Source organism: Lynx rufus, unplaced genomic scaffold (assembly GCF_022079265.1).
Source record: "Lynx rufus isolate CCGP_SWC_20201006 ecotype Redwood Valley unplaced genomic scaffold, mLynRuf1.p SCAF_12, whole genome shotgun sequence".
NCBI lineage: Eukaryota > Metazoa > Chordata > Mammalia > Carnivora > Felidae > Lynx > Lynx rufus.
The window spans coordinates 67,597,297-67,653,886 of NW_025814826.1; the positions used below are offsets into that span (position 1 = coordinate 67,597,297).

Consider the following 56,590-nt stretch of genomic DNA (forward strand, 5'->3'; position numbering starts at 1 on the left):
AGCTCCTTCCTCTTGGCCCCGCAGACCCACTGCACCCTCCCGACCCCCGCCTCTGCCCTGCCTCCGTCCCTTTCAAGACACTGGCGGGGGGACCCTCCCCCTCTGAGGTAGCGGGGCCACCTCTCCCATCCCTGCGGGAGCCCTGTGCTCAGACAGCCAGGAGTTAGCAGTCCTGCCCTGCCTGGGGGATGGTGGGCGTGTCCCAGCTCGGGGTAGCCGCTCCCTGTGTAAGGTTTCGTGGCCCGAACACGCTGTCCAGGGCCTTGCAGGGACAAGAAGGGCCTGGCCAAGGCCAGAGGGCGGCTGCGGCCCTGATTCTGGCTCTGATGTGGCCAGACCCCCCCCCGGCCCCGCCCCCTCCATCCGTAAGTGCTGTGGGTACCCACCCGGGGGCGTTGAGACCACCACCACCACTGCTTCTGGAGACAGTGAACTCACTGCCTGACCGCTCGGCGCTCCTGTGTCTCCAGCCACCTCCACCTGCCGTGCCCGGACCACGTCCCTCCAGCCCACCTCTCTACAGACCCCCGTGGCTGTGCACCGTCTGGACAAAACCATCCAGCCGGGCCGACCGAGCATGGGGACGGCCCCCGGGTCCCGGGCCCAGCACTGGGTGGCAACCCACTGGGTTGCTTACTGGAGTCATGGGCTCCGGAGGGCCGGCAGGCCGCTGCGTGGACGTGGGGGAGAGACCGGAGGGTCGGTCAGGGTCTGGGGCGTGTGGGTGGTGCTCATGTAAGGAACTCGGACGCAGAGACGCCAGGAGGGGACGGCTGGGGAGTGGGGTGGATGAAACCCACGTTTGGGGGGCAGCTGGGTTGGAGAGAGTGAGGGCTGGTGGAAGGGACAGCCCCTGCCTGGCCTGCGGGAGGAGGGTTGCCCAGGCGAGGGCACAGGCGAGGAGGAGGTTGGGACAGGTGGAACCGGTGACAAGCTCAGGGCTGTCCAGGCCGAGCTGGGGCACCCACGGGACACCTGGGGGCACATCCTGGAGGACGGGGCCGGGAGTGGGGGCCCTGGGTGGGAGGGGGAGCAGGAGAGTCTGTGGGTGGGGCTAGCATCAACAGGTGGCAACATCCTGGGCGCCCCCCACCCCCCAGTGCTCCTCCAACCAGCCACCCCCGGTCCTCACACCCCCCCCAGCAGGGTCTGCACACCAGCCTGCCTTCCGTGGCGCACCTGCCCCCAGTCCCCAACTACTTGTCATTTTCCCCATGGACTCAGGTGGACTCGTGCCCACGGCCTTTGCAGGGTGGGGACAGCCCTGGGTCGTGGCTCACTGCTGTGCCAGGAGGCCACTGGGGGTAAGACGAGATCTCAGGTGAGATCTGGGACAGGGACAGGGCCCAGGGCAGGACCTTCCCTGCACTATGCTTGTGAGTTTTCGTGCTGAATTTAACCTCACCGGTCCCCGAGGCTGTCCGGTCAGGCCTGTCACCACCTTCGTCCCAGTCTCCCCACGCAGGGCTCGTTGGGGCACCAGGAGTCTCTGGTTCCCTGAGCTTGGGGCCGGAAAGCCAGGGCAGAGGGGACTCAACCGCTGGTGCAGGGGTCAAGGTCTTCCTTCGAGCGGCGTTTACCTAGGAAATACGTGTGTGTGAACTGGGGCAGGAGCCACTGTGCCCTGTCCACACGCCCACCGTCCCAGCCCCTCTGCTTCCCTCGCCACAAAGATAAGACCTTCGGAACTAGGGGCCCTGGTCCCTCCTCTGGACAGAGGACCAAGGATTGCAGCCCCTCAGCTGGAAATGAGAAGCTTTGCTGAATAAATGGGAAAATGCGCCCATGAAGAGAGAGTGACCAGTGGGGAAACCCCACGAGTGCCGTCAGAGGCTCAGCGAGGCCAGTGAGATGGGGCCAGGGCCCGCAGTGGGGCCTCTGTGTTGGACCCAGCCACTTAGCTTCTCAAGTCCCCAGCGCCGTGTGACTGTCCCCAGCCCTCCTGGACACCAAGCCACCCGGGACCCCTGTTGCGCAGTAGGAAGGCCGTACTGTCCGTGGGCGTTGCTATACTCACTTATTAGTCCCAGGAGTTTTATTGCTGATTCTTTGGGGATTGGGTTCTCTTTTATACTCAGTGCTGGAAAACTCAGGTCCTGATACAAGCCTCTCCAGCCTCCTGGTGGCGCATCTGTGCCCACTGGGGGCTCATCTCCAGTCTGGGTCACGCCCTGCCTTCCCTTTCTTCTACCCGCCTCCTTCATAAACACTTGAGTTTCTGATTCTCCTATCTGGCACTACCTTAGCTCTTTAGCTATAAAACCGATATGGTGATTCAATGTTCTTGGTCTCTCTCTTTGATGCGGGTCATTGGTTCTGTGTGCTGGGCTCGACCAGGGGAATCCCTGTCCCATGGTGGGACTTGACCGCCCCGATGGAGCTCAGGTGTCTCTGCCCAGACGCCCTGAGTAAAGAAGGGCTCTCAGGAGGCACTTGGAGAGCAGGCGAGGGCGGTGCGTGGGCTGCAGACCTTGAATGGAAGAGCCGGCCTTGGGGGGTCCCAGGGTCACTGTCACCCCCTTGGCCCTGGAAAGTAGACCCAAACATCTGTACTGCGAGGCCACCATGCCTGCTGGACGGATCTGTGCATTCGGTCACATGCTAACTTCATGCGCGAGAGAAACCACACTCCCAGCATCTCCCGCGGGCTCTGGTCCCTGGTACACCACTGACCCCGGGGCACAGCCACCGGGGCCCTCACTTTGTCTTCAATGCCCGGATTTTGCCATTTAACAATAAATTATCCCCTGGGCCATGTTCTCTGACCACGTCTCCCTGTAAATTAAATGGCCACAACAAGATGAACTTGAACATCCCAAATATTTGGCGATGAAATTATTGTACCTCCGTTAGCTCATCTGCTAAAGGAAGAAATTATAGCGGTTCTTTCATTCCCTGAACTCAGCAGTAATAAAATCCGTACAGACTTTTTGTCTTAATATTTTCGTTAATGTTTATTTACTTTTAAGGGGGGGGGAGGGGCAGAGAGAGAGGGAGGCACAGAATCCGAAGCAGGTTCCAGGCTCCGAGCTGTCAGCACAGAGTCCGACGTGGGGCTCAAACCCACACACTGTGAGATCATGACCCGAGCCGAAGTCAGATGCCCAACCGACTGAGCCCCCCGGGCGCCCCCAGACTTTTTGTTTTAAAATGGAATCGGCAGTTTGAGGAACGCGGGTGGACGGAAAGCTCGCGGGAGGGATGGGGCTGAGACCCACAAGCCGTGTGTGTGATCCAGTGCCCGGGGAAAGAGCGACAAGTCACACACAAGAGTGACTTTGCCACATGGGACACCAAAATGACAGAGAAGATCCACGAAAGCCACAGAGTGACAACGTGGTGACGAGCAGGCTTGGAAGGGAGAAAGAAGGAGGAAATGGGGAGAGGGGCCACGGAGCACGGGGAGCTGGGGGGGCTCTGTACTGGGGGGGCGCCACCGACTGGCGGGGCAAGCGCCCTGATCTTGAGCGTGACGGTGGTCATGTGGCACAGAACCTCGTGGGAACTCACCCAACTGTCCACTTGGAAAGGGTGACTCTAGCATATGTAAATCACACTTCAGCGAAGTTGGCTGAATGGGAGAGGTTGATTGCACACCTCCGTGGAATAAGGCTGAACATTTAGGGGAAACGGAGTGTTTCCTGGTGAAAGCACAGTTTACTGACGTTTCAAAGTTTCCTTCACACACAAGCACAGCACTGACAGCTGCTGGCACAGAAGAGGAAATGGCATTTTTGCGTCGGTGCTGTGGTGAGATCTTTGCAAACGTATCATGCAAGGACGTGCCATGTGTGTGTGCGTGTGTGTGTGTGTGTGTGTGTCAATAAAATCGTTCAAGGGGCGCCTGGGTGGCTCAGTCGGTTCAGCGTCCGACTTCAGCTCAGGTCATGGTCTCACAGTCTGTGGGTTCGAGCCCCGCGTCAGGCTCTGTGCTGACAGCTTAGAGCCTGGAGCCTACTTCCGATCCTGTGCCTCCCTCTCTCTCTGCCCCTCCCCCACTCTCACTTTGTCTCACTCTGTCTCTCAAAAGTAAATAAATGTAAAATAAATAAATAAATAAATAAATCGTTCAATAAGGCAGCAGAATGTAAAATTAAAATGAGGTCCACTGCCTGCTAAAACATTAAAACGAAAACCAAGAGCCTTTTTATATACAAGCAAGACCCAGCTAGAGGGCGTAGCTGGAGAGAAAACCTCCTTTACGGTGGGGGCAAGAAAGCTTATACTTGAAAATAAACCTGACGCTAAATGTACAAAATCTACAAGAAATCTAAATTTCACACCCTTCCAAGAGGCAGCCCAGTGACCCCGAACAACTGTGAAGAGGCTCCTTGCTCCTGCATATGAGGACTCGGAATAGCATGAAAATGTCAGCTCTCTGGAACCTATAGATTTTTAAATTTAATGTGATTTCCATAAAAAGTACTGGTTTTCTTCTTGAATGAGATGAGTTGAAACGCACATAAACAACATTCTTAAGATCGGCTAGAAATACTCTGGGAAAAAGCAGAGTTGTGGGGGAATTAGTGCTACCAGACATTAAACCACACTAAAAACAAACAAACAAACAAAAACCTCAAGCCTCTAAACAGCGTGTTATTGTCATATGAACGGATAATCAAGTGAAAAAGATTGTAGGGACCAAAAACAGACCCAAAACGTATGGAAATTTTGTGGACGATAAAGGAGGAATCTGAAATGACTGGATCAAAGACGAGGTTCAAAAATTATTGGTATGTAAACAAATGCAAGCGCATGGCTATGTGGAAAAGCCAAAACTCGATCCGGATACGAGTGTCCACACAGCACGTGAGAGCAAGCAAAATGCTAATTAAACAATGAAAACTACGCAGATACCAAAATAAATGGGATGTGAATATCTTGAAAACCTGGGTGCAGAGAAAGTCTTCTTTAGTATAAATGAGGATCCAGGGGCCCCTGGGTGGCGCAGTCGGTTGGGCGTCCGACTTCGGCTCAGGTCACGATCTCGCGGTCCGTGAGTTCGAGCCCCGCGTCGGGCTCTGTGCTGACTGCTGAGAGCCTGGAGCCTGCTTCCGATTCTGTGTCTCCCTCTCTCTCTGCCCCTCCCCCGTTCGTGCTCTGTCTCTCTCTGTCCCAAAAATAAATAAAACGTTGAAAAAAAAAATCAAGATCCAAATATAAGAAATAAAAAGATATGTGAGACGACCCTGGGGGGGCTCGGTCGGTTAAGCGGCCAATTCTCAATCTTGGCTCGGGTCATGACCTCACAGTTTGTGGGATCGAACCCCAAGTCGGGCTCCGAGCTGACTGCTTGGGGCCTGCTTGGGATTCTTTCTCCCTCTCTCTCTGCCCCTCCCCCTGCTCGTGCTCTCTCTGTCCCTCTGTCTCTCTCTCTCTCTCAAAATAAATAAATAAACATTAAAAATAAAGATAGATTGGGGCGCCTTGGTGGCTTAGTCGGTTAAGCATCTGAATTCGGCTCAGGTCATGATCTCACAGTTCATGAGTTCAAGCCCCGCATCAGGCTCTGTGCTGACAGCTCAGAGCCTGGAGGCTGCTTCGGATTCTGTGTCTCCCTCCCTCTCTTCCCGTCCCCCACTCATGCTCTGTCTCTCACTCTCTCAAAAATAAAAAAACATTAAAAAAAAATTTTTCACCCGAGGGGCTATGTTGAGGAAAGGGGAAAAGCCTGATAGCAAATATGAGAAAAATATGAAAAAATGTAACAAAAATGATATGAAATACCACTTAAACTTAAGAAAAGATGTCTGCCCTCACCTGCGACCGAAATTCCGATGAGACGGTACCAGGGAGGGGGTGCCGCACGAGGTCGTGTGCAGGGCGTCCAGGGCGGCCTTGCCGGGGCTGGGTCAGGTTGGGGGAGGGTGGGCTGGGCAGGGTCCCCTGCATGGAGAGAAATTCCGTAAAGATGCTTATGGAAACCCAGGCTCGCTCCTGAGCTGTGCGCACAGGCTGGGCCCTGAGCAGCGGAGACCATGAGGACCGGACCATGGGCACCAGACGGGCCACTGGGTGTCCAGAGACAGCAGCCTTTGAAACCTGGGCCAGCACAGAAGCCAGAACGCACGAACCCGGGTCTGCACTCGTAGCATAAACCGAACCGGGTGGACTGCTTCTGCCAAAACGAGAATATCAACACTTTCCATCAGATGGAAGTAAGATTCGGCGTCTCCTAGCCTCACGTTCAAAGTTACTCTTTATACGGAAGATCGGGCAAAACCCAACTAGGAATCATCACACAAAGCTTTCAAAGCAGTTAGTGTCAAAATGCCCCAAGAACTGAGGGCAAACACGCTTGAGATGAATGGAGACAGAAGTGTCAGCAAGAAGGGAAACACATGGAGAATGACAAAACGGGACTTGTGGCACCGAAAAACACAATCGCCAGATTAAAACCCTCACCTGCTGGGCTCGGTAGCATGATGAGGATGAGAAAAGAAAGACTCAGACAACCTGGGGATAAATCGCAGCGATTATCCAGTCTGAACACGACACGAAGAAAAGGCGCCGAAGAAATGAACAGAGCCTCGGGGACAACACCAGAAAGTCTAACACGTGTGCAAATGACACCCTAGAAGAAGATGACAAAAATGGGGGACAGGAAAAATATTCAAAAAACAGTGACTGGTAGTTTTCTGAATTTGGGAAAAGACATAAAACTATGGATTCAAGATGCCCAGTGAATCCCAAACATGGAGACTCCAAGAAATACACACACAGACCTTTCCTAATCAAGCCACTTAAATACACTGATGTCAAAAAATAAAATAAAATAAAATAAAATAAAATAAAATAAAATAAATAAGTAAATAAATACACTGATGTCACATGACAGGATTCTCACTGCGGGAGAACAGAGACAAAACGTGTGGAAGGGGAAGGAAAGACGGAATGTGATGGAATGTGATGGAAGGGGGTATGTGTGCGAAGGTATATCCTGTGACACACCCCAATAGCGACAAGCATGGATTGGCCCAGATGTTGGTTTTCAAATACTATCAAGTATCATTTCTTTTTCAAAGGAATCTGAATTTAAAAAAAAAATAGATAAATAAATAAAAAGCTAATCCCAGGGCAGGGAGAGGAGAAATACAGCAAAATGCAGTCAAATTCCAATCCGTGTAGAGAGAATGATGGAAATACTTAATGACCATTTGGCAAAAAAATCACAATAACAATTGTTTTAGGCAAGCATCATCAAAAGAGACTAAGCAGGGGGTGCTCGGGGTAGGGGGGGCGCTCAGTCGGTTAAGCTTCTGATTTCGGCTCAGGTCATGATCTCGCAGTTTGTGGGTTCAAGCCCCGCGTCGGGCTCTGTGCTGACAGCTCGGAGCCTGGAGCCTGCTTCGGATTCTGTGCCTCCCTCTCTCTCTGCCCCTCCCCTGCTCACGCTCTGTCCCTCTCTTTCAAACATAAATAAACATGAAAAAATTAAAAAAAAAAAAAAAGACTGACCACGTGGGCAAAAGAGTGATGAGAAAGAAAACATTATGTAATTTCGAAAACTTTCTCACAAGACGCGCCTTAAACACTACAGGACAAGGGGTAACTTTGCAGCGGAAGAAACTGGCAGGTGCCACCTTAACCCAGTGATCAGAGTGTACACTGCCAGCGACGGGACACATCAGCTTCCCGGCCTCCTGATGTGATGCACCGAGAAGAACACAGCCACGTTCCCGTGATATTTTTGTCAAAAGCCTTGAACTAAATGTAATCATCAGTAAACAACTAGCCGGAATGAAAAGACTTTCTCCATTGTTCCTGTTCAAACAGTGTGAGGTCCTGAAAGAACTCAAGACTGGGGGCCCGTCCCAGATGGAAGGACGTGGGGACACGACGGGTAAGATCAGAACGGGACCCGGGGATTAGGTGATCATGCGGGATCCGTGCTACCTTTGTGATTTTGATCATCGTACAATAGTTGTATACGATGTTACCTTCTGAGAAATCTGGGTAAAGGGTTATATAGAATAATTCTTGTACTTGTTTGCAACTTTGTTATAAATCTGAAGTTATTTCCAATGGACGAGAGTGTAAGCTATGAGCCTCCCAGCCGAATATCCCTGTTTATTCTTCCTCCACGCACGTGCAGGGACAGACCCCACTTCACGGCGGCCCAGACGTTTTGAGAAGGCGCATGTCCCTCATTCGTGTGTCCTAGGTATTTACAAAGATACTAAGATGCTCGCTTTGTAAAGACTGTGTCGATTTGAATGTGCTCTCACACTGTCGCTCTCACACGGAGAAGTGTTCCTCTGGTCTGTTGCTGATTTGTAGCTTTCTCGTATCTGCGTCAGAGAAGATGGTCCTGAGCCGGGAGATAAAGGAGACTTTTGAGAACGGATCAAATCTGGACCCTTGAACAAAAGCCAAGTCCCGGAAGGTCCTGTTCAAGTCCCAGCTGAGCAGCCGGGTGCCCGGGGCATGGCTGTCTGGTTCCTTTCTCAGAGTGAGAGCCCGAGGGAGCCGATGGGCCGAGTGCTTTATGGACCGAGACCGCCATGCCTGAGCGGTCCCCTCCGGTCTCGGTGAACAAGCCCCGCACACTCTCTGACCTTACACCCCACACCCCAGCAGCTCTAAGGTTCGGTCAGCTTCTCAGGGCACCCACGGTGGATGGGAAACAGCAAAGCGTGGTCTGTCCCTGCACGTGCGTGGAGGAAGAATAAACACGGATATTCGGCTGGGAGGCTCGTAGCTTACACTCGTCATTTCTCCTAGCACAGCTGTGCTGGCTGTGAACTCCCATAGCTTCATTCTCTCAAATAAAAGTATTTTACCTTCTTTTTTTTTTTAATGTTTGCTTATTTTTCAGAGAGAGACACAGAGCATGAGCGGGGGAGGGGCAAGACAGAGGGAGACACAGAATCTGAAGCAGGTTCCAAGCTGTCAGCAGAGCCGGACGCAGGGCTTGAACTCACGGACCACGGGATCATGACCTGAGCCTGAGCCGAAGTCGGACGCTTAACCGACTGAGCCACCCAGGCGCCCCTCTTTTGCCTTCTTTCTTGAAGAATATTTTCACCGGATATAGAATTCTTGGCAAATAATTTTTTCTTCCAGTACTTTCAAGATATTGTTCCACTGTCTTCTGGCCTCTACTTTTTCTGAGGAGAAGTCAGCTGTTTTTTAGTTACTCCTCGGCTTAGTAATGGGTGTTTCCCTCTGGCTGCTTTCACAACGTTCTTATCTTTGGTTGTCGGCAGTTTGACCGCATTGCGTCCAACTGTAGTTTTCCTCATGTTTACAACCTTGGGGGCTGCTGGCCTTCTTGAATTTGCAATTTTATACCTTTCATCAAATATGAAAGGTTTTGGCCATTATTTATTCAAACAATTCTCTCTTCTCCTCCCCCTCCTCCTGCTCCTCCTCCCCTCCTCCCCCTTCCCCTCGCCCTCCCCCCTTCCCCCTCCCCCTCTCCCCCTCCCCCTCCTCCCTCCCCTCCTACTTCTCTTCAGTCTCTTTCTCCTTCTTCTGGAACTCCTATAACATTTATGATAGACCCTTCAATATTGTTCCCCAGTCCCTTGAGGCCATGTACATTTTTTACTATATTTTTCTGTGTCTTCTTCAAATTGGTTAATGTCTACCTATTTATCTTCAGGTTACTAACTCTTGTGTCACTTCCAATCTTCTCTTCGGCCCAAACGGTGAATTTTCAAATGTTTGATTTTTTTAGTTCTAGAATTTTCATTTGAATCCTCTCAGAGTAGCCATTTCTCTGTCGCGATTTCCTATCTTTTTATTCATTTCATTCATCGCAAGCATATTTTCCTTGACATCCTTGAACGTACGATATGGCTGCTTTAAAGCCTTTACGTTGTGATTACAGAATCTGGATTCTGGATCGTCTCAGTGTAGATCTCTGGTCATCATCTTTTCTCTAGAGTGTGCATCATAGTCTCCTGTCTCTTCAGGTAAGTTTCCTCACGTAGTTTTAGGCTGCTTCCTGGACACTGAGAATGATGGGCGTAGAAACTCTGAATTTGCTGGGTTCCTCTGAAGGGCACCAGGCCACCAGCCTGGGTGAACTCCACCTGCAAACGGTCTCCTCTTCAGTGGGCGGCAAGGAAACCTGCAGTTCGATCTAGCAAGCTTAGTTGGACTGTTCGGAAACTTCCGTACACACGCAAGGTTCAGAGGTCAGCCAGAGATTTGAGGAGACCTTATACATGAGATTCGGGGCTGCCCTGCTCTATCTTTTTTGGTTTGTTCCCTCGTTTTCCAGCTGCTGTGCTGGTCCTGAACTCTGCCCTCGGGTTCTTAAAGTCATTAAGACTAGGGGTTCTGTCCCTCGTGTTAGCCTGCCACATGGCACAGATTGTCCCCAGACTCAAAGCCACAACAATAGGAAATTTACCAGTGGTTCTCTTACCCCCGGTGTTGATGACCCCTCAGTATCTGCCTGCTTTGGGTCACCAGGGATGGTACAGTCAGAGACAAACAGGTGAAGCCAGACTTGACCCGCAGTGGGTCAGATTTTTGCCTGGCAGCTGTAGTTTGCCAACCTCTTCTATAAGCTATAAATAATGAAATTTTATTTTTTAAAATTTTTAATGTTTATTTTTAAAAGAAAGAGACCGAGAGAGAGACCGGGGGGGGGAGGGGCAGAGAGAGAGGGAAACACAGAATGTGAAGCAGGCTCCAGGCTCTGAGCTGTCAGCACAGAGCCCGATGTGGGGCTCGAACTCACGACCTGTGAGATCATGACCTGAGCCCAAGTCGGACGCTTAACCGACTGAGCCACTCAGGTGCCCCTAAATAATGACCGTTTAATGTCTTCTTTTCCAATCTTTATGCCTTATTTTCATTTTCTTATTTCAGGTCACTTATTCTATCATCGAGTAAAAATGGTGAAAGTAAATATCTCTGGATCATTTCTGATGTTACAGGGAATGCTATTAATGTTTCCCTGTTTATAATTGGCGGTAGGTTTTTTATAGATAGCCTTTACTGAGTTAATACTCCTCTACTCCTACTTACAAGGAGTTTTTCATGAATTTGTGTTAAATTTTCTTCAAAAGCTTTTTAATTGAAATGACCAGGTGACTTTTCTCATTTTTTCTGTTCCTGAGATGACACTCTTTCACAGATTTTCTAATTTCACGCCTTCCTTGCACTCCTGGATTAAACCTACCTCGGTCATCTTGAATTATGTTTTTATACATACACATTTTTATACGCCTGGATGAACCACGAAGGAGCCACGAGCCACGAGCCAACCGGGGCTGAAAGGCACTGGGCAGGGGTGGCAGTGGGGGGTGGGGTGAGGGAGGCTGGAATCCGGTGTGGAAAAACAGGCCAGTGCCCCTTTCTCCGGCCCATAAGCCAAAGCAGAGCAAGGTCCCTAGGTGTCCGAGTTCTAATGCGGCGTCCTGGCAGAGGGGACCGTGACAAGCAGCAGGGTCTCCCTCACGACCCCAACCAGGACGGGCCTATCGACATCACGCCGAGCGCACGACGGTGACAGTTTTACATCTTCGGTGCACATTCATGCCGCGGGCTGGCAGCTGACAACGGTGGGGGCTTGGTGTGCCCGTCTCGGTGATCTGGATTGATCCAGAAGTAACTTCAGGAAAGTGGGTTGAGTTCGGTCCTTTAAGCCAGTGGACGTTTCGCTTCTCTGACCATGACCCATATCAAGAAACACAACATGTGAGGCATCCCTGGGTGGCTCAGTGGGTTAAGCCTCTGACTTCGGGTCAGGTCACGATCTCGTGGTTCGTGAGTTCGAGCCCCCCGTCGGGCTCTGTGCTGTCAGCTCGGAGCCTGGAGCCTGCTTCGGATTCTGTGTCTCCCTCTCTCTCTGCCCCTCCCCTGCTTGCGATCTCTCTGCCTCTCAAAAATGAATAAACATTAAAAAAAAAAAAAAGAAACGCAACACGTGACCGTGCCTACACGCTCACAAACACGCGCTCACATTCGCACACACTCACACATGCCTGGGAGGGAGGGCTAGCAGCTGGTTGCAGTTTTCCTTCCTCCCCGGGGGAAGCCTTGGAGAAAGCCAGGAAGAAGAAGAAAGGGGGAGGGATCCCGCACATTTCCTTGCAGACTTGCAATCGGAGCTCGCGCTTCCTCCTGGACAGATAAACACATGTTCTCATGTCGGCCCGTCTAGGCTCATCACACACAAGTCTGGGTTTATCACGGCCACTGGGATATGTCAGTATCTCCGTGTAACTACTGGATTTCCAAGGAAAGTGTTTCTCAGTGGAAACACACCCTCGTGTAGGCGAAGGCCCCGGGCGCCCCTGGGGGTTCTCTCTGCACCCTCCCCCCGCCATGAGGTGTCAGGAGGGCCGGCTGGGCCGTGTCTGGATGCTTCCCTGGGCTCCCCTCCGCCAGGACGTCTGTCTCCCCATCCTCGTCTGGAGGCCAGAGGCCGGAGCCTGAGCCTCGGAACCAGCCAGGCGTGGGGGGAGGGGGAGAGGAGGGGAGGGGGGCAGGTGGGGGGGCGCGCCGGGCAAGCAGGTGGAGAGCTCTGTCCTCCGGCTGCTGTGCCCGGGAAGAAGCTGGGCCTCCAGGAGCAGCTGGACAATGAGGAAGAGCTTTCCGCCCTGAGACAAGCCTTCTTTCTCCTGTGACCAGTGAGACAGACGCTGTGCTCCCTCGGAAGGTCACCCAGCCTTGAACACCATCTGCTCAGAGGCTCTGCGGGGGGGAGGGAGGCGGCTCCGGGGAGCTGGGGGAGGGGGGAGCCCAGCGGCATTCTGTCGGACAGCTGGGACACCCTGGGGGCAGTGACGGTAGAAGTCTGAGGACTGGGCACTGGGGGTCCTCAAATCAGCACCAGGAGGGCAGGCTCACCCCTCATTCCAGACACTGCTGAGGGGAGGGGAGACTTGGATGCGGTCACCTGGCCACCAGTCCCGGGTCAGCCCCCAAACGGCTACAAGCTGCTGTGAGCGAACACATTTAACAACTGACTGGCTGCAGCGGGTGATGGGGGCGGGGGCTTGTCCCCAGAGAAGTAACCGCCCCCCCCAAATGACTTACTCCTTCCAAAGCAGCAGGAAAGTTCCAAGTGCCCGTGGCCTCCTGGCTGGATGTGGCAGGTGCTGTGCCCAGGGGTCTCCCAAGCTGGGTATCTGTACGACCCCCCCTTGGGGCCTCAGGCTGGGGGGGGAGGGGGGAGGTCCGCTCCAAGAGGAGGAGAAGGCCGCCTGGGGGCGGGGAGTAAGCACGGCTGGACGTGTCCGCTGTTAGGAATGGGACGGAGAACGGGGACATGGCCAGGCGGGCACCGGGAGCTGCTCACCCATCATCCTCTTAGGGTCCCCCATCTGTCCCCTTTTCCCCACTCTGGAGCAGTTCACATCCCATCATGACGAGTGGGAGTGAAAAGAGAAATCCTGAGGACGAGGCCCTCCAGCTGCCCCAGTGCAGCTCTGCCGCCTGGTGGGGGCCCCCCCCCGGGCCCCCCCTCCCTGACCCGACTCTTCCCGTGGCCCCCCCCAGCGCCCGCTGTTCGGAACCCCCCTCCCCCCCCCACTCCCCCCGGGGCCCCCCAGCGCCCCCTCCCTGGAACTCCCCTCCCCCCACTCTCCCCAGGCCCCGCCTCCCCCCACTCTCCCCAGGCCCCCCAGCGTCCCCTCCCCGGAACCCCCCCTCCCACTCTCCCCGGGTCCCCAGCGTCCCCTCCCTGGAACTCCCCTCTCCCCCAGTGTCCCCAGGCCCCCCTCCCCCCCACTATCCCCTTGCCCTGCAGTGCCCACTTGGACGCCTGAGTGGTTAACCACCTTCTACTTGTTGAAGCCTTTTTACACTGACCGTCCCCTCCGAGGCCCCGGTGATCTCTATGCCCCACTGCCACAGTCTTGCCATGGCCCAGAACACTCCAGAGCTGTCCCATTTGGGGGGAATCACAGTCCTCCTCCAGGAACCCTGTGACTTCTGCTCAGAGTTGCTGCGAGGAGACCTGAACCCACCAAGGCGGGTCCCAGGCAAGGCCATTTTGCTGCTAGGAGATCAGCTTCTGTGCACCAGGCCTGCGGTGAGCTCTGTGGGGACCCCGGAGACGATGAGCCTCCCTGAGGTTGACTCTCAGAGCTGGGGGTTTTCTCGGTGAAAAAGGAGGGAGGTCCATACACTCGGGGAATGTTTGGGTGTTTGGGTTTTTCCAGACTCTGGCCGCAGCCCTTAGTACCACAGGGTCTCCAGGCAGCTGAGTCTCCAGTGATGGGACAGTGAGACCCACCCAGGGCACCAGCCATGTGAGTCCCCGTGGGAACGTCGAGGAAGACCCGAGTGCCTGGCACAGACACCCGCCAAAACTCCCACTGCCACCCCAGAGGGGACCGAGGCCCGGCCGGCACCTTGGTCAGACCCCCAGGGCGAGACCCGCGGGTCCCAGGATGAGCCGGCACGTGGGTGCGGAGACCAAGTGCCCCCGGCGTGCGGACCTGCACCCTCAGCCCGCACCCGGCGACACTGCCCGGCCGAGGAGACGTGGAGCCCACCGCCAGCAGGGAGGACGCCCCACGGCCACGGTCCCTGGAGGCACACGGCCCCCCCACTTCCACGGGAGCCCTCGGAGCACGAGAATCAATAACACCCTTGCTCCCTCCCCCACAGGTGTGCCCACTGAAGGCGGGTGATGGAGAAACGTCCCCAGCGTGGGACGGGGCCTTGCACCCCCGGGGTGATCCGCGAGCATAAATGAGCCGGTGACCAGCCCGGGCTGTCCGCACACGATACGGGCGTTGTCCAGATGACCTGAGAGAGACGACACCACTGAGGCCTCCGGGGGTCTCGGTGTGGCCCCGAGGCTGCCCGGGCAGCTGCGGGGGAGGGGGGGGGGAGGGGGCTGCCGTCTCCCCCTCAGCGTCAGAGCTAGGCCTGCGCCCCCAGACGGACGGCCACGGGCGCGAATGAGCTCGGATGACGTGTGGCTTCAGCGGCCTGATGGCGTGGACAGCTGCCCGCTGCAGGCACAGCCGGGCGGGGGATAGGAGCCTCCGACGCGGCCGCGGGGCTGAGGTCAGGGACAGAGCGCACCCAGCGGGGGTCACCCTGACGCACACGCACGGTTTTGGAAGTACGCCGTCTTCCCAAGCTGGACAAACTCTACCATATGGGATGGTGGAAACCCGTGCACTGGCCCAGATACGACCGCCCCACCCTGCCCGAAGCTCCGTGGGAGTTTAGGATTTGGCGCCGGGGTCCTGAGTCGGGAAGAAGTGTTCCTAGAAGGTCATTCGCTCAGGAGGCTATAGAAGCCATTAGCAAACGGTCACCCCGTCAGCAACATGGGGGACAGGGCTTGCCTCCTTCCGCGCACAGGAGCGTATGCCCGGCTTCTAGCCGCCGAGGTATCCGGTGCCTCTGAAGGTCAGTGGCCAGGCAGGGGCGGGGCGGGAGGCGCTACGGGAGACTGAGTCGTGGGAGGACATCGCTGGTCGGCGTGGCCTCCAGGAACCCGAGAACCACAGCGTAAGAGGAAGCGCGACTCTGGGGCCATCCAGCTGGGCCGAGCGCGTCCCCCCAGGTGTCCTTGTCCGGTGTCCCCTGAGGACAGCGGGAGCCGGCATCCACACACACCGGTGCTGCGTCCCGGGGGCCAGGAGGGACCAGCCCCTGCTCCGCGGCGCCCCGTGCCCTGGGACGTGAGTAGAGGTCATTTCCGCCCCCAAGGAACGGGAAGTGACAGTGTAGTTTCAGGTGTCAGGCCGCAGACGTCACTTGAATCTCTCCGTCCCTGCTGTAGGGAGGGAGAAAGGGCTTGTCCATTTTCCAATAAAATTGAATTAAGGAAAAAAAACCCGGCTGGGGCCAGCAATGACCTCAGGAGAAAATGTGTGGGGAGGCCGTTTGGAGCCTTGGGTCAATGCGGTGCCTTTGAAGACAGGTCAGACGGGAAGCAAAGAGCATCTGGCCTGGGAAAAATCCCCCCGCGATTCAGTGCCTCCACGGACACACGTAAAATCCTGCAACGACCGTCGAGGCTGGGGGAAAGCGTGGTGGCGCTGGGGACAGACCTGGCCTGAGCCCCGGCACCTCGCCGTCCCTGCGCCTGCGCCGCCACGGTCCCTCTGCGCCAGCTGGCTGCTCAAGGAAGCGGGGCCGGAGCAGAGTGACGGCACGCCACACCGCGGGTGACGGTGGCTAGAAGTCCTCCCCTTCTCACTGGAGGTCTGGGCCGCCTTTGGGTTTTTTTTCAGCGCTTATTTTTGAAGGAGAGAGAGACAGAGCGTGAGCGGGGGAGGGGCAGAGAGAGAGGGAGACACAGAATGCGAAGCCGGCTCCAGGCCCCGAGCTGTCAGCACAGGGCCCGACGCGGGGCTCGAACCCACAAATGCGAAATCGTGACCTGAGCTGAAATTGGAAGCTTAACGGACTGAGCCACCCAGGCGCCCCTAAAAATAATTTTTCAAAAAACTAAGTTGAGGGGCTCCTCGGTGGCTCAGTCGGTTAAGCGTCCGACTCTTGATTTCGGCTCAGGTCATGATCTCACGGTTGTGAGTTCGAGCCCCACGTCGGGCTCTGTGCCGGCAGTGCTTGGGGTTCTCTCTCTCCCTCTCTGCCCCTCCCCCACGGCGTGCACTTTCTGTCTCTCAAGAAAATCAAATAAACTTAAAAAATATGTTTTTGTAAAAAACAATTTAAGGGGCAGTGGCTCAGTTAGTCGAGCGGCCAGTTTCGGCTCAGGTCATGGCCTCTAGGTTCATAGGTTCGAGCCTTGCCTCAGGCTCTGTGCTGACAGCTCGGAGCCCGGAGGCTGCTTCAGAGCCTCTGTCCCCCTCTCTCTCTACCCCGCCCCCTGCTCACACTCTGTCTCTCTCTCAAAAATAAATAAACATTAAAAAAAAAAAAAAAACGAAGTCGATAGACACAGAGAACAGACTGGTGGTTGCCAGAGGCAGGGAAGAAATGTCTGAGCCGTTTTTGTCAGATTTTTTAGTTTAAATAAATTGTTTATCTTTTTTTTTTTTTTTTTTTTTAAGTAGTGAAGTCCTGGTCTGGGGTCATAGCAGCGGGAAGAAAGGCCTGGGAAGCTTCTGGAGACATTCAGAGGTGGGACTGGGATGGGGTGGGGGGGCGGCCGGACGGAAGAAGGTCTGAGAAAGAGAGGCATGGGGGCGCTCCGGGCTCGGGCTCGGGTTACTGGGGTAATGGAGGTGGCCTTGAAATTTTAAAAAGTCCTTACTGCCGGAGGGAAAGTCCCTTTGCTTTCTCTAGCGGCAGAGCTGGGGGAGGGGGGGGCGGGTGGGGAGGGGCAGCAGGGCGCTTATCACCAGCAGCTCCAGACCTAAGGCTGTGGCCTCCCCGCCTCCCAGAGGGGCCGTGAAGACGCCTGGACTGCGGGAGGCTGGCAGCCGCTCACCGCCGGCGTGCCCCGGGCTACAGTCCCCAAGCACCGCCCTCCACCACCGAGTGCCTATCTTGGCCCCGTCCTTCACGGCCACCGAAGGCTGAGCGGGGTGGAGTCCCCCACCCCCACCCCGGAGCCCCCCTTTCCCCCAACAGCCACCTGCCCTTCAGGCCACCATGTGCTCCAGTCTGCACCGCCTTGTCCCCAATGTCCCCGCCGCCTGGTCCCCTGGGGTCTGTTTCTTTCTTTCTTTCTTCTTTCTTTCTTTCTTTCTTCTTTCTTTCTTTCTTTCTTTCTTCTTTCTTTCTTTCTTCTCTCTTTCTTTCTTTCATGTTTATTTTTGAGAGAGAGAGAGAGAGAGAGACAGGGGAGGGGGAGAGAGAGAGGGAGACACAGAATCCGAAGCAGGCTCCAAGCTCCGAGCTGTCAGCACAGAGCCTGAAGCAGGGCTCGAACCCACAAACAGCGAGACCATGACCTGAGCCGAAGTCAGACGCCTGACCGACTGAGACACCCAGGCGCCCCTGATCCTTTCTTTTGTTTTGTTTTTCCACGCCAACGGATCACAAGCTGAGGTCGTAACAAGGTTTGAGGGAGCCACGGGGCCCACGATGGCGTGAAAGCCCAATCATCGCGCTTACGAACTACAGAAAGATCCCCGGAGACTGATTCTAAGTGTGAGGGTGAATGATCCTGCCGAGGACGGACCGGGGTCAGCCCCAGGGTGACGGGGAGCAGGCCCAGAACCGGCGTCCTGGGTGAAGTGCCCCCGAAAGCACATGCCCACCGGAAGCCTCAGCCTGTGACCTTGTTAGGAAATCGAGTCTTTGCAGGTGCGGTCGTGTCACAGAGGACTGAAGTAAGCCTCTGGACTTGGCGGGCCCTCCATCCAATGGGAGTGTCCTTGTAAGAGACAGGGAAGGACTCACAGAGACCCGGGGAGACCACGTGGAGACAGGCCAGAGTTGGAGGGACAGGCCAGAAGCCAAGGACACCAGGAGCCCCCGCAGCTGGAAGAGGCAGGAAGCACCCTCCCCCAGAGGCTCGGAGGGAGCATGGCCCTCCACACCCAGAGTTCAGCGTCTGACTCCAGCCCGGGGAGGGTAGACTTTGGTCATCTGTGGGGCTTTGCCACAGACCTGGATGCTGACAGCATCTCCGCGGCTTCTCACGTATCGCAGTCCCCAGGGCCCAGTGGAGGCCAGCTGTCCCCGACATCCTTCTCTGCCTCCAGCTCAGCCCGTGGTCTCTGGGGTCCAGGGCCCCTCAAAACCCTGTTCTCTGCCCCCAGGAAACCTCCTTTCTCCTCACATTCAAACCCTGCCACCGCCCCCCCCCCCCCCAAAGCGAGAGTCAGGCTTGCCATTCCATTTACTGGGACAGGACAGGGGCTTCCCTGCCCTGAGGATGACATTTTCAGCACAAACATGCCTCCCGTCCACAGGAAGGGGGGGGGGCTCAGGAAGGAGCCCTCCCGATAGAAAGGTGTCTGGGAACAGACAAGTCACATGTTCATAATGGGGGACTCACGGCTCAGACGCGTGTGGTGAGGGGTCTGCTCTGGTTTGTTTCACGTGAGGGTATCTCTGATACTTGAGGGGCATAAAGTGGACTTTCACTCATGGTCTACGACACCCACTCCTCATTGGTCCCTATGCGGTCCTCATTTCTTTCTTTCTTTTTAATAATGTGACAACCTTCTGTGAGCTCACCAACCAGCAGGAAGACTAATACTTTGACACTAACTCGCTGCTTCCTGTAAGACCCTTCTCAGTCCCCTCTGCGCCCCTGCACGCCCCTGCCTCCCTGTCCTGGGGGAGTGACACCATGCTCTGGAATCTTCCCCTGATTGTTCTCATTCTCCTCAGATAGATGATTGATAGAGGTGGATGGACGAAAGGATGGATGGATGGATGGACGGACGGACGGATGGACGGACAGATGGATGGATGGATGGATGAACAGGTGGATAGATGGATGGACGGACAGACAGATGAATGGATGGATGGATGGACGGATAGACGGAAGGATGGATGGATGGACGGACAGACGGACGGATGGACAGAAGGATGGATGGATGGATGGACAGATGGATGGATGGATGGACAGACGGACGGATGGATGGACGAACAGATGGACGGATGGACAGAAGGATAGACGGATGGATGGACAGACGGATGGATGATGGATGGACGGATGGGTGGACAGATGGATGGATGGATGGACGAAAGGATGGATGGATGGACGGACAGATGGATGGATGGATGGATGGATGGATGGACAGACGGATGGATGGATGGATGGACAGATGGATGGATGGATGGATGGATGGATGGATGGACAGACGGATGGATGGATGGATGGATGGATGGACGAACAGACAGATGGACAGATGGGTGGACAGATGGATGGATGGATGGATGAAAGGATGGATGGATGGACGGACAGATGGATGGATGGATGGATGGGGACGGATGGACAAAAGGATGGAAGGACCAACGGATGGATGTTGGGTAGATGCCAGACACATAGATAGGTGACATACAGCGTTACTGTCTGTGAAGCTATGCTTGCCCCATCACACTTCTATAGAACAACGGTGTACTTTACATACGAGTGTCAGCTTTATGTACCGTGTCGGGACTCACGCTGCTAGCCTCCTTCCGAATCGTGTTGTGGCTAACTCACTCCCCACAACTGCCACAGAGCGCTCCATCACGTGACTGTATCACAGCTCATCAACCCAAACCCCGCGATGGCCATTTGGGCTTTCAGACGGCCGCTCTCGCGCACAGAGCGACCATACACATTCTCGCCCGCGTGAGATGTTTCACTGGGCGATGGGAAGCGATCGCTTGGTTCTGGAAACAGACCATCCAGAGAATGCGCCACGCCGTGTCCCCGGGCGGGCTGTGCCCCAGGATCTCGGACGCGCGGCGTGCAGGAGAATCTGGCTGTGCATGTGGCCTCCATCACGTGGCCCGATCAGGCTTGTGAACGTTTGCTAACCTCGGGGCAGGACCCTCGTTTGTGGTTGGCATTTCCCCAGCGACTAGTACAGCTGGACATCTCTCTGCCGTGTGCGTGTCCTCCGCGGGTCACCCGGGGCTCTCCTTGGCTCCGCCCGACCTCCGCAGACTAGAGATGAGAGCTTGGCTTCGGCGGGAGGGCTCCGTGAGGAAATCCAGAGGATTTGAAGGCACAGTAACCAGGTGATCACCGCATGGGACACCGGGGACGCACACCAAAGAACGACTTCCTTTCGGATCAGCTAATCTTCAAGCCTTCCCAGCCGTGCTTGCTCGGGTAGACCAGCGCTCCCCTCCGAGGTCTCTTCTGGATCGAGAGCCCCGACCTCCTTGCTTCGGGAAGGTGACTGTCTTTCTGATCATCCGTGCGTCTCCTTGCCCACCTGGGGCCACGGGTTGCTAGGTCCCCAAGTTAGGGGACGAGGGCCCGGTGCTCTGGAGGGACTGGAGCAGGGGCCCGGATATTCCCTTCAGAACAGGGAGACCTGGGGAGAAGGGCAGTTGGGGAGAACCGGGGCCGAGGGGCAGTGTGGACGCTGAGGGCTCCAGTCCATAGCAGGGTCCCCCGACACCTGCATGCCTCACAGCTGCCCCATCAGCCGCCTTTTCTCAGTGACCCACGACTCATGACTTGTCCCTCAGGTAAGTCATTTTCCATCTTGTGTTTTATTCATTCATTCAGCGACACTGCCGACGGCCTGCAGGGGTCTGGCCTGGGAGGTGAGTAGGGGTCTCTGCCCAGGGAAGGGTCGGGGTTCTTGCTCCAAGTGCGTGACCTCCCAGCAAGCAGCCCACCTGGGAGGACGGGGAGCAGCCCCCCTAACGCTGATGCCCTCCCCACACAAGCCAGGCAAACGGCTGGGTGCTCCCTGGGCAAAGCGGCCGGTGCAGACCAAGCCCCCAGCCTCACTTCTGCCTCCGGACCCTCCCACACAGCCACGGAGTCACCTGGCTGGACAGACACTCATGCGTTTCCCCAAACCTCTCCCCGGCCCTCACCCGGCCAGCACCAAGACCAGCGTGGGATCAGGGGGACTTGGGCACAGTGGGGGACGGGCGGCACTCGCCTTTAGCCTAGGAATTCTGGAACTTCAGACTCTCGCCCACAGACTCTCGTCCTCGTTCCCGTCCCGCACACGAGGGCCCCGCCCCACATCTCCCCATCCTCCAGGACGTCCCCCTGGGTGACGTCAGCCTGGACAGCCCTGAGCTTGTCACCGGTTCCACCTGTCCCAACCTCCCCCTCGCCTGTGCCCTGACCTGGCGACCCTCCCCCGGGCCCGGCACGGGCCATCCCTTCCCTGAGCCCTCACTCTCCCCACCGCCCCGCACCTCTGAGTCCTAGTGCCCTAGACAGGCACCAACCCCCGTCACGCGCCCCAGACCCCGGACCTCCAGGCCTTCCCCCAGCTCCGCACGGTGGCCCGCTGGCCCTTCTGGGAACGTGGATCTGAGCCTGTGACTCGGATACACGGTCAGCTCTTGGCTGCCCACAGGTTGCGGTTCAAAGGTGTCCAGGCCCGGGTTCCTGAAATTTAGGCTCCTCAGGCTTGAACTCGGTCAATCATTGTCTCCCTTGCCCCTGACAAGCATGCTGGCCGCGAGGCCCACCTGTCGAGCCCTCCAGAAGCTCAGGGCCGGCAGCGCGTGGTCTCCCCGGGAGGAGCCAGGCCCCTTGCCCAAGCGGTGAGGCCCACGCCCGCCCCCTCCTCACTCGGGGTCACTTTTCAGAAACGCTCCTCAGACTTCGGCCTCGGCCAGCACAGACAAATGCGTCAGCCGCTGGCAGGGAGCAGGACGGGGGAGCGATTCCTGAAACGTGTAACACAACTGCGTCCCCCCGACAGCAGAGCCCCACTGAGGGGACAACCCTCTGCTGTCACCGCCCCTGGGGCAGCGCGACCGCCATTCCCGCCAGAGTGACCCTCTGGCTCAGCGAGGCCAGCTGCGGCGGGGGGGATGGACACCCGACAGTGTCTGAACACAAGGGTACGTGAAGCAGGCCCGACGGACAGGAAGCAGAGACAGACGGGAGCTGGAAAGCGAGGGCTGGGGGAGCCCGTCTGCGCCGGTGTGGACACGCCGCGCCCGCGAGGCCTCTCGGGACAGACAAGTCAACCGCCCACGACTCGTGTGTACAAAGGACGCAGAGGGCGGAACTATGGCCACATCGCCCCATCCTCGCACGGACACCTGGAGGCACGGGGGGGGGGGGGGCAGGGCGGGAGATGCGGGGGCCACGCCTCCCACCTGCTTCTGGTGGGAACGCAGCACCCGCTCAAAAACTTAAGTTAAAAGAAAACGGAGAAGGGGCGCCTGGGTGGCGCAGTTGGTTAAGCGTCCGACTTCAGCCAGGTCACGATCTCGCGGTCCGGGAGTTCGAGCCCCGCATCGGGCTCTGGGCTGATGGCTCAGAGCCTGGAGCCTGTTTCCGATTCTGTGTCTCCCTCTCTCTCTGCCCCTCCCCCGTTCATGCTCTGTCTCTCTCTGTCCCAAAAATAAATAAACGTTGAAAAAAAAAATAAAAAAAAAAAAAAAAAGAAAACGGAGAAGCCCCTGGCCTAATTCCCAGGCCCAGGGTCCCTGCGCCCCGCCCTGGGGCCGCCCCGTCCCAGCAGCCCCTTCAAGGAAGGGTAAGGAGGCCCCCGGGGAAGGAGAGCGGGCCCCTCCTGGTACCGGAACGGGACCAGGGCCAGGGCCGTCCGCCCGCTGCTCGCTCCCGGGGCCTAGAGCCTAGCGCTTAGCTCCCAAAAGTGGAAAACGAATCCGGAAGCACGTGACACCGGGGGCCTGCTGCTGCCACCTGTCCCGGCGGCCCCTCCGTGTGCTGTGGGCGCGGGTGCTGCAGATTCCTGGAGCCGGAACCGGGCACTTCAGTCGGGATCTCGGTGCAGGGCCTGGGCGCCTGCGACCAAAGCCGTCCGCGGACAGGTTCCCACGGCCACGGGGAGGCGTGGCTTCCTTCCCCGCCTCGGGGAAAGGTCCGCTTCCCCGCAATGCCAAACTCAAGGACCTGTGGGTCCCCAGGGTGCAGATGCTGGGTGAGGTGGCGGATACCCGGCGACGTCCCACGTAAATGTCCCTCCAGTGGAACAGGAAGAAGCAGGCGTGCCTGGGGGCTTCGGCCAGCTCGGCCCTCTCCACCAACGGTTAGCAGCACTGGCCGTGTGCAGGGCTGAGCCAGCAGTGCCCTGGGGCCCCAGGAGACGGAAGCGCCCGGGGTGGGGGCTGAGGGACACGAGATACAGACCGGACGGACCGGAGGAGGCACCGGCGTCCTCAGGGGGCTGGGGGCACAGGCCAGGGGGAAGGGTGGGAGAGAGACCACCCGGAGAGGTTGCGCTTCAGGGAAGCCCTCAGGTCCGGGGGAGGGGGGCTTGGCGGAATAGGGGAGGGGTCAAGGGCAAGCCTCAAGTCCACCCCCCACCCCCCACTCTTCCAGCCCTGCTGCGGGACCAGCACTCTGCCAGCTGGAACACGGTTCCTCTGCTTGCAAACACCGCCCCTCCCTCATGAGCTGGGTGTGTCCCCACATCACAAACGAGGCTCAGAGCGGGTGCAGGACTTGGTCCGGGTCAAACAGCAAGAGGCATCTGAACTCCGGCCTTCCCTGCAAACGCACTGACCGTTTCCGAATGTCCGTGTCTTACCTACCTCTTCCAGGTCTGCTTCCTGGGGGTCTGACCGGGCTGAGACCAGTGCAAACGAGGAGGTGGACAGGTCCCGCACCCACCGGGTGAGGACGTGGGCGGGGGGGGGGCGGGCACAGGGCACCCACTGACCCTGCCGCTGCCCTGGGCCCACACCAGACTCCCCCAGACCCCCCCCCAGGAGGCCCTGGGGAAGGTGAACTCCACCGACGCCCTCCCCAGCCAGACTGCTCCAGAGCGTGGGCTGTGCCTGTGACCTCTGTGAGGCTGCCAAAATCCTGAGCTCACCTCCAGGGATGACGTCCGAAGGACTAGAGACAGATCCCAGCCATGAATCTGACGCAGCTCTCCTGACCAAGTACGGCGGGGGGGGGGGGGGGGGGGGTCAGGCGACGGTCTAGAAGAATCCTGCACCATGACGCCCACCACAGCTCGTTTGTCACAAAAGCCAGGGTGCCTAACCATCCGGAGATCCGGCGACAGAACCCGCTGTCTCGACTACTCATTAAATGAGCAGATAGGGAGTTCTGGCAACAAATGGTGAAAGGCTGTTTCTTTAAAACTCATCAGCCATTCCTCACGGAAAAGAATCTAATTGAGATGTGAATAAATAAAGAGTCTCAGCTGAATAAAGACTGGTTTTCAAGCCCAAAAGCAAACTTCGATTCGAGGTGCCGCAGGAAAGGCCTGCCATTAACACAGACGCGCCCTACGGCAGTGTCATTACTCAGCCGCTCTGCGGGTCCGGCTAAGGCGACAGACACAAAAATTGAGTAAGCAGTAAACACACTGAGAAAGCAGAGTCGAAATCATCTCCGTTCGGCGGCGGCCTGGTCGTCACCTGAAAGTGCCAGGAGTGGAGCTGACAAAGGTTAAGTGTTGGAAAATCAGCCTCTCCTTGCTCGTGTGGCCGTGCTGTTTGCGGCGGCCCCCGGGTCACCCCAGCCCGCCCGCACCTTGCTGGCAGTCCCTGAGCCCGAGCCCCGCGTCTCTGCAATTTGGGAGCTGCATTCTGCAGCCTCCCAGCCCCTAGGGTGGCCCGCCGCGTCTGGTTCTGCCAGGGAGACGCTTCTGGACGACACCGCCAGAGACCGCGGAGGAGGGCCAAGAGGCAGCGGGAAGCCGGCCAGCTCGCCGCCCGGAGCGGCGCCCCGGCCCTGCCACACCGGAGCGTGTGGCACTCAGCCCCCAACCCGGGCGAACGAGGCACGGAACTTTAATCCTTCTGCCACAATTTTTCCCTCTAGACCCATCTTACCGGGCGGAAAATCCTGTCATCTTGGCCAACGTGGAACACCGCCTCTTCTCTTTCCCCCCGGGGCTGCGTCCAGGCTGTACCCGGACGGCCACGGCCGTCACTCCTGTCGGCGCGGCCGCACCCTGACCGTCATCCCCTCTTGGTGGCCTGAGGCTGTCTCCAGGTGACCCGGGCCAGCTCCAGCCGGGACCGCTCAGAGGTCCTGCCCCTCGGGAACCTGTCTCTGGGGTCCACCCCCCTACCCTGGCTCCTTCCAGCCCCTCTGCCTTCTCAGCCCAGGGGCATCTCCGTCTCGTCTGAGGAAGATTCCTCTCTCCCTCCCTGACTTCACAGGGGCTTCTCTGCAGACTCCTCTGCGTCTTGTCCTGTCTCAGAGACACCCGTGGCCCTGCGGGTGGTGGCTCCCAGAAACATGGAGGCCGGTGATCCAGGGGCTGCTTCGGTCATCTGCCCTCCTGACACCTGAAGCCCCCAGCCATCCTGCTTTTTATTCTAATTATTTTAAGTTTATTTATTTTTGAAGGAGAGACACAGCGTGAGCGGGGGAGGGGCAGACAGAGGGGGAGACACAGAATCCGAAGCAGTTCCAGGCTCCGAGCTGTCAGCACAGACCCGACGCGGGGCTCGAACCCACAAACCACGAGATCACGACCCGAGCCGAAGTCGCCTGCTCAACCGACTGAGCCTCCCAAGCGCCCCCCCCCCCAGCCGTCCTGCCTCAATGAAGGCCAGGTAGGGGGTGGGCACTTCTGGAAAGAACGGCACGAAGAAAATGAAAAACATCAGGTCACCACACCGAAAATGACCAGTTTGGTTTACAGCAAAGGGGGAAATCCCACTTACAACGCCCCCCAAAGCTACAAGTTGCCGAGCAGTAAAGACGCCAAAGAAGATACAAGTCGCAGAGGAAGAAAACGAAATCGCCAAGGGGCATATGGGGCAGTCGGCTGCGCGGTGAGACCTCAAACCGGGACCACGACCCCATCCCCCGCGTCACCCCCAAAGAGGCGAAATTCCAGTCACCCCTCCGAGGCCGTTCCGGAAGTGGACAAGTGGATCCTAACATTCACCTGGAAGAATAAACGGTGACAAGCAGCGACCTTCTAAAGAGAGACGCTGCCTCAGCAGCTCTGGAACTCGCTGTGAAGCCACCAGAAGCAAAGCACCCGGCGGGGCCCCGACGCGAGGCGGGTCGGACCCGCACGGACGCGGGTGCCGCGCGCTGTTACCAAGGTGGCACTTCACGTCAACGGGGGAAAGACGGGCTCTTCAATGGGTGGCACTGAGACACAACGGCCATTTATTTCGAAGGAGTCCTGCCACATCGTGGACGAGCCCCGGGGGGCCTGGATGTCCGCAGGTAGTGGCCGTCGCTATAACAGCACCAGAACATGAGGACTGTCTTCCCAAGGTCAGGGCACAGGAGGCCCTCCTAAGATCCAGAAGGCACAACAATTAGCTTGGACCACACAGAACGTGAGGACGTGCACGCGAGGACGGCGAGGACACCAGAACGCAGGACCGTGGGAAGGACGGCACCTAACACACAAAAGGGTCCCTAAATCTGTAAGAAAACACAAGGGCCACAACACAAGGGCCACAGGTCGTGACAAACCAGTGAGACGTTCAACCCCGCAAAAACGTTTTCCAGTGGAAATCAGGGCAAGGGTCCGCTCGGTCTCCCAGACTGACGGAAGCTCCTGGAAGAGGAGGGGCCCACGGTGAGGGGTGGGAGGAGTGGGGAGGGGACACGGCTTCCTTCCCTTCTTTGGGGGCCATCTCCTTCCACGCGGATGCTCTCCTGGCTCAGCCACCCGCTTCCTGAGTCCCCTAGAGAGTCACTCGACTGCAAGAGGACACGAGGATGAGGGCGGTCGCGCTGGTCACACAGGGTGCTGGTGAAAGAACGGACCCCTCGCCTTCAGGTGAGAGGCGGTTCGGGGGAGTACTGCGCACAGCCCGAAAGCAAAAGCTCTGTGTAGATCCGGAAGGGTGTCCTTGGCCACTTCTTCAGAAAAACGCCCCAAGGGCGCACGGGTTCACCAGTGCTGTCCACGTGCCCAGCCGGACCAAGCGTGCCCGGCAGCCGGTGGGGCTCGGCCCCACGAGGACAGCCCGTCAAGGTGGAGACGCTCGCAGGCCCTCGGACGCACGGGCCCAGACTTTGAGGCGGCAGCTTGGAAGCAGAGGGGAGACGTCGGAGCAGGGGCTCCAGGCCATGCTGCCCCCGGAGCCCCCGTCCACCTCGAATCACACAGCACGCTGAGAGCCCTGGGAGGGGCTCCCCACTTGTGTTTTGCACACTCCCCACGCAAAGATGGCCCGCAAAGTTGGTCGGAACCCCGTGTCTGCGGGGGGGGGGGGGCCGGCCTCGTCCTCCCGATGTGTCGGCGGCCTCCACTGCTCAGTGTCCTCGCCGGCACCAGCGTCCGGCATCTGAATCCTCAAGCTGCCCTCTTGCGGGTCACCCGCCCACGGGGCCCGGTCCTCACGCTCCCCAAAGCACCAGACCCACCCAGTGGGTAGCACACTTTGCTGAGTTTGGGGAGGGGCGGGGATGGGTACATTGCAGACAAGCAGAGCAAACTTCAAACCGAGGAGACAAGTCCCGGCTGTCTGCACCAGCAGGAAGCTGACACCGGTCTCCAGCGACCCCTCTCCTCTCTGGCTCACCCTGGACTCCCAGATCCTTCTCCCTCGCTCACGCCAGGGAGCCCCAGGAGGAATTCCGCTGCCAGCCCTCCGTGAAAGCGCGGTTCTTGCCTAGGAGTCCAGGACCCGGGAGCGACCACGGCCTGGGTCGGCCACCGGGGGAGGAGAAAGAACTGGGCAGAGGTCAGAGCCCTGAGAAAGCCCGGAGTGGCCGCCAAGCATCACGTGGTGTGCCTGGGCCATCGGGCGACCCCCGCAGCCCGGCAGGTGTGGGAGGTTGGGTTGGACTCGGGGTGCAGGGGCAAAACCGCAGACCCACCGCGAGAGCAGGAAGCGCGTGGTTCCCTAAGATTCACCTACACGTCCTCCCCTGCCGCCTCCCACCCGCAGCACCCAGTCTGTCTGGGGCATCCCACACGGGGCTTCCTCGGCCCCTGGTGGGCGGGCTGGCCTGCAGGACCCTGCCCAAGGTGGCGCCCCGCTCAGATTGGGGGCAGGGGGTGTCTGCTAAGAGGCAATTCTGGGCACGACAGTGCTCCCAACAGCTCAGAGGGGAGCCGGCCCCCCAGTCCGATCACCCCAAGGCCATGCGAACGAGCAGGAGGAGACACAGGGGCGTGTGTCCGCTGGACACGGAGGGCCGCGCGGTGTGCACCCAGACGCGAGCGCGCATGGGCCGGGGCACCCCGAGCTGGCGTGACGTAAACGTTTCAGTGCGCGCCTGCGGACGCTTCGGGAGCGTGCGGCTACGTGCGCGCGGGTGCGGGAGCAGAGCACAGCCCTCCAGACACGGGTGTGTGTTAGTGTGCGTGTTCCCACGTCTGGTATCCGCGTGCACACGCACATGGTTCCAAGGCCTCACCCTCGTGTCCCGGCCGTGACTCTGTCCACTCCAGCCTCCCCATAGCCGCTTCCGAGGCCCGAGGCCCCCCACCCCGGCAGCCCAGCACAGGCACGCACGCACGCACGCACGCACGAGCCCCCAGTCCCGGTGCCTCATGCCCTCTGCCCGCGCGTCCTCCGTCGGGACTCGTCCCCACCCCTCGGCCAGCCCCACCCCCACCCCCAGGCTCACACCCACGTGTCTGGACCAGAAGCGACTTTATTTCTCCGGAAGACGCCCTCACAGCCAGGCTGTGGGGCTGGGCCTGGCTCTGCCTGCCTTTCCCTCGGAGACCTGGGGGTCCCAGCCCCCTGCCTGCACCCCCGGGGCCCGGAGACATCCTGCCGGCTGGGACTCGGAGCTGGCGGAGAGACAGGGAGGCCTCGAGTCTCAGGGAGGGGGGGTCAGCTGGAAGCCCTGTGGGAGGGGGAGGGCCTCAGGGCCCAGCCCAGAGGAGGGCCGGCCCCAGGCTGAGCAGCAGCCCCCCGGCCAGGGCCCAGGGGCCACCCCCCGCCCTCGGCCCCCCGTTGCACAGATCCGTCCCGCAGCAGTCCACATCGACTTGTAAGATCCCAGAGTTAATGAAGCCCATCAGATAGTCCGAGAAGAAGTGCCGCTTAACGAAGTCGCAGGACGAGGCGCACATCTTGTTCACGGAATGGTCCTTCCTGCCTGGGGCAGAGCGGGGAGAGCCTGGGGCGGGAGCCGCACCTGCGCCCTCTTCCTCCTGCCCCGCACGGGACCCACCCACGCCGCCTCAACTTCACGCAGAGGGCCACGGAGGGGGCCACGGAGGGGGCCTGGGCAGGAGCGACGCCGCTCACGGTCACACAGCAAGGCAGTGTCCTACCCACAGACCCACACTCTTATCCACGGCCGGAGGGGCTCAGAGGTCGCCCCCAACCGCCCCCTGCCGGGCCCAGGTCCCGACTCACTGCTGCCGGGGTCGGTGATCCGGACGCTGGCGCACACCGTGTCCGACGGCTGGCACTGCTTCGGGGTGCAGTGGCTCGAGTTGGTGGTCAGGGTGCAGTCCTGGCACCACAGGCCGTGAGCTGCGCAGGGCACGAGGACGCGGATGAGCAGAGGAGCGGAGGCCCAAGCTGGCCCGTGTGTGCCCCACTCCCCTGGCCACCGAGGCTGCTCCCGGGAGGACCGCGCAGCTCCAGGAGGCCAAGCACCCCACCCCCCTCGCCGACCAGCGGTGACCAGGCCAGCCTGGCCCCCGGAGGTCAGGCCCTGGGAGAACCGCGGTGCCTTCTGGGCAATCTGCGGGGAGGCTCCCAGCCGCCGGAACTCCGGAAGCCCCTGGGCACCCTCCGTGGCCCCACAGACACGTGTGCACACATGCACGCACACACCAGCCACACACAAACCTCACACTTATGGGGCTTTCACACGGGCTCCTGCACGCTCCCACACCTCCCCGCACAGTTCGGTCGGTTCCAAGCCAGGAAGGACTCGCTGGGAGGCCAGGTGGGGGCTCTGAGAAGCGATGGGGCGCACGAGGGGGCGTCCGTGCGGGACTAGCCCACGGTACAAGGGCGGGCAGGAGCCAGGAGGGCCCCGTGCGGCTGGGGCTGGGGCCGGAGCACCGTGAGTCAAAGCGACGGGCGCGAGGGCCCGGCTGGGGTCGCCGGGGTCGGGAGCGGGTGTGGACGCGACGGGCACCGTCGGAGGATGGCGGCCCCACAGCCCGGCTCTCCCGGGGACCCGGCCCAGCCCCGCGGGCCGCCCCCAGACTCACCGGGCGCAGAGCACAGCAGGGCGGCCAGCAGCACCAGGCCCAGGCCGTTCATGGCTGCAGGCGGCATGCTCCAGGCGGGCCTCGGGAAGGCGCGGGGGTGGTGGGCGGAGGTCCTCCGGGGCGCAGGCCTGGCAAGGAGACGCCTCGGTCAGGGGTCCCCGCCGCCCGCCGGACCCAAGCCCCCCCCCCTCACCCTCCTTTTGCGGCCCGGAGCGCAACCTCCGCCTGGAAATCCCGGGAGGGGAGGAAGGTCCGCTAGCTCGCGAAGCCCTACCCCCAGCCCATCCCCCAGAGCGTCCACCATCACAGCATCCCCTCCGGGGAGAACAGGTCCGCCGTCTCGGGCAGGGTGACAGCTCGAAATGCCCCCAACCCGCGCCGGGCACCTGTGGGGGGCGGGGGGAGGGTCGGGGGCAGCGCGTCTTCTCCCTGGGGAGCGGCAGGTGCGTCCGGAGAGAAAAGGGCAAGACAAGGTGCGAGCAGGCCGTACCTGCCGATGGGGGAGGGGCGCGCGCCACGTCCCCACCCCCACCCCTGGGCTGGGGGCCCGGGAACCCCGGGCCGAGCCCCCGCCCCTCGCCTCCAGCGCGCGCCCGGGCGCTCACCGCGGGTCGAGGCGTGGAGCGCGGGCTTCGGGTCGGGGGCGCACTCACATCCCTGGGGGGGCTCGCGGCTCCGGGGCTCCGGGAGGCGCGGGGAGCGGTGCCCTTCGGTCTCCCTGCGGACCGGAACCCGGGCGCAGCCTTGTCTTTCGGGGAACGCAGCCGCAGACGCGGACCCCGCGCGAGGGGCGGAGCGGAGCCGGGGCGGGGGCGCGCGGGGGGCGGGGGCGGCGGGAGAAGGGCGGGCTGGGCGCCCGGGGCTCGGGGCCCCGGCGGGTCTCCGTCCCGGGCCGTCCGCGCCCCTCGACAGCCAGCGCCCGGCCCGCGCGTCCGCCCCCTCCGGTGCCGGCTCCCTCCGCGGCTGTCCCGCGCGCCCCTCCCCCGGCGCGGGCGAGAGCCCTTCCCCCTCCGCTTGGCGGAGATCCCCTCGAAATTTCTCGGAAGAACGTTTACTGCGAAAGGAAGCGAGCGAAACGCACAAAGACGCAGGGACGGAGGCGGGTAACAGCGGAGGTGATTCGCTCAGGCCCTCGTTCGCAGACTCCCAGCGAAGGGGCCTTCCCCGGGCCAGCCGTCCCCGCTTCGATGGTTTGAGGGTGCGCACCCCCGCCCCGCCCGGACCCGGGGCAGCCGTGACCACCCCCACCCGCCGCCACATCCACGTCCGAGGCGCCAGTCCCAAATGCTGGTCTCGGCATTCAATGCCCTCCGCCGCCTGCTTGGCCCGTTTCTCAGCTTTGTCTCTCGCCTTCCCGCCGCACAAAGCTTTTGAGTGCTGTGTCTTCGCACCCGCTGCCCCCTGTGCCTGGAATCCATCGCGGCTGAGCGCCGAGTGAGCCCCAGCTCCTGTGCACGTGTTGGGGGTTGTTTCTTTTGGTCTGCCTTCGTTTGGCCGGGCAAATATTTGTGGAGTTCCCACGGTTGGCCTAGCGCTGAGCACTGTGAGAAGAGCTCCGCCCTCCCCACCCCCCCCCCCACCCGATCTTACCTCAGACAAACGATTATCACTAACATCCCCTTGTGAGCTGTGCCGCTGATCCCATGGACCCAGCACATAGTATGTGCTCTGTGTAAACCCGTGCGTTATGTCGTGACAGCTTCACACCCTCCCTGCAAGTGCTGTTGGCGTCCCCACCTTACAATGAGCGAACGGAAGCACAGACAGGTTGAGCTCCCCGCCCAAGGTCACGCAGTGACAGGTGACAGAGCGAGTGTTGGAACCCTAGAGCCTGCACACCTTAACCCCGCCCCGGGCTGGAGGAGTGAAGGGGAAGGAGTCCCCTCCAACTTGGGGACTGGGGCTCCCACACCTTCAATTCAAATATGAGTTCAGGGGCGCCTGGGTGCCTCAGTCCGTTAAGCATCCGACTCCAGCTCAGGTCATGATCTCATGGTTCGTGAGTTCGGGCCCTGCGTCGGGCTCTGTGCTGACAGCTGGGAGCCTGGAGCCTGCTTTGGGTTCTGTGTCTCCCCCCTCTCTGCCCCTCTCCCACTTGCACTATCTCTCTCTCAAAAATAAAAATAAACACTAAATATATGTGAGTTCAAAGTCAAAAAATCAGCAAACATCCAAAGAAAATGGGCCTCCAAAGACACAGAAGAAACGATGAAGAGATACGGATGTAAATCTCCACAAACCTTCTAAACTGAAAGTGTGCGATACAGAATACAAGATTCATTTGTGTGGTAGGTTGAAGTTAGATTGTAGGAAAGAACAAGGCAGTGCCAGAACCGTGCTTTGTTGGAGAGGGGAACCCCTAGAAATGAAAAGCTCTCACTGAAATTAGCAGGTCATCAGAAACTTTGAAAGATTTAGGCTAAATGAAAATAAAGTCGTTTAAAAACATATATGATATGGCTTCATTTACATGAGATGTCCGAAATAGCGAAATCCAAAAAAGAGAAAGTCAATCCATGGTCGCCTCCAGCCGGGAGGAAGAAGGAATGAGGACTTCTTGCTAGTGGTCAAGGCGTTCTTTCAAGTGATGAAAATATTCTAAAAATAGAGACTATCCTTGCACAACACTGTGAATGGACTAAAAACCACTGGATTAAAAACCTCAAAAGGCTGAACTTTATAGTATGTGAGTCATATTTCAACAAAGCTGTTGTAAAAAAAAAAAACCAGCAAATGCATTAGGCGGCACATTAGATACCACTGAAGAAAGAATTTGCAAACTGGAATTTAAATCTATAGAAATTATCAAGATTGCGGTGTAAGGGATAAGGGGACAGAAAATAGAAAAGAGAGGGTGAGACACACAGCATGCACCGTGCCGAGCGCCGAGAGATGTATGGTCAAAGTCCCAAAGGAAAGACAGCCGGTATTGGAAGAGATTATGCCTCAGAACTGGTGACAGGTAAGCATTTACAGAGAAGCGCAATGTATACTAAATGGAATAAACAAAAAGAAAATTCACACCTAGGTACAGCAGAGTGAAATCACAGACCACGAACGGCAAGAGATCTTTAAAATAGCCAGAAGATGGGGCACCTGGGTGGCTCAGTTGGTTAAGCGTCTCATTTCAGCTCAGGTCGTGATCTCACAGTTCCTGAGTTTGAGCCCCACGTCGGGCTCCGCGCTGACAGCTCGGAGCCCGGAGCCTGCTTCGGATTCTGTGTCTCCCTCTCTCTCTGCCCCTCCCCTGCTCACGCTCTCTGTCTTTCAAAAATAAATAAACATTAAAAAATTTTTTAATAAAATAGCCTAAAGGAAAGAGCGATATCAGCACTAAAGAAACAGCAGGTAAACTGACAGCAGAAATGGATGCCCAGACTGTGGAGTAAGTGTCTTCGAAGTGCTCGGAGGAAAGTAACTGCCAGCTAAGAATTTTCTACACCGTTTTCTGCTGGAGGCCAAGCTATCCAAGGAGCCTGATGGCAGGGCCCGGGCGGTGGACGGATCGGGGCTGCATGGCGGCCCGCCAGAAGGGAAGCTTCTTGTCCTCCTGCTTTTATGTAATTTGGCCTTAGCGTTGGTCGGGGCAGCCCCCCTACTGATGAAAGTGCCTGGGGATTTGTCGGTTGGGATTGCCCACGACAGGCCCCCCGGGAGAAGAACCTCTGGGGAAAGACATAAGATTCCGCGGGGAAATTATGCGGCCCTGCATCCAGCCCTTGCCACCCCCTAGAAAGACTCCTCTACCCAAAGGAAGGATGGGCCCATATATTTCCCAGCCGAGGAGGGGGACGAATGGGTTCGAAATCCCCACTCCGGCAACAAAGGAATGTACCTATGGATACAGGTTGCTCCAAGCCCTAGGCCCGCTTGGCCCCCAGGAGGCATTCCAGATGATAACCGGACCTGGCGGGTTAAGGTACAGAATGGCTCATTAGTTCCCAGGTAAACATTGTCTCTCTGGGAGCGCATAAGGCGTGGGTTTCCAGGGCCCTCCTGGCTCCCTCCCGGCACCCAGACCAAAGCGAACGCTTTTGTTCCTTGTGCCGCAAACGGTTCAAAGGAACCGTTAAGAAGTCACGTCCCTGTAAATGTTCCACTTGAGGTGTTGAGAGCTAGATGACCTTGAAAGGGCAGGAGGGAAATTTACAAGAAAATAACTGTGTTGTTCCTTAATGGGTGATTACACAAAAGAACGTTTTTAGAATTAGGTAATGCCGAGAAACGTAGATAACGCACACCACAGGGAAATTGCTAACAAATGTAAGGCCACGCTTGCCACAATAAAGCGGCCAGTCGAACCCACTGCCGTTGTCCGTGTCCATTTGTTGTCTTCGCCGACGCCATTCATCTTTCGGGAACCCCCGGACCCGCTGGGGCGGGACCTCGGCAGTTTTCCAAAAATAAGCACAAGAGAAATTTTTCGGGTAATGAAAAGTTTGCACGTAAATGTTTTCTGACAACACTTTGGAGGAGTTGTGAGGGTTTCCCGCTAGCGGCCTTTCATTAAAGGAACTTTGGGAGAACGCACTGCAGAAGGAAAAGGTATTCCAGAAGGAAGGGCTAGACTCGAGAAGGAAGCGCGTGGGAAGAAACTGGCTTCTGGGAGGGAAATGGAAGCTGGGGTCGTCATCTGAGGCGGGAAGAATGTCCGATACGTGAAGTTTGAAAAGACTGAACCCGAGGACAAGGCGCGGGCAACGGGCGGGGTGACTGAGTCAGAGGGTCCTGAGACCCGTGCGCTGTTTGAGAGGCAGCGCGGGACACGGACTTTAGACAGTGCTCGAACGATCAGGGTGCAGGAGAAAGCCTCCAGGTAACCAGCAGAAGGGCCGGGGGCAGCGCCTCATGCGGGAAGGGAAAGACCGTCCGTGTGTCACAGCACCCAGATATTTAGTCAGACGCTGTCCTGGTGGTTTCTGTGAGGATGTCTGCAGGTGAGGCTAACATGTACGTCAGCAGGGGCGCCTGGGTGGCTCAGTCAGTTGAGCGTCTGACTCAGCTCAGGGCATGATCTCGCTGTTCATGACGCATCAGGCTCACTGCCGTCAGCACAGAGCCCACTTGGGACCCTCTGTCTCCCTCTCTCTGCCCCTCCCCCACTCATGCTCTCTCTGTCTCTCTCTCTCAAAAATAAATCAACATAAAAAAAAAAGCATTTCCATCAGTAGACTTCGAATGAAGCGCATTGCTCTCCATGGTGTGGGTGGGCCTCATCCAATCAGTTGAAGGCCTGAATAGAACAAAAACGGACTCCCTCTGAGCAAAAGGAACTTGTGCCAGCAGACAGCCTTTGAACCTGAACTGGAACATTGGCTCTTACTGACTCTTCTGCCCGTTGGCGTGCCCTGTGGGTTCTGGGCTTGCCAGACTCCCAAATCACACGAGCCAATTCCTCACAACGACTCTATGTAACTCTACACGTCCCGTTGGTTCTGCTTCTCTGGAGAACCCGGCCCGTTACAGGGAGTGACTTACACCTGGTAAGTGAGGGCCGCTGGAGCTCGAAGCCCGCTGCAGTCTCTGTCCCTGTCCCCCACTCTCCCAGACTTCCCGTCAACATCATAGGGAAATGCAAGGGGAAGGGGCCGAGGCAGGCACACGCATCATTAGTCGACGTTTCCGAAGATCCCCGTGGCTGCTGAGTGGAGAATGGCCTGGAAGTTTCTAGAATGGAATGGGGCCGGGGCGGGGGAGGGGGAGGGGTAGCGAGGAGGACAGCGGCTCAGACCAGGGGTAGCAGTAGAAATGGGGCAGGTGGATGGGTTCGCGAGACTTGGCCACGTGTGTCCAGGATGCCCACCTCCGGGCTCTGGCTCGGGAAGCGGGTGGACCCAGGGCAGGACGGTGAGCACATTGGCCATGAGAGGCATTAAAGCCTTTTCGTTGGTTAGGGACGCCTGGACGGCACCAACGGCGGGTCGCAAGTGCCTGTGGGGCTCAGCGCAGGGTCTGGGCTGGAGACGCACGTGTGGTCTGGGTCGGCACAGAGGGAACAGGTGGGGTCTCCAGGCGAGAAAGTGCAGAGACAGCAAGGCCAGCTGAGGGTCCCGCCCAAGCAGCGAAGGTGCAAACAGGTCCTGTCACTGGGAGACGAGTGCCTCACAGGATGTCACTGTTGCCTGAGTCCAGGAGCTGTCCATCTGTCTGTCCATCTGTCCGTGTGTCATCCTTTTGACACCCAGGCCCACTTTGGCTCAAGGCCCAGCAAGGGTTCACACAGAGGCCCTTCCCTTCTCTGGTCCCTCTGAGCCACCCGTCCCCAGGCTACACCCGTCCCCAGGCTACACCGCCTCCAATTCCCCGGAGCCTCCCGGGCCCCAGCCGTGCCCACGGGACTCCCCGGCAAAGCCCCAGTGCTCTCCCAGCTTGGGGAGACTCCTCTCCCCCACCCCTGCCTAGGTCTGAGCACATGTCCCGGGCAGGGGCAGCTGTCAGCTGTCACCTGGGGCGGCCTGCTCCTTCCAGGCCAGCGTCCTGGGGGCGTTTCTGCACCAGCATTGAGCACCCGTGCTGTTCCCGCCTGCCACCTTCCTCTCCACCTTCCCTGTGCCAATGTCCAGGCATCAAAGGAACATTCCTGCAGAGGAGGTTGCACCAGGCCAAGCCACAGCCTCAGAGGAGCCCGTGCTCCCCGACGCTTTGCTTCTCCAGCCTCTGCTCACCTGCTCCCTCCGCCTGTAACACCCATCCCGACACCTCCCTCCCTCCCAGCCTGCACTTCCTTTTTGCGGTCAGCAGTCTGGGCCCCTCCCCCAAGCCGGCCTTCTGGTGGCCCTGGACCCAGAACGGAGGTCAGATCTTAGTTCCTCCCACCTCCTCCCCTGAATGCACTGTGTCTCTGGGAGCCCGCCGTCGCCCCCCACCCAGCACGGGCAGCTACGCGACCCCGGCCACCGCTCCAGGGCTCCGTGGCCATCATGCCTGCATCATCTGCCTTTGCCCGAGACCACCTCTCAGCATGCAGGGTCCCCTTCGAGACACCTGAGCCTTCTCGAAGCTCAAGTCGGCTCCGAAGAACCCCTTCCCAGCAGTGTTAGAAGCCCGGAGAGCAGCTGCAAGGAGCCTGAGCACAGCGCCCGGCCCAGGGTCCAGGCTGGGGGAGCTCCCACTGCAGGGAGCACTCAGGGCTCCTCACCCCCCAGCCGCCGGCGCTCGTGCACACGCTCCACACACTCACACCGCGTGCACACTAACGTGCACACACACGTTCACACATATGCACACTCACACCGTCACAGATCCACACCCACACTAATGCACTTCCTCTGCCACACCTGCACGCTCGCACACACTTACACGCTCACTCACACACTCACTGAGACCTCAGTCCCAGCAGGTCAGCAGCTCCTGAAGCGCACAGGGCTCTGCTCTGTGCTCTCGACGGCATGTCGTGTGTGACCGTAGCCGGCTCGTCCAGGGCCTCTTTCCAGGAAGCAGAAACAACAGCACAGTGGTGACATCCAGCCTCTGGGGGAAGACAGGAGACGCCATGCTCGGGGGGGGCGGGGGGGGGGATGGTCTGGGCCTGCTGCGTGACCTCCTGAGCCTCGGTCCCTCGCCTGTAGAATCGGGGGTGCTAGCCACCTGTGAAAGCGTTGTGGGGAGCACACACAATGCCACCACTAAAGTGCTCACTGGGCGTCTGGCCCAGCGTCTGGCAGGGCACCACCACGGCACAGTCATCCATTCCTGCCACCAGCCAAAGAGACAGCCGAGCCCCACCCCGGGGAGGGAGGCAGCAGGGGAGAGCCGGCAAACAGAAAGGCGGCTGTGGGGTGATGTGAGCTGTCATGAGAGGAGCTGGGGGGCCGTGGACGGGGCCTTGGAAGGAGACAGCGAGCCAAGGCCTGGAAGACCAGGCTGGCGCAGCCCCAAGTCCCAGAGACGGGACGGAGCGGGGGTGATTGGGAGAGGAGCCAAGTGATGTAAGAGGGGAGGACGGAGGAAGAGGGAGGATAGAGAAGAGGAAAGGGGAGGAGGAGGAGGGAGGAAGGGAAGGGGAGGAGGAAGAGGGAGGAGCGGGGGTGGGCAGAGGAGGGGGGAGGAGGAGGAGACGGGAGGGGGAAGGGTCTCTGCCAGGCCTGGGGCAAGGCGGCCAACCCCCAACATCTGGAACCTGCGGTGTGGTGGGTGGGCTCTCAGAACCCCTGGGACACCCCTGCTCCCTCCCCTGAGCCTGGGCTGGACTTAGCCGTTTGCCTGTGGTGGAGAGAGAGGGCGGAGGGATGGTGTCCCTGAGACAGGGTTATAAAAAGAACAGCTTCTGAGGCAGGCTCAGGCCCTCTCCCGCTCACCCTCGGGGAATCCGGCTGCCCCGCCTGCGGAGGGGGGGAGTCCTGCCTGCCGACAGCCACTCGAGGGGGCTGGAAGTGGGCCCCCCACCCAGGCCTCCCTCAGATGAGACCACAGCCCCGGACGACAGCTTGACCCCAGCTTCCTCAGGGACCCCAACGTACAGGTGACGCCTGCATTTCGAGCCCACGGACATCGGGAGAGCACAAACCGTGTTGCCTGAAGCCCCTAAGTTTTGGAGTAATTTATGCAACAAAAGATCACGCAAGTGGGCAGGGCCTGACTTGGGCCTGGTGGGGGGGTGGGGGAACAGACGTCAGAAGTCTTGAAGACTAAAGTCCTAGGCGTCCGGCCCCAGCCCCTGGGGAGTGCGGTTCTGGGCCTGCTCCTCAGAGAGCGGAGACTGCGCTCTCCCCATGTTGGGTGGGCTTGGTTGCCAGGGAGATGGTGATTCCTAACCCAGTTTCCAAGCTACTCGGCTTCCTTCCAATGCATGTAGGTCAGTTTCACCCTATCAGGATTTTGCAAACAAAGAGTAACAATCAGTCACGATTAGCAGGAGAAAGGACTTTCTTTCCGGGCAGCCAGAGCAGAGCAAGTCCCTGTGTGTCCCTGGCCCTGCGGCCTGCACAGGTCCTGCAAGGAGCCTCATCTCCCTCCTCCGGACCCGCCCTGGCGCAGACGCCCAGACCCCGGTGAGGGAGCACGGAGACCTCGCTCTGCCCAGGGGCACAGTGACAAGTCCCTGAGCGCTAAACCGGCAGGAACCCTCATACCACACTGTGCTCAGGCCCCGGATGACTGGCCGGTGGGCCAGCCCCAGAGCAGAGCCAGCTCTCAGGTGGTCAGAACCAGGGACAGCGTCAAAAGCCACCGCGCTCAGCCCTAAGCCCGCGGAAGCAGCGGCGGGGGCCGAGGACGGGGTCCTGCCCGAGATGTGCTCCCAGAGCTCCCGGCCTTGTCTTTCGGCCGACACTGTCAGAACCCTCCGAGCCGTCCAAGACTACGGATGCGGCCGCGGGCCAGAGCTGCGGAGGAGTTTTCCCGAAGACTGCCCTGCGTGCTCACGGGGCCAGCCTCTCAGCCAAGGGTTGACAGGGACGCTGTGTCAAGCCTTTCCTGAGAAGCCGCCGAACTCAGAGAGGGAGAAAGTTTCTGACCCCCAGGATAGTGGGGGGCAGGGTGTACGTGGGCTGAATGCTGACCACAAAGAGACGCTCAAGTTCTAACCACCAGAACCCGTGAACGCGACCTTATTTGGCAAAAAGCTCTTTGTGGATGAGATGGAGTTAAGGATGTAGAGATGAGGTCATCCTGCATTTGGGGTGGGCCCTAGACCCAACATCTGGAGACCTTAGATGAGAAAAGAAAGATGCGAGGCACAAAGGCACGGGGAAAGGTCACGCGGCAACGGAGGCCGACCCTGGGCGTGGCCGCAGGCCACCGACCTCCTGGAGCCACCAGAGGCCGGAAGGGGCCGGAAGGACCCTCCCCTAGAGACTTTTTATTGTTTTAAGCCACCAAGCTTGTGATTTGCTGCAGGAAACAAACACAGGGTGTCATAGGCGCTGTGAGAGGGAAGTGCCCCCAGCCCTGGCCAGCTGCCTGCGTGTAAGAGGCCAGAGGGCCTGCTGTGCTCTGAGGACCCAGGGACGCGTCCTGGGCCCGGCAGACTCAGTCACACCCAGACCCACCTGCAGAGCCCAGGGGCCTGGGAAGGAGGGGCAGGCAGCGGGGCCTCCAAGCGACATTTATTTATTTTTTGAGAGACAGAGAGAGACAGAGCACACGTTGGGGAGGGGCAGAGAGAGGGGGAGACACAGAAGCCGAAGCAGGATCCAGGCTCCGAGCTGTCGGCACAGAGCCCGACGCGGGGCTCGAACTCACGGACCGCGAGATCATGACCTGAGTCGAAGTAGGACGCTCAACCGACTGAGCCACCCAGGCGCCCCTGTGGGGCCTCCAAGTTAGACAGGAGCAGGGGTCCACCTTAGGGGCAGAGCAGGAAGGGGACGGTCCGTCATTGGGAAGGGGCTCCCCCCAGGCCCAGCAGGACGTGGACAGGATAGAGGCCCCATGTGCGGCTACAGCTCCCCCCCCACAGGACACCCCCCCAGGGGCAAGATGCCACCAGATCAGGGGCTAATAGCACTCCCTCCACGGAACCAGCACCCACCTTACACGGAAGGGAGAGGGTGGGGTGGCTCTCAGCCCCACCCGCAGCTCCTCTTCCCCCAGCTCCGCCCCACTGGGGGGCTCAGGCTACCCTACCCTGCCCCGGCTTTACCTCCCCGACTTCCCCACAGGGCCCACGGGGCCCGGCCTCCTCCTGCCTTTTCCCCTCAAGGGGGGGGGGGGCTGAGAGTCCCCTCCTCCATTCGTGAGCCCCCACCCCGCACCACAGGGATGCGACCCCTTCCTGCCTGGATTGGGAACCAAGGAGAGAGGCCTGTGAGGACGAGTATGTCCCCTCCACTCCACTGCCCTGCCCTCCACGCATGAACCCAGCACAGGCTGTAAGGCCGAGGCCCCCTGAAGCTCCTGATGGCTGTCCCTGTTGGCAGAGGGGCAACTGATGTTGGGGATTCCTGTTTCCTGAAGGAGGTGGCCCAGGGGGTGTCTCATCGCTGTGGGGGCCCGAGATGCCCTCAGAAGACACCAGACAAACACACGCTCACGCACACACGAATACAAACACACATACACGTAAACACACGTAAAAATGCACACACACAACCACACACATGCAAACACACACATATGCACACACATGCACACACGCAGACACAAACACCTGTATATGCACACACGTCCACACGCGCACATGTGCAGACACAAACACACGCGTGTGCACACACGTACACACACAGCAAAGACCAGAAGAAACAGCATCTGTGGGGAAGAGCCCCAGGTGGGGGAAGGCCCAAGGGGCCCCAGCGGAAAGAGAGACACAAGAGGGCAGGGGTCAGGCCCCGGAGAGGACACCAAGCCAGTCCATCCGCCGGCAGGGCCAGCAATATCCTGGGAGCTCTCTGACCATCCATTGTCCTCCCCAGGCCTCACCTGGCCCCGGCCCAACCGTCTCTCACCCGGACCCCCGCCAGGGCGTCACCCGGGCTCCTTGTGCCCACTCCCACCCACCCCAACCCATTCTCCAGAGGAGGTCAGAGCGGCTATCACAAACTCAGTGTCCAAATGCTTTAGGGGCTTCTGATTGTTCTCAAGATGAAGTCCAAAGCCTTCCGTGACCCCTGGCCCCTCCCACCTCTTCTGTCACCGCCTCAGCTCCAACCGCTGTCCTTTTTGTCCTTTCAGCTCCCGTACTTGCCAGATTCCTGCCTCAGGACCTTCGCATACGCCGCTCACCGAGGCTGGAACCATTCAACCCCTTCTCCTGCAACTGGCCAAGTCCTATTCAGCTCCGAGGTCCTGTCTTCAATGTCACCTCCCCAGGGAAGCCCCCCACACCGCTCCTCAAGCCGTGTGCTCTCACAGCATCTCCAGTGACTGTTCTCTGTAGAACCAACCACAAGCCACCATATTCAACAAGTGTCTGGGGCCCTGCTTGCTTGGCAGCAGTCTCCATTGGACCTCCCCGCCCTGAGGATGTCTCCCTTGTTCACGCTGTTCTCCCCACACCCAGGTGTCCGTGCTCAGACCCGCTCATCGCTGAGTGGAGGCGTGTGTGCTAACGGCAGTGGCCGGGACACGGCAGCCAGTGTACGTGAAGCATGAGTGGGAGGCATCCTGGGGCTCATAACTGTGGGGGGTTGAAACATGTGACCAGTAGCCCTTAGTTATTTACACGGACTCCTCTCCAGCCTTGGATGGTTCTCCCACACCCGGCCCAGCCCTCTCCACCTTTCCCGCACTCCACCTGAGGGTCTCTTCTTGACCAAGCTCAAAAGCCACCTCCACCAGGAAGCTCTCCTGGTGGATCCCCACCAACTACTGCCTCCTCATGAGGGGTCCTTGACGCAGCCTTCCCTCCTTTCCTGTTTCCGCGTGCCTGCCACCTCTCTGTCCCCAGCTCCCAGCTCAAGGTCCCACACAGCGGGTTCCACCGAACACGTATGTGTGTATCTGCCCCCATGCCCCCAACCACACCCAAGCTCCTGGCAGCAAGACCCCTGGCTCTTCGTCCAGCCCTCTCCCCGGGTAGCCCGTGGTCCAGTGCTCCCTCGGTCCCGTCTTTGCTGGGGCCAGATCTCGGGGTTCAGGGGCATCTATGAGACACCTATGCTTCCTGGACTCGGGTCCCAGGCCCCAGAAAGGGAACGTGCGGGTGGTTGCATTGACTCTCAGATCAGGCTCCAGCACAACAACCTGGCCTGGACCAGGGCCCAGCCCACCCCCCCCCCGCCGGGGTCCCCACCCCAGCCCCACCCCGGGATCCGGCTGGTGCCAGGGAAGGTGAGCCCCTCAGGCCATCCTGTGGGCGAACACCCCAAGTCACAGGTGTGCACCCCACGCAGACACTCCAGGGAGTCCCGTGCACCCGTCTCGCCGTTAGGCGGTGTCCTCTCACATGCGCCTTCAGGAGGTACTGTCTACGGCGGCCCGGGGGACAGTAGCTAATGTGACCGAGCATCAGACTTCACAGACCACGTGGAATCCTGGGATAAAGCACAAATAAAGAGACAGAGCACCCCAAATAGAGGAAGGAAACCCGGCCCACACCCTGACCACAACTCACGCCCTCACAAAAAAATAAGCAAATGAAAACAACCCAAAGTGGTTTGCTTGCGGCTGCTGTGGTCCCGATGTCTTCCGGAAGCGAAGCCCCTTGGCCGTAGGAGGGCCGGCCGAGGAGGCTGTTATTTCCGCACCGGTGACAGAGGCGAGCAGACCACGTGCTGGGAGAGCAGGGTCCTCCGCACACTGAGTCCTGCGCCCGCTGCGCCCAGGGTTCCGGCGGCCTCCCTCGCAAACAACCGCACGTAAGAATAGAGGCGCCTGGGGCGCCTGGGTGGCTTGGTTGGTTAAGCGTCCGACTTCGGCTCAGGTCATGATCTCACGGCCCGTGAGTTCGAGCCCCGCGTCGGGCTCTGTGCTGACAGCTCAGAGCCTGGAGCCTGTTTCAGATTCTGTGTCTCCCTCTCTCTGACCCTCCCCTGTTCATGCTCTGTCTCTCTCTGTCTCAAAAATAAATAAATGTTAAAAAAAAAATTTTTAAAAAAAAAGAATAGAGGCGCCTACGGTACCTCGGGCTGGGCTCCAACCACACGGCGAAGCAAACGTCGCCGCGAAGCGAATCGAGTGAAATTTTGGCTTCCCCGTGGCGATAAAAGTCATGTTCACGCTACACTGTCGTCTATTAACCGTGCAACAGCTTTGTGTCTAGAAAACAATGCACGTACCTTCGTTAAAAATACTCCCTTGCTGGGGCGCCTGGGTGGCGCAGTCGGTTAAGCGTCCGACTTCAGCCAGGTCACGATCTCGCGGTCCGGGAGTTCGAGCCCCGCGTCGGGCTCTGGGCTGATGGCTCAGAGCCTGGAGCCTGTTTCCGATTCTGTGTCTCCCTCTCTCTCTGCCCCTCCCCCGTTCATGCTCTGTCTCTCTCTGTCCCAAAAATAAATAAACGTTGAAAAAAAAAATTAAAAAAAAATACTCCCTTGCTACACTTCAGCTCAGGTCATGATCTCCCGGTTCATGGGAGATCCAGCCCCGCGTCGGGCTCTGTGCCGACAGCTCAGAGCCTGGAGCCTGCTTTGGATTCTGTGTCTCCCTCTCTCTCTGCCCCTCCCCTGCTTGTGCTCTGTCTCTCTCTCTCTCTCTCTCTCTCTCTCTCTCCCCCCCTCTCCCTCTCCCTGCCCCTCCCCCACTCAAGCTCCCCCCCCCCCACAGAGAAATAAATCAACATTTAAAAAAATACTCTCTTGCTAAAAATCGCTAGCCAAGCCCGTGCTTCTCTCTGCTGGCCAAGGGTCTGCCCGAGGCCGACGGCTGCTGGCCGGTCCGCGTGGCGGCCGCTGAAGCCGGGGCGGCGGTGGCCAGTTTCAAAACAAGACGACAGCGTGAAGTTTGCAACGACAGCGGGCGCTTCCTTTCACGAACGATTTCTCTGGAGCAGGTGACGCTGTCTGACAGCATTTTACCCACAGAACTTCCTTCCCAAGTGGGGACCGTCCTCCAAGCCCTGCCGCCGCCTTACCAACTAGGGTTCCGGAATATTCTAAATCTTCTGTTGTCCTTCCAACAATCTCCACGGCATCCTCGCCAGGAGGGGCTTCCATCCCCAGAAAGCACGTTCTCTGCTCCTCCCCGAGCGGCACCTCCTCGCCCGTCAGCTTTATCCTGAGACGACAGCAGTTCGGTCCCGTCTTCAGGCTCCGCTTCTGATCCCGGCCCTCTGGTCCCCACTGCCTCCGCGGGGCCGTCCTCTGCGGCCGTCCTGAGCCCCTCAAAGTCCTCCACGAGGGTCAGAGCCACTTCTTCCAAACTGCTGTCGGTGTTAACGTTTCAACCTCTTCCCACGAAATCACAGGGGTCCTTCGTGGCATCTAGAACAGTGACCGCTTTCCAGAAGGTTTTCAACTTTGCGCGGATCCGTCCGAGGACTCCCTGTCTATGGAAGCTATATCCTTTTTTTTTTTTTAATTAAAAATTTTTTTTAAACATTTATTTATTTTTGAGACAGAGAGAGACAGAGCATGAACGGGGGAGGGGCAGAGAGAGAGGGAGACACAGAATCTGAAACAGGCTCCAGGCTCTGAGCAGTCAGCACAGAGCCCGACGCGGGGCTCGAACTCACGGACCGCGAGATCGTGACCTGAGCCGAAGTCGGCCGCTTAACCGACTGAGCCACCCAGGCACCCCTTAATTAAATTTTTTTAAAAAAAACATACGGGGGCGCCTGGGTGGCGCAGTCGGTTGAGCGTCCGACTTCAGCCAGGTCACGATCTCGCGGTCCGGGAGTTCGAGCCCCGCGTCGGGCTCTGGGCTGATGGCTCAGAGCCTGGAGCCTGTTTCCGATTCTGTGTCTCCCTCTCTCTCTGCCCCTCCCCCGTTCATGCTCTGTCTCTCTCTGTCCCAAAAATAAATAAACGTTGAAAAAAAAATTAAAAAAAAAAACATACGTATTTATTTTTTGGGAGAGCGCAAGCGGGGGAGGGCCAGAGCGAGGGGGACAGAGGATCTGCGGCAGGCTCTGTGCTGGCAGATGTGGGGAGCCGACGTGGGGCTTGAAATCACCAACCGCGAGGTCGCGACCCGGGCCAAAGTCGGACACGCAACTGACTGAGCCCCCCAGGTGCCCCGAAGCTGTATCCTTACAAAATGTATTTCCCAAGTAAGAAGACTTGCAAGTCAAAAGTTAACTCCTGATTTGTGGGCCGCAGAACGGATGCTGTGCTAGCGGCACGAACACAACACAAATCTCCGCGTCCATCCCTAGCGGGGCTCTGGGGTGACCAGGCGCCTTGTCAGGAGCAGCAGGACTTTGAAAGGAATCTTTATTTTCTGAGCAGAAGGCCTGGAGGGTGGGCTTCAAATACCCAGTCAAGCGTGTCGTGGACAGATGCCCACCAGCCGGGCTCTGTGGTCCCACCGCTGGGGCACAGGAGGAGGACACCTAGCACCACTCCTCGGGCCCTCATTCCAGCATGGTCACTGGGCACCGGCTCCCTCTTGAAGTCACCAGCCGCGTCGGCCCCTCCCAAGAGAGCCAGCCCGTGCTCCGGGGCTGTCAAGGCAGGCGCCGACTTCTCTTGGCTGCGGAGGTCCGGGATGGCGTCTCCCTCCAGGACCGGGCCGTCTCATCCACACCGAAAACCTGCTGCTTAGTGCAGCCGCCTTCGCTGACTATCTGAGCTCGATCTTCTGGAAAACTGGCTACTTCGTCCCGTACTTGTAGGTTGTGGAGACGGCTTCTTTCCTGAACCCTCCGGAACCAGCCTCTGCTGGCTTACAGCTCTCCTCCCGCGGCTCCCTCGCCTCCCCCAGCCGTCGTGGAACGGACGAGAGGGAGGGCCCTGCTCCGGGCCAGGCCTTGGCTTAAGACAACGTCGTGTCTGATCTGATCTCCCATCCGACCACCCGACTTTCTCCGCATCGGCAACGAGGCTGTTTTCCTTCCTTATCATCCGCGCGTTCGCGGGAGAAGCACCTGTACTTTCCTTCAAGAGTCGTTCCTCTGCGCTCACAACTGGGCGAACCCTTTGGTGCAAGAGGCCTCGCTTTCAGCCTGTCTCGGGCTTTGACGCCTTCTCACTGAGCTTAATCACTTCCAGCTTTTGATTTGAAAGTGAGAGAGATGTTGATGAAGTCCCCAATAGCTCATTTTTGCTTTTAATTCCCTTGCCTTTGGAGACGTGTCAAGCAAGAAATTATTGCTGCTGAGGTCAAAGAGGTTGTTGCCTATTTTCTCCTCTAGGGTGTTGACGGCTTCCTGTCTCACATTTAGGTGTTTCATCCATGTTGAGTTTATTTTTGTGTCTGGTGTAAGGAAGTGGTCCAGGTTCTTTCTTCTGCGCGTTGCTGTCCAGTTTGCAAGCACCACTTGCTGAAGAGACTGTCTTTATTCCACTGGATATTTTCTCCTGCTTTGTCGAAGATTAGTTGGCCATGCATTTGTGGGTCCATTTCTTGGTTCTCCATCTATTCCATTGGTCTATGTGTCTCTGTTTGTGCCAGTACCATACTGTCTTGATGCTTACAGCTTTGTAGTAGAGGCCAAAGTGTGGGATTGTGATGTCTCCCACTTTGGTTTTCTTTTTCAACATTACTCTAGCTATTCAGGGACTTTTGTGGTCCCATACAAATTTTAGGATTGTTTGTTCTAGCTTTGAGAAGAATGCCGGTACATTTTTTATTGGGATTGCGTTGAATGTGTAGATTGTTTGGATAGTATTGACGTTTTAACAATATTCATTCTTCTAAAACATGAGCATGGAATGTTTTTTCCATTTCTTTGTGTCTTCTTCAGTTTCCTTCAGAAACAATCAACAAAACTAAAAAGCAACCGATGGAATAGGAAAAGATATTTGCAAGTGACATATCAGATAAGGAGTTAGTATCCAAAATCTATAAAGAACTTACCAAACTCATCACCCAAAAAACAAATAATCCAGTGAAGAAATGGGCAGAAGACATGAATAGACACTTCTCCAAAGAAGACATCCAGATGGCAAACAGACACATGAAAAGATCCTCAACATCACTCATCATCAGGGAAATACAAATCAAAACCACATTGAGATACCACCTCACACCTGTCAGAATGGCTAAAATTAACAACTCAGGAAACAACAGATGTTGGCGAGGATGTGGAGAAACGGGAACCCTCTTGCACTGCTGGTGGGAATGCAAACTGGTGCAGCCGCTCTGGAAAACAGTGTGGAGGGTCCTCAAAAAATTAAAACTAGATCTACCCTATGACCCAGCAATAGCACTGCTAGGAACTTACCCAAGGGATACAGGAGTGCTGATGCAGAGGGGCACTGGAACCCCAATGTTTATAGCAGCACTTTCAACAATAGCCAAATTCTGGAAAGAGCCTAAATGTCCATCAGCTGACGAATGGATAAAGAAGATGTGGTTTATATATACAATGGAATACTACTTGGCAATGAGAAAGAATGAAATCTGGCCATTTGCAGCAACGTGGATGGAATTGGAGGGTATTATGCTGAGTGAAATAAGTCAGGCAGAGAAAGACAGATACCATAGGTTTTCACTCATAGGTGGATCTTGAAAAACTTAACAGAAGACCATGGGGGAGGGGAAGGGGAAAAATAGTCACAGAGAGGGAAGGAGGCAAACCATAAGAGACTCTTAAATACTGAGAACAAACTGAAGGTGGATGGGGGGGTGGGGGAGAGAGAAAATGGGTGATGGGCATTGAGGAGGGCACCTGTTGGGATGAGCACTGGGTGTTACGTGTAAGCAGTGAATCACGGGAATCCACCCCCAAAACCAAGAGCACACTGTATACACTGTATGTTAGCCAACTTGACCATAAATTATATTTTAAAAATAAATAAATTAGGGGTGCCTGGGTGGCTCAGTCGGTTAAGCGTCCGACTTCGGCTCAGGTCATGATCTCGCGGTTTGTGAGTTCGAACCCCGTGTCGGGCTCTGTGCGGACAGCTCGGAGCCTGGAACCTGCTTCAGATTCTGTGTCTCCCTCTCTCTGCCCCTCCCCCACTCACACTCTGTCTCTCTCTCCTTCAAAAATGCATAAACATTTAAAAATTAAAAAAAAAAAAAAATAAAAATAAATTAATTAATTTAATTAAATAGAGACAGGCGACTTCCCCCCCACGGGGACACCTAGTGGCCACCGCAGAGATATTAACTGGCCTGATGCCAGCGTCGTTGTGTCTCAGAGAACAGAGCTGACCAGGGACAGGGTGGTCCGTGGCGCCCCAAAACAATTACCCCCGTAACCTCAAAGATCACTGGTCGCAGGTCACCGCCACAGAAGTCCGAGGTGCTGTGAGAATTAACAAAATGTGACCCAGGCACGAAGTGAGCAAACGCTGTTGGAGAACTGGTGCCGACAGACCTGCCTGTGGGGTTTGCCACAGACCTTCCGTTGCAGGAAACGCGGTATTGATAAAGCACAATAAGACAAGACGTGCCCAGAGCTGCCGGGGGGGCTCCGTCGGCTAAGCCTCGGACTCCGGCTCAGGTCATGATCTCACAGTTTGTGGGTTCAAGCCCCGCGTCGGGCTCCGTGCTGACAGCTCAGAGCCTGGAGCCGGTTTCAGATTCTGTGTCTCCCTCTCTCTCTGCTCTTCCCCCGCTCATGCGCTGTCTCTCTCTCTCCTTCAAAAAGAAATAAAAACATTAAAAATTTTTTTTAACAAAAAAATAGATTGAAAACACCCCAAGGTGTTCCCATAGATATTTCCTTTTTTTATTTTTGAAAAGGGAGAGTGTGTGCACACGTGAGTGAGCAGGGGGGTGGGCACGGAAGGAGGCTTCATGCTCAGAAGCGGGGGGCGGGGGGACTCAATCTCAAGACCAGGAGATCGTGACCTGAGCCGAAATCAAGAATCAAGAGTTGGACGCCTAACCGCCTAACCGGCTGCGCCACCCAGGCGCCCCGCTAGGTGTTTCTTATTGCAGGTCACAGAATCACAAGGCTCCACTACTGTGGCCATTTGGAAATTTTCCTAATGAAACGTTCACGTGTGCAGAGGGCTGGATCCCGTCCCCATGCGTCTCCTTGACTGCATGAGGACGATAAAAAATAGTTCCCCAAACTTCTGTGACTAATTGGATCTGTCTCCTTTTAAGTTAGTGCAGAGTCTCAGAGTCCCTGACACCGGTAAGCGGATGCTGAGACCAGCTACTGGGAAGCAGGAGTTTGGGGCACAGAGGCCTTGAGCCCAGATCCCAGCTCTGCTATTTATTTTATTTTGTTGTGCAGTCTTGACCCAGTGCTGAGTTCCGGCTGAAGAGCACAGTCTCTTTCTTGGGCAGCCACTGATGCACACGCCCCAACCACACCTCTTATCCGGACCCTTGAACACCCTCCCTCCCCGCCCCGGGGCTGGGTGCCAGACGACTAGGGCTAGCTCCTCTGCCTAGAGGTGCCAAAGTTGTTCAAATGAGCCGATCTGCAGGGAGCCTGTGGGACCCAGCTCCGTGGCCCTGCTGGCTGTCCACGAGCTGCTCCTACAGGCACTACACACACACACACACACACACACACACACACACACACCGGCCGGCACAGCCCCCAGATGAGGCCAGCGCTCTGCCCTCCAGCTGCCCCAGTGTCATCCTGCTGTGTCCCACCCTCAGAAGAACCTTCACGTTTTATAAAATTGATGTAGAAGGACCAGTGCTTGGGTCCCACCTGTGTGACTTTGGACAGCTCCCAGGCCCCCTTTGCTTTTCACACATAAAGATGGGGGTCCCTGGTACACAGGGTCAGCCCATACGCTAAGTGAGTGGTTACAAAGAGAAGTCTGGTGAAATGCCTGGCTTCATAAATGCCCTGCATGTAACTGCACCCCCAGCCTAGCCCTGGAGGTCGTGCCTGGCTGGCGCCACTTTGACTGGAGAGTCTCAGTGAACACCACTCGCCCCCTCGCTTCCCTAATGGCTGACTTCCATTGCAAGAGAAAGTCGTCTGCTGCGGCCTAAGGCTCCCACTGACGATAAGAAAAGCCAGGTAAATCACAGAAACCATCTTTTTAAAACTCAAGAGAGCTGGAGGAGCACCAAAGGCAGGAGGAACTGAAATCCAGAGGCGGGAGACCTGCAGACCTGCCCTGGAAACCCCCAGCCGCCCCCCAAACACTGGGGACCTTGTGATCGTGGGAGCCTGAGAATTTGCCTTTGGTCGAGGCAGAGGCCACCCCTGGGGGACAGAGAAACAAGCAAGCAGAAGCAGAGAGTGGAAGGGACTCCAGGGTGTGGCTGGTTTCATATGCATTTTGGAATCCACTGACCAGTTTCCACACACGAAAGGCTGACAGCACAATGAGGCACTACTACAGGCCCCAGAACGGCTACAGTTTAAAAGACTGACAACACCGAGTGTCGGTGAGGTCGTGGAGCAACTGGAACTCTCTCACAATACGGGTGGAGACGCGTTGGAAGGTGTTTGGTGGCACCTCCCAAAGCGGGTCACACGTGAGTCTCACCCCCGGTGTCTACCAGACGGGAAGGCTTGTTTATACCAAAACATGTGCAAGACTGTGCAGAGCAGCATTCGTCATCAAAGCCAAAACTGGAAACAAGCCCAAGGCTGCCCACAGTAGATTAGGTACCAGCTCCAGAATTCCCACACGATCAACACTACCAGGTAACAAAAATGCATACGGACAGACTGCGGACACACACAGCCCCAGAGTGGTTCTCACAAGCACTACAGCCGGATGCAAGTAGCCAAACAGAAAGCAGCTGACACTGTATGATGCCATTTACACAGAATTTTTAAACAGACAAAAGCAACGTATAGTATTAGAGTCAGAATAGTGGTTACCTTCAGGGGATGGATACTGACTGAGAGGAGCCCAAGGGAGCCTTCTGGGTTTCTGGAATGCTCTGTATCTTGATATGAGTGCTTGTTACTATGTATAGTAAAACCATGGTTTGTGAGCATAATTCGTTCTGGAAATATGCTTGTAATCCGATGCACTTGTATATCAAAGCAAATTTCCCCAAAAGAAATATAGGAAACTAGGGTGATTCATTCCACAACCCAAAAATAATCATATAAAAATGATTACAATACTGTAATGTAATACAAAATAGTAAAGAAAATACAATACGTTTTTAATCTTTATTTAGTTTTGAGAGGGAGACACAGAATCCAAAGCAAGCTCCAGGCTCTGAACTGTCAGCCTAAGAGCCTGACGTGGGACTCAAACTCATGAGCCGTGAGATGATGACCCGAGCCAAAGTCACAGTTTCATTGACAGCTGACAGCTGCTGTTCATGAGCAAGCCCCTCTACGTCACGTCCAAGAACGCAACCGGACCACAGTGTTCTCCAAGCAGAATTGAAGGTTCTCTTGGTGGCCCCATCCCAGGCTTTATCGATGATCTTGGGGCAGTTCATGGTGTGGAAATGATTTTTCCAAAACTTGGAGGGTGAGGTTTGTCCTTCGGTCACCTCGAAGCATCGCTGAAATCGTGCTTTGATGTAAAGCCTTTTAAAGTTCTAAATGACCTGCTGCTCCATGGGCTGGAGGACTGGAGTGGTGTTGGGAGGAAGGAACCTGCCCTTAATGAACTCAGATTCCTCCAGTAAGTCGTCCTCAAAGCTTGGAGGCTCAGCAGGGGCATTACCCATAACCAGCAAGGCTTTGAGCGGCAAATTCTCTAAAAGGTATTTCTTCACTGCAGGACCGGAGGCCTCGTTGATCCACTCGACGAACAAGATACGAGTGACCCAAGCCTTGCTGATGGACCTCCACGTAACGTTTAACTGGCTCCTCTACATCGTGCCTTTCCTAAAGGCTCGTGGATTCTCAGAATGACAAACGAGCAGGGGCTTGCCTTTGAAACCCCTGCTTGCGTTAGCGCAAAACGAGAGGGTGCGACGGTCTTTCACGGGCCTGTGACGGGCACTGCATTCTCTTCTTCTATAATGTGCGGCCTCTTTGGTATCTCTTTCCAAAAAAGCCCCGTCTCATCACAGTTAAAAACTTGATCTGGCAGGTAACCCTTGGAAGCCATGAGCTTCTGGAACTCGGTAGCAAATGTCTCCGCTGCGTTAGTGTCCAAACTCGCAGCCTCTCCGAGCCTCACAACACTACGGATGCCACTTCTCTTAAAGTTATCAAACCATCCCCTGCTTGCCTCGAAGCTTTCTTTGTTTTCTGCTGACCTACGAGGCGGTTTACTTATGAGGTCGGTGTACGAGGCCTTTGCCTTCTCACAGATAAAGTTCTCGGTCACAGTATCACCTGCCAGTCACTTCTCGTTTATCCAAGCCAGAAGCAACTTTCCTACATCTTCCAGAACACATGGCCATTGTTTTGATATTCTCGTGACTCCTTTCACTGCATCTAGCCCCCTTATTTCTTCTTTCTTCTTTAGTATTGTGCAAATGGCCGACATAGACTTCTTATAAAAATCTTACGATTTCGGCCACTCACCTGCCTCGCTCATACTTCTCGATGATTTCCTTCTTAACTTTCACTGTAACCACCTCCTTCTTTTTACCGCCTTTCTTTTCAACCTTTTTCTACATGGGGGCTATTGTATACACTCGCACAGATGTTGACCACAGCACAGAGTTAATAATGTTTTGTCATATACTGTATTTCATGCAAGTGGCAACAAGGCAGCAGGGGAAAGGGTCTGTTTCTGCAGATGACCTGACGTAGAATGAGGCAAAGCATTCCTAAGCTCACTCTTGTCTGGAAAAGCAAAGGACTGTCCACAGGTGCTTTGCAGTGACAAAAAAAAAAAAAAAATGCACTAGCTCCCATTGTGGGCACCTTCCAGCATTCTGAAAAATCACTGGCAAACACCATGGCCTGAGCCATGGGCGACATGGGCGACATGGGCGACAATCACCCACAAGCATGGGCGACAATCACCCACAATCCCAGAGAGAGAGACAGAAGAACCATTGGCTCAGTTGTGATCATGAGACCTTTGGGATCACATACTACTCGTATTGCAAGACATCGCTCGTTTATCAAGTTAAAGTTTATTAGAAATGTTTGCTCATCCTGCCGAACACTCGCAGAACAAGTTCCCCGTAACCCAGGGTTTTACTGTATATATGTATAACATCATTAATCTATACACTTCAGTTTGCACACTTAGCTGTATGTATATTCTATCACAATCCTTTTCATGAAACAAGAATGTTCTTAGCAGCGCTATTTGAAACAGCTCAAAACTGAAAACTGTCCAAAGCTCATCAGCTGTACGGTGGATTTTTTTAAAAATTATGGCGTATTCCCATGCCACGATACTGTGTAGCGCTTAAAAGAAACAGATGCTATGGGACTTCCACGATACAGATGGATCTCGCGGGCCTACCAGGAGTAAAAGAATCCAGACAGGAGAGAGTAAGCACCGCCTGACTCTAATTATATGAACAGGTTTTAGATGAAGGCTAACACTTATGACCTCCGTGCGCTCCCCCTACGAAATCTTTCCATCTTGTACAACTTCTCCTAGCTGTCCTCTACTTACCGGAAGGGACGGTGCCTGATTCATGACTGCCATGTAGCTCTTCAACTTTACTCCATTGGATTTTGCTTTCTAACACTTAAAAATAAAACAGCCCCTTACCCTACCAGCAAAAAAATAGATTTATTAAGGAAGAGCAGAGAATAGCAAGCCAGCACAAGCAAGCAATAAGCAAATGCCCGGAACAAGGCGGAGAAAGCTCTTTTATGGCGGGGGGGGGGGGGGGGGGGGGCGGGGCTGTTGTAAACTGAAAGTCCATTGGGCTAAACTGGAAGTGTAGTGGCTCCTCATTGGCTGAGCTGTGACTGTCTCTCATTGGCTGGACTGTTGCTGGGGGAGGAGGAAACTTTCCTTCCTCCAGCCCGGTAGCCGGTAGCCCGCAAGGCGTCAGTCTCCTGTCTGGACTTGATTTTGAGGAGTGGTCGGGGATGAGAGCTGCCGGTGCTGGCCTCCCAGCTCCGTTCCAAGTGAGGTTTGCTTTTATTAATCTTCACACCCTGTATCTGAAATTCTGCCATCATACCTGCCAGGAATCCAAGTGGGACCTCCCCAGGACACAGGTCCTCTGCTGTCCATGGATGTGCAGACATAGTGCTCCCAGACGGGCCTCAGCAACCAGCCAAGCCTGGGGGCCGGACCCAGCCCAGCACCCACGTGGGGCTCCCGCGCAACCTGGGACCCCGGGCGGTCCTGGAGCTTCCCCGCCTTCACGTTCAACTTAAGTGATCCCCACCCCCTCGCAGACTCCTATCTCCATCTCAGTCATCAGGGTCTTTCTTTCCAGGCCCCCAGGCCTTTTCCCCTGCCCCCACTGTTTCCTCTGCAGGGTCATGGACAGGCCCAGGGGGCGCGTATTTGAATGGAAGACGGTACTCTGGAGACGGGAGAGATCGTGCAGCGCAGCGTGCCAAGTCGTATCTTTCTGACTCAGGACACAGCTTCTTCATTCCTTTATACGGCTGCAGAGAAACCCTGCAAAATAATTTTCAGAGTTTTTCTAAGATGTGAGTGTGAGGGAGATTGATTTCTAATGAGATAAGTGACACGCCTGATGTCCCCCCCCATGGATGTTCCCAAGGGGAGCCCCAATATAAAGCACTGGTGCCCCAGACATCTGGGGGGCCAAGCAAGGAACCCCTCAGCAGGGGCACGGAGTGAGGAGCGGGTCTCTGGGGATGGCAGTGCCTAGTGTCCCTCCAGTGCCCCAGGCCAAGGGAGGGGCGGCCTGGTGGACAGGCGGCGTGGTGGGGGCGGGTGCCACGCGGCTGGAGCCACCACCTCTGGGTTGCTCTGACCCCCTTCCATGTTTCCGCGTGGAACCCTGTGCTTAGTGACCAATGGATGAGAGCTCAGCTCCTGGCTGGTGAATGTCACCACTCGCCCGGAGAGCCGCACAAGGAAGGAGGTGGTAAGGAAAGAGGGAGATTTTCAAGGCTTTTTATTATCTTTTTTTTTTTTAATGAGACACACATGTGTGTTTACATGCAGAAGGACAGACACCAATACCAATTAAACAGAGACTCACATATGCTCCAGCAACCCCAGCCCTGAGCACACACCCAGAGTGAAGGCAGGGACCTGAAGACACTCTCCCATCATGTGCACACAGCGAGTCACGGCAGCCAGGACTCGCTCGCCATCCCAGCGTCCGTCTGGGGCCGAAGGAATGGGTAAAGAAAATGCAGTGGGGCCACACAACGGAAGACTGTTCGGCCTTAAAAAGGAGGGGAGATCTGTCACACGCGACAACATGGGTGCGCCTGAAGGATTCTGCTCAGTGCAATCAGCCAGTTTCAGCTCTGTGAGCTCCCTGGAGTCAGCAGGTTCAGGGCCAGAGGAGGACGGTGGGCAGGGGCTGGGGCGGGCGAGTTGGTGCTTAATGGGGAGGGTGTCTGTTTGGAAAGATAAAGAAGCTGTGGGGGGGTTGGGTGGGAAAGGTGGCACAACAGTGTGAATGTGCTTAATGCCGATGAGCTGCTCGCCCAACGACAGTTAAGGTGGCATCTTTTATATTTTGTGTATCTTACCACAATAAACCAAAAACAAAGAGTAAACGAGGAAGAAGAACCAGCAGGCAGAAGAGAGGAGGCTGGAAACCCAGGAGACAAGCCGTGGGGGAGCTGGGGTTCCAAGGAGGTCCTGGGG

General features: G+C 57.2%; 1 protein-coding gene and 1 non-coding gene across 2 annotated transcripts; both read right to left on the bottom strand.

Moving 5' to 3' along the window:
• Window positions 1-17,870: 17,870 nt before the first annotated feature.
• LOC124507950 (small nucleolar RNA U13) lies at window positions 17,871-17,973 on the bottom strand. Its single transcript, XR_006961171.1, has one exon. It is a non-coding gene; the product is annotated as a small nucleolar RNA U13 (small nucleolar RNA).
• Window positions 17,974-29,225: 11,252 nt separating this feature from the next.
• LOC124507500 (lymphocyte antigen 6H) lies at window positions 29,226-54,562 on the bottom strand. Its single transcript, XM_047073837.1, has 5 exons — window positions 54,449-54,562; window positions 43,360-43,447; window positions 30,537-30,664; window positions 29,725-29,844; window positions 29,226-29,461 (listed from the first exon to the last, which is right to left on the bottom strand). Coding segments are annotated over exons 2-5 (486 nt in total). The 5' UTR covers window positions 43,362-43,447; window positions 54,449-54,562.
• Between the last annotated feature and the right edge of the window lie 2,028 nt (window positions 54,563-56,590).

Bases quoted from the DNA above. Each gene is read 5' to 3' on its own strand.
- LOC124507500 (XM_047073837.1), bottom strand. The intron at 29,845-30,536 runs GTGAGTCTGGGG...TGCCCTGCGCAG, and splicing joins CCTGCTGTGCTCTGCGCCCG to CTCACGGCCTGTGGTGCCAG. The intron at 29,462-29,724 runs GTGAGTCGGGAC...GCTCTGCCCCAG, and splicing joins GATCACCGACCCCGGCAGCA to GCAGGAAGGACCATTCCGTG.